The following is a 72,089-nucleotide window of genomic DNA, read 5'->3' on the forward strand; positions in this document are numbered from 1 at the left end:
CATCAAAATGAATGAAATCTTACCATTGGGTGGTGTGGGTGGCTCAGCAGTTTAGTGCCGCCTTCGGCCCAGGGCATGATCCTGGAGACCCGGGGTCGAGTCCCATGTCCAGTTCCCTGCAGGGAGCCTGCTTCTCCCTCTGCCAGTGTCTCTGCCTCTCTCTCTCTCTCTCTCTCTGTCTCTCTCATAAATAAATAAAATCTTTTTTTATTAAGATTTATCTGTGTATTCATGATAGGCATAGAGAGAGAGAGAGAGAGAGGCAGACACAGGCAGAGGGAGAAGTAGGCTCGACGCAGGGAGTCCGATGCGGGACTCGACCCCGGGACTCCAGGATCGCGTTCCGGGCCAGAGGCAGGTGCCAAAACGCTGAGCCACCCAGGGATCCCCTAATATATAAAATCTTTTTAAAAAATCTTACCATTTATATCAACATGGATGGAACTTGAGGGTATTATGTTTGTCAATCAGAAAAAGACATTTACCATATGATTCCATTCATGTGGAATTTAAGAAACAAAAGAGATGATCATAGGGGAAGGGAGGGAAAAATAAGATGAAACCGGAAAAGGGGAGAAACTGTAAGAGACACTGAACTGGAAACAAACTAAAGGTTGCTACAGGGAAGGGGAGTGGGGGGACCAGGTAACTGGGTGATGTGCATTGAGGAGGGCATGTGATATGATGAGCACTGGTGTGATATGCAAGTGATGAATAACCGAAATCTATATATGAAACTAATGAAACACTTATGTTAACTAATTGAATTTAAATAAAATAAATTAATAAAACAAATGAAATGAAAAAACCTAATGGAGAGGGGAAGAAACAGAAAATCATAGAAATTAAAAGCACAAAATGAGATGCTAGAAATAAATCTAAATTTTTCATTCATTAAAAGTAAACAAATAGGGGCATGTGTGTGGCTCAGCCAGTTAAGTGTCTGTTTTCAGCTCAGGTCCAGCTGTCAGGGTCCTGGGACCCAGCCCTGAGTCTGGCTCTGTGCTCAGTGGAGAGCCTGCTTCTCTCTCTGGCTCTGTCTGTCCCCCTCCCTCCTTCCTACTCATGCTCTCTCTCCCTCTCTTAAATAAATAATAAAATCTTAAAAAAATAAACAAACATGAGCACAGTCTCCACCTAAAAGACTAATGTTTCCTGATTAGGTTAAAAATCAAATCCAACTTTTTACCAAGGACACATGGATGACACAGCAAAGGGCTGGGGAAGGAGGTCCAGGAAATGCTAGGTCAACATCAGATTTATGTGTACACTGATTAAGGGGGAAAATCTAAAAAGACTAAGTTAAGGCGAAAAGCTTTCTTCGAGGGACACAATGATAAAAATATCAATTAATTAAGAAAACATAATTCTAAGCCTTTGATATTAGCCTAGATTATTCTCTTAATTCCTAAAATTTACCTCTTCTTGAAGACCAAAGCTGGGGCAGAGAGTGGTAGGGAGAGGGTGGTTTCTCACTTGCACCGCAGGTAAGACAGGGAGGTCCTGGCTGGAGAAGCCCTCTGAGTAGGATCTTGGAGGAGAGGAGGCAGGCGCTGGGTTTAGGTCTGCCACCACACGGTTATATTACTCAGAGTTCCTTTGCTTCGCGCGTCTCTTTGAAAAAACATATACCCCGTGTTCTGTGCGATCTCCACTCCAGGCCCAGGGGCTGCAGATGGGATGAAAACCAGTTTCCTTCCCACGGGATCCCCATTGCAGAAGGGGAGACAGACACCAGGCAGGAAAAACCAGTCAGATCTAAAGTATGCCGAGTGTAGGTCTGCGCCAAGGATAAAAACCAAAGAGGGAAGGGGCATAGGACAACAGACCCGGCTCAAAGTGCCAGGTAGAGGGTATAGGGCCAGAGAAGGTGGCATCAGAACCAATACATAAAGGAGGTGAGAGGACAAGTGAGGAGGGGAAGAACTTTGTAGGCAGAGCAAAAGCCAAGAGTGCCAGGTTGGAGGACTCCTGGCATGCCCAGGGACCCAAGGGGACCACAGAGAGTGTATAAGGCGGGTAAAGCCCACTGTTGTCCTGGAGGGAGTGGGGCCTCACAGCAGGACCTTGACAGAGAAGAGGCATGCCCCAAATTCAGTGTGATCAAGCCATGCTGACTTGATCAAGCCATGCTGGATGAACCTCATAGAGGTGGGGAAGCTGGAACTCAGGCTCCCATGGGAGCAGGAACATGCATGAGGCCAAGGGAAGGAGAGGGTCAGGGAGAGAGGAGCTGAAAGAAGACCCCACCAGGAGCTTGGAGCTCGCACGGCCCTTCAGGACTGTGTGACCTGAGGAAGGTGGAGGGACCATGAGTCCTTGGATGCTAGGCCCTCTCTTTGGATGAAGGCAATGCTCTGGGAAGGCCTCAGCTGAAAGCCACCTGCCAACAGCCCAGCGGGACAGGGTCATGGGTCAGTCACCACAGCATGTGCCCAGAATCCTGGCCTGGCCCTGCTGCAGGAGGGGAAGGTGTCCAGATGAGTTCGTTTGGGGAGAATCCACATTTTTCAAAAGTCTGTTTCCTTTCTGTGGCCAGCATGGTCTGGAATGTTTATAAGTCAAAAGTGAAAAGAAGAGCCACACTGATCAACCTAGCCATTCTTTCATGAGAAGTTTGACTTAAAATGACAAAGGCTCTTTTTGTCAGAAGCAGAGTAACAAGGGGAAGGCAGACGCTTCCTGAGAGTGACAGCATCCAGAATGAAAATGGTGTGAAAGCGACAGGGACATTTAGACACCCCATGAGCAATTGCCTCATGGAGAAGAAAGGTGACATTTTATCATGTTTTCCCTGCATACACCCAAGTGCAGTGCTCTTGAACTTGGAGATGAAATCATGAAAATATTATAATGATCTAATTTGTTACTTTGTAACGGCCCTGCACAGTGTCTGGCATTGTCTCCATCCCAATTTTATTTTATTTTTAAAATTCTCATTAGTTCTCCATTTTAGTGCTTGGGATAAATTCAAGTTTTATGGGCTTTTATTTAAACTATTAAGTTAAATTGGTTTTTGAAACTAATTTCTAAGTAATTTCCCCTTGGGAGTTTCACACTGAGCATGCCCAGTGCCTGTTTATTTTACTGAAAAGTAATCAAATGATTAAAAGTCAAATAATTCACTGGATTCGTCTGATCTTCTTGTAGAATTTTGGATGACAGAGAAAAATACACACGTTTCTTAAAACATACCTTGCAGTGCTTTGTATGAACCAAAGGTAGTAGGAGGGTAGTTTTAGTTTAAACCTGCTCAGGAAAAAAAAAAAAAAAAAAAAAAACCTGCTCAGGAGCAGAAAATGAGGGGTTTAGTGCCTTTGGTATCTCGCTCTCAGGGGTCTGGTTGAGACGCTGAGTGTCCTCATCAGGCTCTGACCTGAACCTGCTCTTCTCACATCTCCAAAAAACGAAGGGAGAGTGAACAAGAGTGGGGACACGTGTAGGTCTTACAGAACTTATCAGGAAAGGGAAATACCCATGAAAGTCGAAAACTCTTACATAAACAGAGGTAGCGCTCCAAAACTGTTTCATGGATGAGATGCATAGTTTTTCATTTCCTGACAATAACCCCTGTGTCTGTGTCCACACTGGAGACCAGGACAGTCTTAGAGGAAGCGGACTTCCACGCAGGAATGTACAAACAAAGACACGAGGGCCCAAGAAAACGTGAACAGAAGGTCAGATTCAGAGGATAGGGGTATTTTTCTTTTTCTGTATTTTTTATGGTCTATTTATTTATTTATTTGAGAGAAGACAGAGGATAATTGGGAGGAGTAGGGAGAGGAAAAGAGAATCTCAAGCAGACTCCACGCTGAGTGAGGAGCCCGACATGGGACTGATATCACACCCTGAGACCATGACCTGAGCTGAAACCAAGAGTCAGATGCTTAACTGACTGTGTCACCCAGGCGCCCCTCAGGGTACTTTTCTAACTAAGAGGACTCATTTATGGGGCCACTACAGCATACAGAGAAACTAATAAATATATGTTGCTGACTGCAATAGTCAGGATTCTGCAGAATAAAAGAGCCAATGGAATTTATCTATTTATTGATCTATCATTGCATCCATCCATCCATCCATCATCTACCAATCTATCCACCCATTATCTATCTATCTACCTACCTATCATCTATCATCTATCTATCATCATCTGTCTATATACCATCTGTATCTATCTGTCAATCTATCTACTTACGCATAGGTAAGTAAAGATGTGGACAAAAAGCAACTGAGAAAGTATGAGGTGTTACAAGAGGGTAAAATGGTGAGCTCCGATGTTATCAGAATGAGTCAAGTGGGATTTGCTAAGGACATGAGCTTTAATTCAGATCTGAAATACGAATATGAAAGAATCCAGCAATGGGTGGGCTGCAAGGACCCAGGTGGAACAGGGAAAATCTGGGATTGAGGAGCTGATGGATGTCTGATGAGGGTAGGGAGGCAGGGGGAGCCCGAGGTGAGGCCAGAGAGTGGGCGCAGCTATGGGGACGGGGCCAGCCCTAGACAGGCAACCAGTTGGTGAGATGTGGCCAGTCCTGGGTTTCCACAGGTGACTCTGGCTGCTGCGTGCAAGAGCAGCGACACACATGGATGCATTCTGGGGTTCTTTATGGAGCCCTCTGCCCCTAGTTTATGCCTAGGGACTTTAGCAATGTGGAATGTTTGAACAAGTCCACAAGTTGTAATACAAAAGCTGAACACTGGCTTTTCTTCTCATCACTAATGCAATCTGGGAAGAGTCCCTCAAATAGTTCAAGTAGCTGCTTCCTCATGTTAGAATACCAGATCCATAATACCTAAAAATCTTTGTGAGGAGTGAAAAAATAATGAACATGAAATCCAGTATTCAGGTGTTGACACATTGGGAAGTCGATAAATGCCACATGAACTGGAATATCAGGGGAGAAATAAAGCACAAGCCCCCCAGCTGTGCATCTGAATTCACGGACAGCTGTGTAAGAGGTGGTACTAAATCTCTGTTTAAATCAGAATCTTCACACGTGACTTCTTTTCAAGGGAACTTTTGGCCTGACTTGCGTTTAATTGTTCTATGAAACTACAACATCCCTAAGTCCTCTTGATACATATAGAAATTATAGATATGTAACCATGAAAGCCGTGAAAATAAATCTTTTGAGGATTTTAATTGACACACTACTTTATTTTTTTCCCTTTATTTCAAAGGTTTTACTTATTTGAGAGAGAGCACAAGCCGGGGGAGGGGCAGGCAGAGGGAGAGGGAGAGAGCAGAGATCCTGATGGATGACTCGATCCCAGGACCCTGGGATCATGACCTGAGCTGAAGGCAGATGCTTAACTGCCTGAGCTACCCAGGTGCCCCTGACACATATACTTAATTTTATTTATTTTATTTTTTTTTCTCATTAAATTTTTGTTTTAATGGGTCTCAAAATTCTGTGACAGATTTTTGGTCAAGTTGTTTCCATTAAAAAGTACTGATTTGAAAAACTAATAACTTAAAACTGCCACACACACACACACACACACACACACACACACAAATGGTCCACAAAACATTCTCCTTCTCTTCTGAAGGTTTTACGATGCATTGTTATCATTAACCAATCTTTTACTATTAAACGTAAATGGCCAATTGACACAAACAGTTCTGAGACCGTTCTTCTACCACTGATTAAAATTGGGGTGGCAGGTATTAGGGATAATATTTATTTAGCCTTCTGAGCTTTCTGGGCAGACTTGGTGACTTTGCCAGCTCCACCTGCCTTCTTGTCCACTGCTTTGATGACACCCACAGCAACCGTCTGTCTCATGTCATGAAGAGCAAAACGGTCCAGAGGAGGATAGTCAGAGAAGCTCTCAACACACATAAGTTTGCCAGGAACTACATCAACAATGGCAGCATCCTCAGATTTCAAGAACTTGGGACCATCTTCCAGCTTTTCTCCAGAATGACGATCTATCTTCTCCTTCAGCTCAGCAAACTTGCAAGCAATGAGAGCTGTGTGACAATCCAGTACAGGTGCATATCCAGCACTGATTTGGCCTGGATGGTTCAGGATAATCACCTGAGCCGTGGAGCCTGCTGCTTCCATTGGTGGGTCATTTTTGCTGTCACCAGCCACATTGCCACCATGAACATCTTTGACAGACACGTTCTTGACATTGAAGCCCACATTGTCCCCAGGAAGAGCCTCACTCAAAGCCTCATGGTGCATTTCAACCAACTTTACTTCAGTTGTAACATTGACTGGAGCAAAGACAACCACCTGCCAGGCTTACGAACACCAGTCTCCACTCGACCCACTGGGACAGTACCAATACCACCAATTTTGTAGACGTCTTGGAGAGGCAGGCGCAAGGGCTTATCAGTTGGATGAGTTAGTGGCCGAATGCAATTCAGAGCTTCAAGCAGTGTGGTTCCCCTGGCATTCCCATCTTACAGGTGACTTTCCATCCCTTGAACCAAGGCATGTTAGCACTTGGCTCCAGCATGTTGTCACCATTCTAACCAGAAGTTGGCACAAATGCTACTGTGTCGGGGTTATAGCCAATTTTCTTAATGTAGGTGCTGACTTCCTTAATGATTTCCTCATATCTGGCTGTAGGGTGGTTCAGTGGAATCCATTTTGTTAACACCAACAATTAGTTGTTTTACACCCAGTGTGTAAGCCAGAAGGGCATGCTCACAGGTCTGCCCATTCTTGGAGATACCTGCTTCCAGTTCACCAACACCAGCAGCAACAATCAGGATGGCACAGTCAGCCTGAGATGTGCCTGTAATTGTGTTTTTGATAAAGTCTCTGTGTCCTGGGGCATCAATGATGGTCACATAATACTTGCTGGTCTCAAATTTTCAGAGGGAGATATCAATGGTGATACCACATCCACATTCAGCTTTCAGTTTATCCAAGACCCAGGCATACTTGAAGGAGCCTTTTCCTATCTCAGCAGCCTCCTTCTCAAATTTTTCGATAGTTCTTTTGTCGATCCCACCACATTTGTAGATCAAATGGCCAGTAGCGGTAGATTGCCTGAATCTACGTGTCCAATGATGATGATGTTGATGTGAGTCTTTTCCTTTCCCATTTTGGTTTAAGTTTAGCAGTGGTTTTCACGACACCTGCGTTCTGGCAGCAAACCCATTGCAAAAAAAAAAAAGCCACATACTTAATTTTAAATGAACTTTTAAAATTATACTATATACTATATAGTGCTGGCAAGCACTCTAATTTTATTCCCATCCCTACTCTCTGAGGGAGGTTGATAATTCCATTGGATAATTGAGAAAATTGATATTCAGGGGGGTTGAGTAACTTGCATCAGGTCACAAATAGAAGTGGAAGATCTTGAATTCAGCTGGTTTTACAAATAATGGGAGAGTGTTAGTTTTAGGGTTTGTGGCTGGCAAAAGCACTAATAATAAAGACGGAATCCATGAGCTAAATGAGTAAATCACAGTCTACTTCCTGCTGACCCTGTCTGGGTATTAATCATCACATAAACCCCATGAGCTGTTTGCTACGACAACCTCTTATTTTCCACCTCGAATGTGACTTTCTGTTTCACGAGCTAACCACATTTGAATATTTGTGGTCCATTTGCTTTGTGATAGAAACCCAAATGATCATTTAGGTTATGTGAAGCAGAGATTCTTTTAATTATGAACTGCTCTGTTGCATAATATTTGGAAATGGGCATTTGAGTTCACATAGCCTTGTTTATTTAAATAAGCATTGCCCTCAAGGGTATAGTTTCATTAAATTATTCAGAGGTAGGGACCTGAATCTTTGCTTAATTAAAAGCTCTTGGAATCATCAGTTGGATCAGGACTCATTTGAACAGTCAGACACCCACAGCGAAAGAAACTTCCCAAGCAAACTTCCAAACCTCCTCAACCAGAACAAAACTCCCTGGCTTTGTACTCTCACACCTTTTAAACATCCAGATGACGTTAGAAATTTCCTATTAGCAGCACTGCCGGGTAAGGCTTGGATAACATATGTATCCCTCCTTTTAGTGGCCGGTGGTTCAAATTTTAATAATCCCAGTACTTGCATGATGGCCCTGCATGTGCCTGCCACCCTCCCTGTGTGGTATTCAGTCTCTCTGGGGGGTAAAACCAGGACCAGATGTGTCACAAGGAAATACCAGAGGACCAGCATTGGCATTTTATAAACACCATCTTTTCAGATTCCTTCTATTGCCATCCACAAGGCATACCTACTTATGTCAGGAGCCGAATGTTCTCTAAGCAAGTGGAAGTGTTTTCAAGCTGGTGTTTAAAAATAACCTTTGAATGGGCACCAAATAATGTTTCCTCTACCACCTACTTATTCTTCCAATGTCTGTGAATAACATTTTCTTGTCTATGAAAATAAGGATCCTTAGTTATCTGACAAAACTGGACAAAAAGGCATACCTGATAAGATGGTTTTCTGAGCAGCTGACAGTCCTTTCAAGTGCAATCCCCTCTTGTCTTTGGACGTTGATGGAAATATTTATGAATCATATGAATTATTTGTCCGTGTTCTTACGCTGATTAATCTGCATTCACTAAATTTCTGTCCTTTGCCTTCAGTGACATCTCTGAGCATCAGTCAGGGGTTGTTTTATCAATGTGCAAAGCCAGGACATTTGGTTGAAACTTTATGGAGGATAGGACATACCCCCAAACGTGACTTATTGACAGCAACTTACCTTCTTGTGATCTGCCATTTTTCAGAATGTTTGTGATTACATGATCCACTGGCCTGTCTACATCACTGATCTTTCACAACTAAAGTACAAAATCACAAACCCAGGTACCTTCCCCTCCTCCTGCTTCTTTTTCATGTAGTATAGAGCGCCTGTCAGTGATTGACAGCTCAGAGACACGAAGCATGATTATTTCTGCCCCAGCACTGTTTCTCCTCAATCCCACAGGCCTCATTCCTTCCTCACATCATATGATGGCTGGCAGAATGGAATGAGGCAAGAGCATTCCTCAGCAGTGTGACCATTTCTATGATATATATCTTTTCATAACACTTTAAAGTCCTTATTATTATGTGAAGCCCATTTTACAGATATAATTGCATGTAGTTTTTCCTAAGATCTTCTCATCTAGTTTACTTTCAACAGAATTTGAAGGCCAAGCAGCATTTAAAGTCTGTTTTTTCAGGTGACTGCTAGTCAGCATTTGCAGTAAGGACCTGTGCATAAGTCATGAGAGACTCCTTCAGCCCCTGGTCAGCACTTGGGTTCACTGCTGGGCAGCTCTGGCATGCACCCTGTTGGCATCAGCAAGATCTGTGAGAGGCATGAAGGAGATGGAAATATTCCCAGACTGCAGCCTGTTCTTAGGGATGATTCTGTTCAGATCTAACAATGGCAAGCCTTGCTCCTCTCAGGTAAGTGCTTGGTTCCAAAAAGCTCTGTCACTGTCGAGGAAATGAGGTAAAACTGCTGTTTCTGAGGGCACCTCGGTGGCTCAGTGGTTGAGCATCTGCCTTTGGCTCAAGTCGTGGACCCAAGGGTCCTGGATCTAGTCCTGCTTCGGGCTCCCCACAGGGAGCCTGCTTCTCTCTCTGCCTATGTCTCTGCCTCTGTCTGTGTCTTTCATGAATAAATAAATAAAATCTTTTAAAAAAAACAAGAACCTTGATGTTTCTGAAAACAACAGGTACATGTGAGGCACCTGTCATCCGTGCTTTAGGATGACATGAATCCCAATCCCCAGGGTCTGACTGGTGGGTTAGTAGCAGAAGGAGGCACACCTAGTGTATGCTCAGTCTGCTTGAACCCATACCCATCACTGGCTTCGGGGCGATTTTAGTGAGTTTTTCCAATTTGCTCAAGGTCTTCCACCAATTGTCCATGCACACTGACGAGGACACTTGAAATGCACAAACATCGTTATTAAAGATTTTTAAAAATAAGACCCTTATCACCTAAAACATGTCCCATTTTGAATCTCTTATGTTGTCTTTTAAAAAAGAATACAACTCAGTAGAATACATTTGCTAAAAGTCTCACAAACTCTGCTTCTAAATCATGGAGTAGAAGAAGTGAATATGGTAACCTGTGCCCTTTCTACCCAAAGCACACAGTGATGCTCTTATGTGGCTGTGTTGGGGGCAAGGCAGTTGTAGGGGCTGATTTTACCTGGAATCTAAGGCACGTTGGGAAGCTTGATATCTCAAGAGCCGTGGCATCTTAGAGCATTGACTAAGTCCATGCCAAACAGCCTCTTCCCCAGAGTTTCCTCTTACAAATCAGTCCCGGATTCCTTTCTTGGCACTACAGCAGTATTTAATGATTCTCTCTCTGCCTCTTAGGGGTTTCTGTCTTTTCACTTGTTGACTCTAGGCATCCTTCCCACCTCCTTGCTCCTCTGTTTCTCTCCTGGCTGTACTCCTGGGATCATGAGTGCTGCCATATTTGGCTGCTCCAGCCCACCCTCACTTCTCCTGGTCTCCATGTGGGGACCCATCGCCAGCTGAGAGTGCTCCTTTCTTTGGCAACAACTCAAGCAGTCACCTGACAGCTATGAAATCCCACCTAGCATGGCCCTGGTTGTCTTCCAACATAGACCCTGGGCCAGGTGGTTGAAGGATCCAGACAGTGACTGTACTCATTTCCTGGAGCTATAGTAACAAGTGCCCACAAGCTGAGTGGCTTAAAACAACAGAAATTTATTCTCTCCCACTTCTGAAGGTCAGAAGTTCAAGTCCCCTCTGAGGAGCATTGCCCTCTCATTTTCTGGTGGCTCCATGGGGCTTGTGGCTGCATCATTCCAATCTACCCTTCTGTCTTCACATGGTCTTCTCTGTGTCCCCATAAGGAATCTTGTCATTGTACATAGGGTCCACGAAGATAATCTAGGATGACCTCAGCTCAAGCTCTTTAATGTAATCATATTTGCATAGATTCTTTTCCCAAATAAGGTCACATTCACGTGTTCTAGGGTTTGGGACCTGGACATATCTTTTGGGGGGCCACCATTCAACTGATTACAAAGGTGGAGATTGAAATACATGAGAGTCTACTTCTAGTAAATGTCTGCCTGCCATTTCTATGAATTCAGAGGCTGTCCATTTGCTGGATGGTGAGCATTCTTGAGGGCTGCCCTCAATCAACACTGGAAAGAACTTAGGTCTCAAGAAATCTCCCTCCTCTCCAGGGCATGGCTGCTTTATTCTGCAGAGTAAGAACTCTCAAGCTACCTCTGCTGGGTAGAAGCCTGTGACAGGATCACAGCATGGGTTTCCCTTCCATGTTCTGGATCCTTGCTGCCTTTTCTCCCCCAATCCCTGCATCCTCTCCACAGACCCATCTACTCCTGCCCTGTGTACATTAGAGTCAGCTCTCCTTAGTTTCCAGCTCCCATGGGTCCCTGGGTTCGGCTCCCATAATAAAAACGATACTAACGATATTTACTGAGTGCAGGGCTTACTTATGTGCCAGCCACCATTCTAAGTACTTCCTTCATTTACAACGTCAGCAAATCCATGAGTTAGACACTTTCATCTGTATTTTCCAAACAAGGAGACTGGGGCTCAGAGAAGTTAATCAGCTTGCTCTGGACCACACTGCTAGTAAGTGGTGGGTGTGATTTGGACTCAGGCATCCAGTGCCAGTCATTGCATTTAGGCTTCTTGTGTTAGGAGCTGAGGCTTACAAGAAAAGGAAGGTGGCCTCCTTGGGGTCGCAGCTTCTCCTGGTGTCCCCTCTGCTGTCTTTGTCTCGACTTTGTAACCCTCGCCAGCTCTGGATATTCAGATGACATGCATGCTTAGGCATGATTTAAGATGCTTCTCCGTGTTCTTTCTACTGGTGTCCCCATGTCCCTCTCACAGACTTATTCAGCATCTTCCCAGAGGAGGTAAGTGTCACCCACAACTTCCCTGAGTCTGCCTGGTCCTTCCATCCTGACGCAGCGTAATAGTAGGCTCAGCTCACCTGTCACTGCTCTCCACACTCTGTTGAGATTGCTCTCACTCCTCTGCCCGGCTCTGGCCCTCCCGACTCCCTGAGTCCTTCTCCACATGCCCCTCTTCCTCAGAAGGAGACTGGTTTTTGTCTGATCTATTCACTTGTTCACTTGATGTCTCCCCAAGTGTCTAGAACCCCAGCACCAAGTAAACACTCAACACATATTTGTACCGAGGTGTTAAATAATATGAGTAACTGAATGGTTTTATTTAGGAGGGGCCTTCTGAAAATTGGACTCTAATTCCAAAGAGTGGGGGTTTTAGGCACTGAGGCAGGCTCGGGTGAAGGCAGGGACGGAGCCTGGAGCAGAGTAGGAGTCTGTGCGGGTGTCACTCTGAACACTGAGCCTTACGAAAAAACTGGTAGGTTCGCCTGGACCCAAAGCAAAGTATTGGCTGTAATGGGATTGATTCCAGCCCTGACCTCGTGACTTCCCTTCTAAGCTCCTAAGAGCTATTTTAATGGACTATCTCTGCCATCTCCATGAGAAAGCAGGTATCTCAATTTCTGGTGAAAAATGTCAATAAAATCACACCCGAGGAATTTGGAGGATGTCCTCATGGCTCAGGGGCCTGGGCTAGGAATACTGTCTCCCAAGCTTATGGGTGTGAGTTTCTGTATTTGACGTGGTCTCATGTGGGTGTCTTCCTGGATAGAATGGCTGCTCTGGGTAAAAGGTCTAATAAAAAACAGGCTGTTGGCCCAGATCTCTGAGAGTATTTCAGAGATGTCACAATATACTTTCTAAAAAAAATTACTTCATGTTGCAAAATTTTTAAAAATTCATTAGTATAGGGTTTTTATCATGAATGGATGTTGAACTTTGTCAAATGCTTTTTTCCCCATCTATTGAAATGATCATATGGTTCTCGGTGTTTCTTTTATTGATGTGATATATCATGTTCATTGATCTGAAGATGTTGAACCACCCTGGCACCCCAGGAATAAATCCCACTTGATTATGGTGAATGACTAAGGTATTGTTGGATTCAGTTTTTGCATCTGTGTTCATCAGAGATATTGCCCTACATTTCTTTTTAGTAGGGTTTTGGAATCAGGGTAATGCTGGCCTCACAGAATGAATTTGGAAGTTTCCTCCACGTTTCTACTTTTTGGAAAGTTTGAAAAAATAGGCATTACCTCTTCTTTAAATGTTTGGTAGACTGCCCCCAGGAAGCCGTCTGGTCCTGGACTTGTTGGAAGTTTTTGATTACTGATTCAATTTCTTTGCTGGTTATGTGTCTGTTCAATTTTCTATTTCTTCTTGTTTTAGTTTTGGTAATTTATATGTTTTAGGAATTTATCCATTTCTTCTAGAGTGCCTAATTTGTTGGCATATAATTTTTGGTAATATTCTCATAACTATGTTTCTATGATGTTGGTTGTGATTTCTCCTCTCATTTGTGATTTTATTTATTTGGGTCCTTTCTCTTTTCTTTTTGATAAGTATGGCTAGGGATTTATCAATTTTATTAATTATTTTCCAAGAACCAGCTCCTGGTTTCATTGCTCTGTCCTATTGTTTAGTTTAGTTTAGTTTATATAATATTTATTTCTGCTCTAATCTATTATTTCCTTCCTTCAGCTGGCTTTAGGCCTTATTTGCTATTCTTTTTCTAGCTCCTTTATGTGTAAAGTAAGATTGTGTGTTGAGACTTTTCTTGCTTCTTGAGGTAGGTCTGTTTTACTTTCCTTTCAGGATCACCTTTGCTGTATCCCAAAGGTTTTGAACTGTCATGTTTTCATTTTCATTGGTTTCCACATACTTTTTATATTTCTTCTTTGATTTCGTGGTTGACCCATTCATTGTTTAGTAAGCATGTTGTTTAATTTCCATATATCTGTGGTCTTTCCAGATTTTTTCTCATGGTTGGCTTCAAGTTTCATAGCGTTGTCGTCAGAAAAGTTGCATGATATGACTTTAATCTTTTTGTATTTGCTGAGGCCTGATATGTGACTTAATATGTGATCTTCCCTGAAGAATGTCCCACATTCCATGTGTATTATGGTATTTTAGGATGGAATGTTAAGACCACACATCTAGTGCAGTGTGTCATTCAAAACCATTGTTTCCTAATTGATTTTCTGTTCAGATTATCTGTCTGTTGAAGTAAGTGGAGTTAAAGTCCCCTACTATTATTGTATTATTATCAGTTTTTTTTTAATTTTTGTTATTGTTTTATATGTTTGGGGCTTCCCTGTTGGGGGCATAAATATTTTCAATTGTTAGATCTTCCTGTTTGGTTGTCTCCTTTATTATTATATTGTCCTTCTTTGTCTCTTGTTACAGTCTTTATTTTAAAGTATAGTTTATCTGATAGAAGTATTGCTACCCCGGCTTTCTTTTGACATCCATTAACCTAAGAAATATTTCTTCATTCTCTCACTTTCCTTTTTTTTTTAAGAATATTTTTTAATTTAAATTCTATTAGCCAACATGTAGTACATCATTAGTTTCAGATGTAGTGTTCAATACATCAGTTGCATGTAACACTGCAAATCCCTCACTTTCAATCTTTCAATCTGCAGGTGACTTTGGGTCTGAAGTGAGTCTCTTGTAGGCAACATAAATGGGCTTTGGCTTTGTTTATCCATTCTGACACCCTGTGCCTTTTGATTGGAGCATTTAGCCCATTTATATTCAAAGTAATTATTGAAAAACATTCCTTTCGTAAAGAAGCACAAACATTAAAATGTCAGATGATCCTAAAATTCAGTTAGGATATTTTTCAAATTTCTAGCTGTCTCCTCTCCTGCCAGGCTCCTCATGGTAGAACAGCTTTGACTGGGAAGGTTTTTATTTTTATTTTTTTTTTTAATTTCTTTTTTTAATTATTATTTATTTATGATAGTCACACAAAGAGAGAGAGAGAGAGAGGCAGAAACACAGGCAGAAGGAGACGCAGGCTCCATGCACAGGGAGCTGACTTTCTGGCTAGCTCTTTCTGTTCTCTGTTGTTACAAGGTTAATTATTTCATTTATTTAGTTAGTTAGTTTGGGGGGGAGGGGCAAAGGGAGAGGAAGAGAGAGAATCTTAAGCAGGCTCCACACCCAGCACAGAGCCCAGATCTCACAATTCTGAGGTCATGACCTGACCTGAAATCAAAAGTAGGATTCTTAACTGACTGAGCCACTCAGGTGCCCCTAAAGTTTATTACTTTAGGATGTCAATAATCCTTCCACAATTGTCCAGATGGGACCTAACTCTACTGATCTATTCAGCCCTGCCAATGGTGGTAGGAACTTGAAGGATCCTCCTGCAAGGAGGAAGTCAGGAACTCTTGCCACTGCACTTATTGTTACATAATTTCAAGAGGGTATGGAATTGGGAGGAGACTAGCTGTATTATACTGTTTGGGCTTCAAAAGTATTTGGGAAAATTTCTCTTTGAACTTGGTTTTTACCTAGTTTTACTGGTGCCCTGTGTTTTGGGGAATGTCAGTTTGCTGATAGGTCTCTCTATACTCTTCCTAAATCCGGCAGCTCTCACAAGCATCACGTGCCCAGCATGGTGATGAGTGTTTTATGTGGAAAAACTCATTGAAAGAACCTCAAAGAACCACTGCCATTTAACACAAGAAATACAAGCTGTAATAACTTAGCAATCTATTGGTCAAAGTTGCTCCAAAGAATGCACATAGGGTTCTCATCTTAACAAGGTTGGCTTCTCTCCTTTCCAGTAATCAGACAAAGACTTCAATATGTGGATTTATGTCATTATTTACACATTCTGTGAGTCAGTTGCTGCAGGAGAGAGATCCCATGTTGCTCTAATTATCGTTCACATTCTACTGAAAAAAAAAATTGACAGACAGAAATGCAAACGTTTTCTTCTTGCAGGCCATTTCAGAAATTGGGTTAACTACTTATCGACTTGCCAATATCAATCTTTTAAATAAAGGATTCTGCTCTTCAGTGAAGGAGACATTTCAAAAATTGAGTTAGAGGTTGTGTAGCAATAACAGAATGATGAGGGCAACCATTACACCCCCAGGCAAAAAGGGCCAACTGGAAATAAAAACCAAGAAAAGAATATTGATCTTATACTGTGAAGATGTTCACTGGAGTGGGGTCATAGACAGGTTGGCAGGTCTGGCTTTCTGCCCAGTGGCCTCCTTCCTTCTAATCCTGACTGAGAAGGAAGAGCGATCTTGGCTGCCTGCCCAGCAGATGACATAATTTTACCTAAGACCTACCACTGGGGACAGAAGAGGCTGACTATGTGTCCAGGCAAGACTTGGAGTGTGAACCTCTACCCTGTGCTCATCCCAGGATCTCACTTCTTTAAATATAGTGAAGATGGGCTGCTAATTCCTAGATGGGAATTCCTAGATTGTGTAGAAAAGTCTCAGTTCCCAATCAATGGCATGAGTAAGACACTGCAAACCAGAGCTTCATTAAGATAAGGAGGCAAGGTTGAAACACATAAGCCAAATGTTTTCCCCCTTGAAACCTTACCTCATTAAGCATGGAGACATCTTTGAGTCTCAAAAGTGCAGCTTAAAGGAGTCTGAATGCAGAACTGTGCTTCCTGAACCACTGTCAACTGTCCTCTCTTTGGAGGGCTCTGGGCACACTTGGTAGGGGGTGCTGTCAGCATCTCTACATCAGCTCTGCAGTGTAGGAAGACAAAGTACATTTTTATTCCTTTCAATTACAAAGATGTTGTATATCTGGCATACTAAAGAGGGAAATTGGGTCCTTTTTAATTAGAGGAAATTCAGAAAGACTTTCATACAAGAGCACGGCAGCCAAGGATATGTCATCTTTACTGTTCAGGAGTCCTAATTACTTCTTTCCCAGACTGCCTGCTGATTTTAGAGTACTAGCCTACTTAATTTAACACAAAGCAATTGAGGATGCTGTTTTGGTCATTGACTAGAGAAAGGAACTACCTTTAGAACCAAGTTAACTTTACTTCTTAAGAATCCCTTCTTAATGAATCCAATTTTTTTTTTTTTTGTCAGTGTGGTTCCCTGTTCTTGCTACCTTAGCTCTCTCACATTACATTCTTCACTGTGCTATCATTTTTAACTTGGTTTATTTCCTCATCTTTCTTTAATGTAAGTGGGACATAATTTGGTTAGGTTTATCTGTGAAGATATATGTATTAGAACCAAGTATTTATTTTTTATTCCACAGAACTTCTTGGAATACACTTACAGGCCAGTAATGGTGTTCAGAAGGGACAGATAAGCCCCCCAAATCAGGTCTTAGTGGTGGAAAGAGAAAGAAAGTCAGTCATCTCAGTGCAGGGTATGGATACTGCAGTAAAGGTCATAGCTCACTGATAATTGAGAGAAGGAGCAGCTCTTCTGACAAAGAGGTCAGGAAAGACTGAGAGACTGCGTTAGTGGAGAATTGGAGGAAATTAGGAGTCATTGGCCAGAGTAGCAGGGAAAGAATAATTCAGGCAAAGGGAATGTCTTGGGCCAACTCAGGAAGGCAGGAGAGGGCATGCTATATTCAAGGAACCATAGATGGGCTTGTGTAGCTAATGCAAAATACTTATTAAGGGTAAGGAAAGATCCAGAAAGATCTCGACCGTAATGTTTGTATGGGAACAATGGAATCTCATTGAAGACTTTATATAGGTTTCCTTTTGCCAAAATTACAGCAGGTGAACTGAAGTGGAAACTGAAGGGCAAGCATCAAGGGACCAACCAAGAGGTTGTAGCAACAAGATGGAGGATGGATTTGTCCTGAACAGTGGTGGAGTCATGAGGGCGGGACAGAAGACAATGGCGTGCAGAGACAGGGTTAGCATTTGAGAGACCATTGGCTGAGCAGAAGAGAGAGAAGGTAGTCTCCCCAGGACTCCCAGGTCATGGCTGGTGTTGAGGAAAGATAATTATTTATAGAAGGAAGACAAGGAGAAGGGGGGTGTTCTGTTTGGTTAAAGAGATCTGGAACAGCTAAAAAGATTCAAAAGGGACAGTTGTGTAAGGAAATTTCCAGGCCGCAAGAAAAAATCTGGGGCACAGGGCCTTGTGTGTAAGGAGATGGGTGAGGAGCCCAGTCCTGCAAGTGGGGGAACCTCACTCTGAAGAGTTCTGAAGTGGTGTTTCTATGTAAAGATTTTTAAGTTTAAGTTAAAAGAGGTGAACCATTCAGAACAGTGAGGTATGTTAGTATACTTAGCACCACTGTGGTTGAGCGTCTAAGAAAAATCAGGCCAGAGAGAAGGTTCTGGAACTGAGGTGACGCAAAAGCTCATTGCCACTTCTCTGAGCAGAACTCCCTTGGCAGGGAAGGGGGCTGTGATCACATGGGGTCTTATTAGTCACTGGCTCTCTGCTTTACTCTGAACAAATTACAATGTCAGAAACCAACTCTCTGTTGAGTGCATATGCTGCTGGTTTTAATATTTTACTGTAATGATCCCATGCTATTGCTCTAACATGTGTGGCACTGATCCAATCCCACCTTGTAGATGTCTTACAGCAGCCCCGGGAGGCAGGTGGAGGAGGGAAAGTCGAGTGGTCAAACCAAAAGGGGACATGGGTTTTGGAATGGGACAAACCTTGGCTTGTATTTCCACTCTAGTATTGATCTTCATTACTTAACTTCTTGAGACTCAGTTTCCCTGTATACAAAGTAGAGATTACAGTAATATTGTGTTTATTTCTGTAGGATAAATAGTCTGTAGAAAGCCTGATATAAAGTTGGCATTTGGCCATCTCTGCATTTATTAGAGCTTTTCTGCAGCAGGGAGTGAATACAACCTGCCCTTCTTTCCCTTGCCATCCTTCCCATCCTCAATGCCAGAATCATCTCACCCCACCCCTGCAACCCTCAGTGGCTTCCCTCTGCATGTGAGCAAATTAGGGTTTACAAAATACCCACTGAACCTCAATGTCTTTGTGAGTTTATTCTCCTCAGTGACTGGGAACCCTGTTCTCATCAGGTCCTCCAAGCTCAATGCCTGAATTCCTGGTGACTGTTAATGCTGTTCACCTGGCCCAAATATTCCACTGTGATCTTATGAAAGGAGTTTTTAAAACTTGTATATTTATAATAACAGAAATATTAGAAGACTATTGGACTCAGACTTAAGTAGACAATTATAACCAACTTCAAATATTCAGAAATGTACCTGCAGCGATGACAGTATTAGTTTCCTATCATTGCTGTAACAAATCCCCACAAACTCAGTGGCTTAAAGTAGCAGAACTTAATTCTCTCACAATTCTAGAGAAGCAGTCTAATTTTGGTATCGCTGGGTCAAAATCAAGGAGTCAGTAGGGTTGTACTCCCTCCAGAGGCTCTAGGGAGAATCTGTTCCTTGCTTCCCCGTGGCTGGTGGCTGCCAATGTCCCCTGCTTTTTGACCACATCACTCCAGGGGCTTGCGATCACATTGTTTCTTCCTCATCCCCCTCTTATAAGGAGGAATATGATTGCATTGAGGAGCTGCATTGATAGTCCCAGATAAAAAATTATTTATTTTTATTTTAGAGAGAGTGGATAGTCCCAGATCATCTCTCCATTCTAAGACTCTTAATCATATTTTCATGCAACGTCCCTTATTGCCATGTTAAAGGATGAGATCAGGGATCAGGAATTTTATATCATTTTGGGGACATTTTCTGAGCCACCACGGTGGTCTCTAGCTGCATCTCTAGCATGGCCTGGTGAATCCCTCATGTGCAGCTCTCCGTTGGATGCTCAGACCTCTTCTTGCCATGACCCAGTTCTGTGTTTCCTAATGACCCTCTTCTGTGTACTTCTCTTTGGGCCACACCTGTGATGTGACTTAGAGAAACCTGGTTACAGACGCAATTGCTAACATTTAGGCTGTAAATGACAATATTTTCTCTTGCTCTGCTTATTTTTTTTCTTTGTATTTGCAAAAAACCTACAATTGCCTTCTTCCATGTGCTTCTGAAGCCCCCCTTTTGGGTCCAGGCCCATGCCTGGGAGCCCACCCTGGCATAGCCGTGTCCTCACAAGCTTTGGCAAAGGGGTGACTGATTGAGAGGCAGATGCCACAGTGTCTATCTAGACTGATGTGACTCTACCAGGAATGAGTTTATTAGTCATTCTATTATTTTCCTCATTAATTTTTAGCAAATAGGGATATAAAAGGAAATGGACCCATAAATTTTAAAAACTATAGAAAAAAATCAATTGCATTTATATTGTCTCTTTGTTTCTGAGTTAAAATGACAGATTCTTCTATATCTCTTACCCAAGATAATTTCCCCACAAACCTTTTTCTTTCCATATGGAATTGGTCTTCTAACACAGCCAGCACTTGTTCATATTTAACATTTATACATCCATAAAACTATTGACATAATATTTCTGCTTCAATGCTCCTTTTATCACATGCAAGCAATGCTAAATTGCTAAAAATCTACGTACTGTCTTGGGCATTTTACAACCATTCACTGATGAGAATGTGAGTTTTACTTATAAAGGCAGTCTTGGTTTGGTATATGTGTTTTATTTTATTTTATTTTATTTTATTTTATTTTATTTTATTTTATTTTATTTTGATATTTCAAGAAAAGGACTTTTTGCTGAGCTCTGATATCCCCCAAACCTAGGTCTAGGGACACATGTGAGCCCCACTCTGTCCCACCTTCTCAGTGTTTTGTGATTTGCTGTCCACATACGATTTCCTATTGATTTTCTTCGATTCCTCTGGGATCAGCCTCCTGTTTCAAGGACAAGTCTGGGGGAGGGGCATCAGACACATTCACCCAAGACATTAACAAGAAAAACATATGAATAAAAACACTGCCAATCAGCATAATGACTCCCTCCCAGAGAGATCTGAGACATTACAGTGCTGAAGTCCAGGGAAACCGCATCGAGATGATTGCTTTGGGAAATGAACCTGATCTCTGGGGGAATGCCAGCAGAATGAAAAATAAAGGCAAGGATACCAGGTTGATAGAAGCTAGGGAATAGATCTCTGGGGCTGTACAATGACTCCACATATGGACAGCTTCGTCTTCCCCTAAAGAAGCTGCCTTGGAGACAGCATGCTTTATAGGATTCTGGAGAATACTAACAAATTGCTCCATAAATTAAATGTGGCTTCTGTAATTTGCTCAATTCTCTGAAAAATTAGGACATTGGCACTGATTTTAGAAATCTCAGGGCTCTCAATATGATCTATAAGTTCTTTAGTTTTACAGTCTTTGGTAGTTATTTTCATTTTTCTGATTATTTTGACAATAGAAGAAGTGAATGACATTTTGAAAAATAACATCTATTTTTCAGCAAGGTAGACAGACCTCTTACATACTGACAAGGAAACAACTGACAGAAAAATCCAGTTTTTCACAAACAGATTCATTTCAGAGGAAGGCATGCTTAAGAAACACAGAAATCATAATGTTGATGCAACTGAATCGACTCTCCATTTGCACTGACTGCACCAGTTTGCATTCCCACCAATAGTGGAAGAGGATTCCCCCTTTCTCTATATCCTCATCATATTTGTTGTTTCCTGAGTTGTTAATTTTAGCCATCCTGACCAGTGTGAGGTGGCATCTCATCATAGCTTTGATTTGTATTTCCCTGATGCTGAGTGATGTTAATCATTTTTTCATGTGTCTGTTGGCCATTTGTATATCTTCTTTGGAGAAATGTCCGTTCATGTCTTCTGTTTATTTCTTGCCTACATTTTGTAGTATTCATGTCTCTGCTTCACAAAACAATTTCAAGGGCAATTTTCAAAACAGAAATGGAATAATATTATACATTTAAGGCTTCACATTGGATGAGAACGTGAGAATGGAAAATTCTCTAGTTATTCCCAATTTTTCCTACTTTATAAAAAACAGAATATGTGTTAGCTTATTCACAGAGCAGTGTCAACTTTTCTCTAACTATAGGGAAAAGACAACATTTTTACCTTCTTATTTTCCTGAGATTTCTTTCAGCAGCATTTAGGGAGACTTTGATTTTCAAGGACATGAGCTGGCATTCCATTATTTTTATCCCCAAGAAAGAGGAGGGAAAAATCTTGAGATGCTTAAAACCTACAGTATAGATAGGGAAAAAAATGCTGCTATTATGCCTTCTCGAAAATAATATTTCTGGATCAAAGGGTATGGAATGTGTTTAAAGGCCTTTGCCTCAGAAGACCAAATTATCTTCCAAAATCATTACATCAACTTCCATTGCCATCAGCCATGAGTTCCCATTTCATTGCACCATGACTTTTTAAAAACATCTTTTAGGTGATCCCTGGGTGGCTCAGTGGTTTAGCATCTGCCTTTGGCCCAGGGCATGATCCTGGAGTCCTGGGATCGAGTCCTTCATCAGGCTCCCTGCGAGGAGCCTGCTTCTCCCTCTGCCTGTGTCTCTGCCTCTCTTTCTCTGTGTCTTTCATGGATAAATAGATAAAATCTTTAAAAAAAATCTTTTAAATACCTGTACTGATTTCTAGCTAAATAATACTGCCCACTTCCAAAAATATACTGTTTGAGCTGATATAGATAAGCAAAGAAACACACTTTGGTTGAAATATTAAATTGTATTTAACTTTGAAAGACATTGGGTACTGGCTCCTCTCTGTAGTTTTCACATCCTGATTAGATTTGGCCCAGGTCATTTTGAGAGTTGGTCTCTGATGAGCAAAACCAAGATGTAAAGGTTGGTAGAGTTATTGCAGAAAAAAATCCAATACAACAACTATGGGTTATAAATTGGCTAAGGAAAAAGCCCCAAGGACATTGTTCTTGCACTCGATGCTGTGGGTAATGCAAACTCTGCAGAACTTTCCCACATTGCCTTCCCATTGTCACCATGCATGTATTGGCCAGAATGAGGTGCATCACTCATGTCTGCTGTAATTGTAGCAGTCAGCTTGATCGATTTGCTCTTCTTAGGCGATAAGGGCACTTTCTACAACTTTGCCATCACTGGACAATGTATGATGGGACAGCCATTGAGCTGTTGAGCTGCTACTGACAAGCCCCTGCCGTCCTGCCAAGGCTAATATTTGACAATGTCAGCACAGGATGTGGAAAAACAAACAAGTCTCCCAGAAGGCATTATAAATCTCCGACTCTTTGGCCTCTGGGATCCATTTTACTGCTAGTAAAAGTCAACAGGAGAAATACATGCTTTGAAGGAAAGCTAAGCATTTCATTTAAATAAATTTAAGTGAAAAATAACAACAAAATTCAGGAGAATTGAATGCCAGTTTCTCCCCCATTCTATTGCCCATTGTCCTGGCTGTTCTGTCTTCAAGGGGACATTACAGAATCTGCACCAAAACTCAATCTTTGTGGAAAGGGAGCATTTTGGCAGATAACGTGCTTCGCTGGAAATGTGACACGATTGTCACCTTGTGTTGGGTATTCTTCCCAAGTCGATGAGAAAAAAGTAAGTGCTACTTTAATGGGGGGGGGAATCAGCTTTTTCAAAAAGAATATTTACATGTAAACAAGCACTGCTCTAATGGTGATTTATGTGAGGAAATTTTAAGGACTGAATAGTTGAAGTATTTGGGGGACTAAATTCAGTGCTTTGGCTTTAAGACACAACCCCACTGAACAATAAAAGTGGTAGTTAAAAGTTGTGATAAAAATGGCAAGTGTGAATTTGGCTTCCACTGATATTTACAAAGCCAAGAGTCAAGTAGGGAGGAAAAAAATAAAAGGTGATGTTACCATTTGTATTGGTACCAATGAAACTCTGAGCTGGCCGAAGGTCTGAGAATGGAAGAGAAACACGAAAGGTTGGAGTGCCATGAGGATGGAGACTGTTTTGTTCTGAACTGTATCAATAATTTCTTTCCATCTAGAGCACTGCAGGGGCCCTGAGGCTACTCAGTGATTTACTAGGTGAATGGGTGAAACGAATGAATGAGTAGGGCCTGGTATTGGTAGGTACCGGAAAAGCAAGGTTGCCATAGGAAATATTAAGTCTTCAAAATCCACACTTGAAGGATGACAGGCAAGAGCCAACCAGAGATGGCCTCATGGAGGGGCATGGGCTGGATGTGATAATTAACTGTGAGAATCCCTTGACCCACCTGCAATATTTCCCTGTTCTAGTAAAGATCCATAGCAATATAGATATACCCAACACATAGTTCTATGTATCTCAACTTTATAAGATAAAGAATATTGTGTCAAGAAATTTAAAAATATATAAATTATATGTTGAGTCTATAGATATTTGTCAATATTTAAATCAATTACCAAGTAAGTAAATATAAATATGTAGGGGCACACAATGCATGGGAAACTTGTGGTCTTTTATATCAATTGAATTACTGGTCATAAACATTAGGCATTCACTTTAGTATTGTTTTTAACAATATTAAATAGCCTAACTTTTGGATTGTTGACCTGCAAAACCATCCCCTAAAATAACCAAATTAACCTGGTAACTAAACTATGGAAGCAAGCAGGATCAACTTGTTTCTCTCAGTTAAAGGAAAGAACAAACAGCCTTAGCTAGTTCAGTGTTTTGATTCTATTAACTGGGGAAGTCCAGTTGCTGAGCAACTATTTTTAGAAATAGGATAGTCTAGTGATGTATTCTTGTGTTACTTTCTTTTCTGGGCAATACAGAGGGCCTGTTCCAACCTATAGCCCATAAGTGGAGCCTATAGTTCTATTTGCCCATAAGCTACTTGAGACCACGGGTGCACCCTTTTGAGCCAGATTATCCAACAGGATGTTCCTCAAATGAATAAAATTCCCCTCTTGAAACACAATAAAAGAAATACAAAAATGTGAATGTCCCAATATTTTCAGTTTCCTCAAGACCATAATATGAATATATTCATATATTGCTTCAAAAAGAAATCAGTGTGCACATTTCTCAAGACTTCCAACCCTTTTTCTTTGGACATTCCACTGTTATCATTGTCAGAAAAATATCACTGAGCTTCTGTTACTCCCCAATAGGAATTGATTTATTTCTAACAATTTTTCTCCCTGAAAAAGTGGCTTGTTACTGGTCTCATGTTTGCGTATACCCGAGTGCACATTGCTTATGCAGATATCTGGGGTCAGACAATCTTCCAACAACGTATATTCTCTATGACTGACAGATCAAATAATTATCTCTGGAGATCTGAATTTTAATGCTAACAATGGGGGTTATGAGAACTTTACCTGGAGTGCCCTTGGGCTATTTCTTTAGGAATTATGGTGTAGATTTAACTAACTGTGCTTCAAGAAATAACCCTATAGGCATGTTAGTCCCCCCAAAATGTTCATATCCAATTGGAATATTCTGTAATTAAAGTGGAATTTGCAAAACTAGAATAAGAAATTCTGAAATAAATAAAAGTTAGCATACCTTGAACCATCTTGGCAGAATGTAAACCAGCCTACTGGCACTGACAATTTAGTACGCTTAACAGAATCCTAAAATGAGGCTAGGTTTACGAGGTTTGATTCTATTTTTAAGCCAAAGAGGACTATGAGGTTTTAAAGAGAAGGACAAATCTCCCTGAAGCGACGGCAGTAACTTTCCACATCTTGCTATTCCAAATTGATGGCTGAATCCCAACTGCCTCAAGGCAGAAAAAAAAATTCTGACCGTAAAGGAGGAAAGGCTCAAAGCTGGCCTGTACTTCTGGGCTGGCTCGTTGCCAAAGTCAATCTCCCTGCTTGTCAATATTCTAGGTTTTGGTGACTGAGGATGCAGGTGGTCTCCCTGAGAAGAGCTGGAGGATCACTAGAGTCTTCCTCAAAGCGCTTCTGGAAGATTTCTCCAGTAAAAGTGCTGTCACTTAAGTAAGTGCTGTCACTGGCACAGCCTATAGCAGGAGGCAAAGGGACTACTTTCCCCAAACTTTAGAACATGGATGAGATGCTTCATAAAGAGTTTCAGGTTTTGGAACTGAGAAGAAACAAAGGCTTGTGCTCTATTCAAAACTCAAGATGTGTAGGAGTGACTCAGTCAGTTAAGCATCCCTCTTGATTTTGGCTCAGGTCTTGATCTCAGGGTTGTGGGATGGAGCCCAGTGTGGAGCTTGGCGCTCCACATGGAGTCTGCTTGTCCCTCTCCCTCTGCTCCCCTCCCCACCAACTCTGCTCAGACAGACTCTCACTCTCTCAAATAAAATCTCTTTAAAAACAAAACCCAAGATATGGGAAAATAGGTAAGTACATTGGCGTGTTAGCACTGAAAATGAAATAACACAAAACAAGGATGAGCTAGCCTTTGTAGGATACTCCTTCACTCTTGCGAATGCCTGTGAGGCCGGCAAGTGGTCACAGAACTTCTAAAAATGCCTCTCTTGGGGAATCCTGGGTGGCTCAGCGGTTTAGCGCCAGCTTTCGACCCAAGGCGTGATCCTGGAGTCCCGAGATCGAGTCCCACATCAGACTCCCTTGTATGGAGCCTGCTTCTCCCTCTGTCTGTGTCTCTGCCTCTCTTTCTCTCTGTGTCTCTCATGAATAAATAAAATCTTTTAAAAAATTGCCTCTCATATATAAGAAAGTTGATCTGTACTTATCTATAAGATACATCTAATTTCTTACCAGCTAACATCCTTAATGAATCTTTGCCAAGATTTTTGTGCAATCTAGGTGGGCATAGAAATGTCAGGTCATCTGTGGTGGTCAGAGCAGAAGTATAGTACCTCTATTTTAATTAAGACTCTGGACTTATTTTGGAGCCCAGTGACCTGGTGGACTGCCAACTTTGAGATGCTGCAGAATCCCAGAGGGTGCGGGATACAGGACCTGGGAAACAGGCTCCTTTTGTCTTGTAAAGAATCTACGGTTAAAATTGCAGGTGTAGAATAAGTAGCATAGAATTTTCTCAAATTTTAAGTATTTACTCTAGCTGAATGATGAGTGGAGCATGTGAGTAACAATGAATGGAGATTGAGGGACAGAAAGATGATAGACAGATAGATGGATGGATAGATGATTGATAGATAGATAGATAGATAGATAGATAGATAGATAGATAATAGATAAATAGATGATAGATAAAAGATAGAGATATCTATAAGGATATATATACCCCGTTATGTTTCTCTGGAGAACCCTAACTGATGATACAAGCAGTTTAACACCTAAGCACATTGATTACATTGGAACCCCCTCACCTACAGAGTTGCAGAAAATGTAAGCATGCTGCTCAGTCTCTGCAGCAGCATCTCCACCTGTACAACAGAGGTAACATTAGCATCTATCATGTAATTTTTTATGAAGATTAAATAAATTTATACACTTAAAATGCTTAGGACAGAGGCAGGCCTATAGTAAACATTTAATAGCTCTCAGATATCCGTATTTGTGTTGATAAATGCTGTTGCCTATTATAATCTTGCAAGAGCAACCTATGATGTTGAGTTTCCTGTGAAATAAGATGGATCTCCTCAAGCAATCTGCTTCAGGGAACCTTAGCAAGATCCAATACTTCTAAGACTGACAATTTGTGTAGGAATCAATTTAGCAGCTGGTCCCAGTGTTTGTTTAATCTGCTGGGAAAAATTTTTGGTTGTGGACATCCTGCAGATTGGAATACCTGCGCAGACACACGATGATGGTGGTGGCCATTTTACAATGGGCCCAAGAGCCGTGATACCATTTTGAGAAGTTGGCCACGATTTAAAAAGTTGTTACTTTGGCATTCTCCACCACATGACAATGATCCCTGCTTCCTCCCACATCATTGGACATTCAGGGGGGAACCACTTGCCTTTGACAGTTTATGCTGGATCGTAGTATATGGTCCATATTTCTATTCCACAATGCCAGATATGCTTTGGAATGAGGCTTTCTTTCTTTTTTCTTTCTTTTTTTTTTACTTTATAAAAGTTACACATGTTTACTTTAGAAATTTTATGAAAATTTAGTAAATGTAGGAATTTGCAGGGAGAGATATAATTAAAAATTCCAGTCTTTTTCTGTACTTATTTTAAAGCACGATTTTATGGTGTTTCCTGGCAAGTATATTTTAATTTCTTAAGATATTATGTCTTTACTTGTGGACAGAGAGCTTGAGTGGGGAGCAGGGAGTAAAGGGAGCCTGGCATGGAGCTTGATCCCAGCACTCTGGGATCATGACCTAAGCCTGAGGCAGACATTTAACCATCTGAGCCAAACAGGCACCCCTAGTATATTTTAATTTAAATATCATATCAGCTCTCCTGATTATGAGTAATATAGATTCCCTGTAAAAAAAATGAAGAAAGTGTAGAAAAAAATCATCAAAAATTACTTGGAAGCTCATAACAATAGAAAACCTAAATTGAAGTGGGTAGAGAGTGTTATTATTCCCATGTATTTTAAAATTTTGAGATCATAATCAATATAGTGAATATGAGGAAGATTATCCCAGAATGAAACAGATTGTTGATGAGACGAAGGGAAGGATTGTGTCAGACATTAAGTCCTTTAAATCTCTGAAAAAACATATTTATTCAACCCAGTACATTTGTCATTTATATCTGTGCTCCTTGCCTCTGTTGTCATTGTTTGGGTTACTTCTGCGAAAACAATTTATAATTTGCAGCTTGGATAAGCCCTCCGTGTCTTCCATTTCTGCCACTTTCTCCGTCATTATATATATTTTCTTTTGAGGTTCCTGTGCATATAGGATGGCTTGCCACGCTGACTTCCTCAGCCCTGCACTAACACCTCCAGCAGACATTGCTGCTTCAGTCCATCTGAATTGCTGCTGAGCTTCTAGTTTGCCTGCAGCCCTCTCTTCTGCCACAATTCTGACTGCCTCTTCATCTCTGCCAGCTTGCTCCTTTTTTTTTAAAGAAAAAATTTATTTATTCATGAGAGACACAGAAAGAGAGAGGCAGAGACATAGGCAGATGGAGAAGCAAGCTCCATGCACGGAGCCCGATGTGGGACTCGATCCTGGAACTCCAGGATCACGCTCTGAGCCAAAGGTAGATGCTCAACTGCTGAGCCACCCAGGTGTCCCCAGTTTGCTCCTTTTGACGAAAGACAGATCACTTTGGATCTTAGTGAGTCCACCCCCCACATTTCTAAATTATCATCTATTTATGTGGTTAATTTTTTTCAGAGACATGCTCTTTCTCTGAATTTTCATAATGATGCTCCCATTTCTTTTATTTCTTGCAGTGTTCATTTTTATATGTTCTATTTTTTGCAGTATTTTTTCATAAGTTCTATTTTCCCCCTGATTAGTGTCTGACTCTCCTACACTCCAGAGTCTGAACAGATGAAGCCCATTATAATCTGCAGCACCATTGCCACCAGGATTCTTTCTGTTCTTATTCCCACCTACACTGTGGGGACTAAGTCTCTGAGATGCAATGTGCTACCTTTTGTCTTTTTTGTGCCATTGTCTGCAAGCCTATTCCTGGGGCAGTGTCACTTCCAGGTGAGTATTGGCAATGGCGGAAATCAGAAGCTCAACAGCTTGTTGAATCAACAGTCAAGATGAAGAGAGACAACTAAATTTTTTTTGATTGATAAAGATCTTGTTTTTCTAAACTTTGGAGCACAGAGGGCTCAAAGTGCTTCATGTTATAGAATTAAAAAGAATAAAATCAGCCATAAAAAAGAATGAGATTTTGCCAATTGCAATGACATGGATAGAGCTAGAGTATTATGCTAAGTGAAATAAGTTGGTGAGGGAAAGACAAACGCCATATGATTTCATTCATATGTGGAATTTAGGAAACAAAATAAAGGAGCAAAGGGAGAAAAACTAGAGACAAACCAGGAAACAGACTCTTAACTACGGAAAACACACTGATGGTTACCAGAGGGGAGGGGATGGGGGATGGGTAAAATACGTGATGAGTATTAAGGAAGGCACCTGTCATGATGAACACTGGTTGTCATATGGAAGCATTAGATCACTCTACTGTACACCCAAGGCTAATATTACACTGTATGTTAACCAACTGGAATTTAAACAAACACTTACAAAATAAAAATTAAAATGATAGACCCACATTTTAAAATTTAACCAAAAGAATTTTTAACACCAAGGACACAGTTGTTAATAGAAATGTCTTTGAAATATTGAAAAATAATGAGAAACTCTTGACACAATGGCTTGATAATAAAATACTGTCAGCTGATTATTGCTTTTGTTTTGTAGATCACTGTGATTAGCTTTCTATTATGCTGTAACAAATTATCACAAACTTCGTGGTCTAAAATATAAAATTATTATCTTTCAGATCTTTAAGTTAGAAGTCTCTAGGATCTCACTGGTCTAAAATCTCATTATGGACTGGACTGTGCTCCTTTCTGAACACTTTCTCTGGAGAAGAACTCATTTGCTTGCCTCTTCCAGCTTGAAGAGGCCACCTGGGTTTGTTGGCTCTTTGGCCCTTTCCTCTGTCCTCAAATCCAGCTCCTGGATCCTTCTTAGTCACCAATTTTATGAACCCATGTGAATACATTGGCTCCACCCATATAATCAAGGAAAATCCTTCATCTCAAAGTCCCTAATCTTAATCACATTTGCAAAATCCCTTTGCAAAGGTAAAGTAACATATTTTTAGAACGGGGATTAGGGCATTAACAAGGATGGAGGCCATTGTTGTGATCACAGAGTACAGCTAGAAAACGCCACCATAAGAACTGACAGTGAGGGATACCTGGGCAGCTCAGCAGTTGAGCATCTGCCTTCGGCTCGGGCATGACCTGGAATCTAGGATTGTGTCCCACATTGGGCTCCCTGCATGAAGCCTGCTTCTCCCTCTGCCTATGTCTCTGCCCCTCTCTCTCCCTGTCTCTCATGAATAAATAAATAAATCTTTATTTTAAAAAAAAGAATTGACAGTGAAATTGAAGGGTAAAGGATTTCCATCAGATTTGTGATTATTTTGTGTTTTATCATAAAAGAGAGCAATTTGCAGAAAATTCCCACAGTGGTCATTCTGCAAACTTTAACCTTGAGTTGATGATGTTTGCTTACTAGTTTACTGTTGAAAATTGTACTTTTTTTCACAATAATGAAATCATTTTGTAGAGGTATGATTGATGTATAAAAGTTGTATATATTTAATATGTATAAGTTGATGAGTTTGGGGATTAGTGCACATCCATGAAGCCATCACCACCAACATGGGCATAAATATATCCATCACCTCCCAAAGTTTCTTCCCACCCCCTGTATTATTATTATGATTTGTGTGTGGGTGTGGTAAGCACACTTAACATAGGGTCTACCCTCAGCAAATTTTAAGTATACAATACAGTATTGTTAGCCACAGGCACTAAACAGTAGAGTAGATCTCTACAACTTATTTATATCTTGTAAGTGAAACTTTATACCCTTTGGCCAACATCTCCCCATTTCCCCCTCCCTTCGGCCTCAGGCAACCACCTCTCTGCTCTTTGTTTCTATTAATCTTATGTCCTATTAATCAGTACTCAGTACTTTTTGTGTATTAAAATGTGCCTGATAACATTTTATAATGATATCTATAATGCATTATATGAAAATGAGTATATAATAAAAGTGAAAAAAAGCAGGTAATTCAAGGGTGTATCTGGTATATCCCCTTGTCAAACATATAATGTATGAATGTTCACAAAAGAAATTTAGAAATACATCCTCCCAAATCTTTAATGGTAGCCTCTGGAAGGGGAGTTATAGGTGATTTTATGCTCCTCTTTTCCTTAATCTCCAATTATATTTGATGACTAGTATGAAAAAATATTAGCATAATAGTCGCCCTTGAAAAAGGTCCCCAAATAAACTTACAAGTGGTATAAGTCGAGAAAAATAATCTAAGGGCAGTTAAAGAACCTCTTGTTCTCTGAGATAACAACAGAAACTTAAAAAATTTTTAAACTTGTTTTATAATTAACATTATTCTAAAATATAAGCTTTGGTACTAGCTGGTGTTTTTAATACAGGAAGTATAAAGAATAAGAGATTGGAATGCTTCCATACATTTTAATACTCCACTAGCATAAATTCAGATATGATGATTCCATGGCATTTTGGGCAACACCTAATGCTGGAGAACTTGTCACTGTGGGTTGCATTTTCTAACCACTAATGGGGTTGACCAGCTCCCTACTCTGTGGGGAAAAACTGTCAGCAGTCTTGTGGAGGAGGAGGGGATGTGAGACTTGTGCATAAAATGGACCTTGTCTCAAGCAGTGGTAACACCAGAGGGGTTGGTATGACCAGGTAGGCAAATTACATATTTCATATCTCCTTTCCTACTGCCAATGTAGCAAAATATTGGAGGGCTTTGAGAGTTTTATTTCCTAGTGATTCTGTGAGAGCAACAACAAAGTAAAAAACAAACAAAAAACAACACACTTTCCTAGTTCCACATCTCAGAAGAAGGCAATTATTAATCTAGGTTCTTACTGTACAAATAGAGTAACACACAATACTGACCCATCAGGGCTATAGTCCCATGTAAATCCACACAATGCATGCTGGGAGTTCCTTTCAGAATCACTGAAGAAGTGTGTTAAAAATAGATTCCTGGGCCACTGGCCAGGTTTAATACATCAGAATTTCCAGGTGTGAGGCTCAAGAATTTATAATTTTAACAAGCTCCCTAGACATTTCTTATAAAGCCAACTCAGTGCAATTCCAAAAATAGGTGTTTAGAAGCCACTGTTATCTATCATGATTACTAATTCTTTATCATTGCTTTCTTTTTTTCCTCCCATGGAAAAGTCCACTCAACAACAAGCTCTGTAGCTTTCCCAATATCATAGATCTCAAATCTAACCAATAACACCACTTAGCCACTTTGCTACCATCATGGGTAAAGCAATCTTCATCTCCTAAATGAAGTAGCTTCCTCAAAGCCGTTCCTAGTTTTTCCTCCTACCTGGAATCGTATTATTAACCTAAAATTGGGTAGCATTGCCATACTGACTATTATCATCCACTGGTTCTCACTGTAGTGACAATAAAATATAAATGCATTTCCCAGGCTTGTAATCTTCTCCACCAGTGGTTTTCAAACAGGAGAGAGTTTGTCTCTGAAGAACATTTAGCAATGTCTGGGAACAATTGGGGTTGTCACGATTGGAAAGAGGTGCAACTTGCATGCTACTAAACATCCTACAGCGCATAGGATGGGCTCCACAACAAATAAGTATCTGCTCCATATATCAGTAGTGCTGGAAGTGAAAAGTCTGCCTCAACACAACCTGGCTCTTCTACCAACCATGTGCTTATTCACCATTTTACCTCAATTTTTCCATCTGTGGCATTTGCCAAACTCATTTCCACATCAGAAACTTCTTAATGGCTTGTAAGAGAGCCAAGATGGAAGTTCTCTCACCCACGTCAGGTGTTGTATGGGCATGAAATAAGCTTTGAGCGTGCTGAGCCACTGGGATATAGGGGCTTTTTGTCCCACAGTACATACTGTCTTTTTTTTTTTTTTTAGTACATATTGTCTAATCTGACTCATACACATATCTCCTCAAATCAAAATATACTTTTCTGACATGGCTTTCAATGGTGGTACTATTTTCCACCTAGGCTATACCACGATTTTAATTGCTTCCATTGTAAGAAGAGTTTGCTTTAATTAAAAAGAAATGTGACCAACATAAGCAAAACAAATGAATAAACAAAAATATACTGGAACTAATAAACTATTATAAGAAGGCTATTCTGTGCTCTGTGGGATATTTACTAGCATCCCTCATCTCTACACACCAGATGCCAGCTGCAACCTCTCTTCCAGTTCTGATAACCAAAAATGTCTCCAGATGTCCCCTAGAGACAAGCTCTCTCTCTATATATATTTTTCATGCATATATATGTATATATGTAGAGAGAAAAGTATATATAAATATATATGTGAAATATATATGTGAAAAAAATATAAATATATATTTTTTCATTACCACTCCCTAAAATAAAATATTTAAGTATAAATCTAGTAAAATATGTACAAGAGGAATATGTATATGAAGAAAACTACAAAACTCTAATGAAAGACTCCAAAGGAGAACTAAATAAAGAGATAGTCTGTTTGTGGGTAGGAAGATTTAATATTGTCAAAATGTCAGTTCTTCCTAATGTGATCTATAGATTCAATGCAATTCTTAACAAAATGCAAGCAAGTGGTCTTGTGAATATAGACAAACTGATTCTGAAATTATATGGAAAATCAAAAGACCCAGAACAGTCAACACAATATTAAAAAAGAACAAAGTCAGAGGAGTGACACTACCTGACTTCAACTCTTACTATGAAGTTACAATAATTAAGACAACGGCATGAGAATAGACAAATAGATCAATGGAACAGAATAGAGTTCAGAAATAGACCCACACAAATACAGTCAACTCATCTTTGACAAAGAAGCAGAAGTAATACAAAGGAGTGAGGACAGATTTTCCAACAAATGATGCTGAAACAGCTGGACACCCACATGTGAAAAAATAATCTAGACCCAAACCTTACACCCTTTACAATAATTAACTCAAAATGGATCAGAGATTTAAATGTAAAATGCAAAACTATAAAACTAGAATATAACACAGAAGAAAACCTAGGTGAGCTTGGTCATAGAAATAACTTTGTAAATAAAACAGAAAAGGTGTGATTCATGAAGGAAAGAATTGATAAGCTGGACATCATTAAAATTAAAAACTTTTTCCCTGAGAAAGATAATTTCATAAATGAGGAGAAGATATGCCACAGATTTGGAGAAAACATCTGCAAAAAATAACATCTGATAAAGGACTGTTATCCAAAATATACAAAAAGCTCTTAAAACTCAACAATAAGAAAACAATCTGATTAAAAATGGGCCAAAGAACTTAACAGATACCTCACCAAATAAGATACACAGATGGCAGATAAGCATATGAAATGATGCTCGACATCATATGTCATCAAGGAAATGCAAATAAAGCAACAATGAGGTACCATTACACACCTATTAGAATGGCCAAAATCCAAAACCCTGACAGCACCAAATGCTGACAAGGATATGGAACAACAGGGATGCTCATTCATTGCTAATGGGAATGCAACATGGTGTAGCTACTCTGGGAGACAGTTTGAATAGCTTCTTACAAAACTACACATTCTTTCCATGCCATCCAGCAATCATACTCCTCTATACTTCCCAAATGCATAGTGAAATCTTATGTCTACACAAAAAAACTGTGAACAGGTGTTCTTGTCATCTTTATTTACAACTGAAAGCTTGGAAGCAAACAAGATGTCCTTCAGTAGGTGAAGGGATAAACCGTGGTCCATCCAGACAATAAAATATTATTCATTGCTAAAAAGAAATGAGATGTCAAGCCATAAAAAGATGCAGAAGAACCTCAAATGCATATTACTAAGTGAAAGAACACAATCTAAAAAGGCCACATACAGTAAGATTCCAACTACATGATAGTCTGGAAAAGGCAAAATATGCAAACAGCAAAAAGATCAGTGTTTTCCAGGGGTTGAGGGGCTGGAGAGATCAATAGGACACAGAGGATTTTTAGGGCAGTGAAAATATACTGTGTGTGATACTATAATGATGGATACAAGTCATTACATGTTTGTCCAAAACCATAGCATGTAGGATACCAGAATGAACCCTGATGTGAGCTATGGATTCTTTTTTTTTTAAAGATTTTTTTAATTTATTTATGATAGTCACAGAGGGAGAAGCAGGCTCCATGCGGGGAGCCCGACGTGGGATTCGATCCCGGGTCTCCAAGATCGCACCCTGGGCCAAAGGCAGGCGCCAAACCGCTGCGCCACCCAGGGATCCCTGAGCTATGGATTCTAAGTGATTATGATGTGTTAATGTAGGTTCATCAGTTGTAACAAATGTACCACTTTGGGGGATGCTGATAAAGGAGGAGGCTGTGATGTGTAGGGGAGGGAGATATGAGAACTCTCTGAGCCTTCCACTCAATTTTGCTATGAACCAAAACTGCTCTTAAAAAATAAGGTCTTAAAAAAATGTCCAAAAAAAAATCACATTTTCTGCCTGTATGATCTCTGCAGAGTTAAGACATGTTTTCTTTGTTTCCCAGGTCTGACAGGGGGTTTCTGATCCTGATCTTCTGAGATTTAGCAAACAACCCCCCATTGTCTTAAAATGTTTGAACATGAGATGAAAAAATGGCTCCTGATCTGCCTGTAGTAAAATTTCTTCACCTTTCTCATCCAGAATTGTAAAGAGGTATTGGCACTTGTTTCAGGGGTGACTGAGGTTAACTATCCCGTCTGCCCACAGCAGTGCCATGCCCAGCAGGCTCCCTGTGAGTCTGGAAGCTTGTGGTGGCCGTGGTCTGGTGTGGGCACAGATAAGATTCCCAAGGGCTGAGCAATTGTTGGAACAAGGGAAGGCAGCCTGCCCTATTGAGATTTTTTTATTGTGAGAGAAAGAAAGAGAAGAAAACTCAAACAACAGAGGGTAAGGAGAAAATGCGGTTTGTTTATTAGGGAGATTTCTTTCTTTTTTTTTTTTTTTTGAGATTTTATTTATTCATAAGAGACACAGAGAGAGAGGCAGAGACACAGGCAGGGGGAGAAGCAGGGTCCTTTTAGGGAGCCTGATGCAGAACTCAATCCCAGGACCCCACGATCATGACCTGAGCTGAAGGCAGACGCTCAAACATTGAGCTATCCAGGTGTCCCAAATTAGGGAGATTTCAATTTAGTTTCAGGGCTCTCTGAGAGAAACTCTGTCACTTGGCTTAGATATTGACATTTGTACCCAGTTTATGAAAACTTGAGGTTTTTTGCTCTTGTCCCGGAAGCATGGAAGGCATCAAGATCCAGTGTAGCAAAAATGACACAAATTTTTCTAACACTATGCTGCCATCTTGGTGATCCACAAGACACCAACAGGGAAAGTTTTTGAGGCCAGATTCAAAGCAGAACCTTGTATCCAAATCCCTGTGCTTTGCCTCTTATATGACAGTAACTCATCTGCAATACTACACGAGGTCAGATAGCTTTATAAAGCGACATAGTTCAGTTAAAATCATCATTAAGGGGCATGTGGGTGGCTCAGTTGGTTGGTTGAGCATTTATCTCTTGGTTTTGGCTCAGGTCATGATCTCAGGGTCCTGGCATCAAACCCTGAGTTGTGCTCTGCACTTAAGGGGGAGTCAGCTTGAGGATTCTCTCTCCTTCTTCCCCGACGCCCCCATCCCATGCTCTCTCTCTATAAATAAATAATTAGTTAATCTTTAAAAAAAAAAAGAACATAAAAATAAAATCCTCAGCAAGACAAAGATACACTTTCGAACCTTTTTGTTTGCTGTAAATAGAACTTTATCTAGGCCATTCCAGGAAACTATAAACTGTAGTTCCCTTGCTCTTGAATAAAGCAGTTGAACCTGGGTGGCTGTGTTGTTTTTAGAGGAGAAAACTGGAGAAATCTAGAAGATTCAGCCATGGCAAGCTTAAAACTTTGGCAAAAACAGAAGTATAATTTGCAATTACACTTACAGAACTCTAAAATATGCAGAAATCTAAAATTCAGAGATTTTCAAATTTTCTCCCAAAAGAATTACAAGATGCTTTGGGCCTCTGTCATGTCTATTGCCATGTACGATAAATTTTATCATCTTGGCTTGGTGATTTGATAGAAAGAGAGCAAATGAATCAAACTAATGTGGGGTTTGGGAGTATTCCACTGGCCACCTATCTGAGTGTCCTGCAGTCATTTTATTTGGCAACATTGTAGAATCCTAATGAGATATGAAGAAAGCAAGCCCAGAAAGCAAATGAATTTCCATATTGGCAGGGACTGAGAAAAGTCAGCTGAAAGGATGTCACAAAGCCTGCAAGCCTCACTGGGGGTTTTCCTGACACAGCAACTTACAATGTCCTTATATTAAAGCATTTCATTGCACACTATTAGAAAGCTGGCATTGAGGCAGGTACAATAAAATGGAGAACTGAGTCTGACACAGGACAGAGTTTGCAGGGAATCAGCAACTTTGTGATACCCCTGGAGCTTCTCCTGGCCGTAAGCATCCTCTTGATGGTCAAGCCCAGGGCACTCATGCTCACAGACCCAGTTAGCTTGCCAATGATCAAGCATGACTCTTCCACTGGGGATGCTAAAGGGACAATAGTATATTTAGAGCATATTTGAGGGGGCACCTGGGTGGCTCAGTAGGTAGCTCTTGATTTGGCTCAGGTCATGATCTCAGAGTCCTGAGATTAGCCCCTCATCAGGCTCTGCACTGGGTATGGAGCCTGCTTAAGGGTTTCTCTCTCTCTCTCTCTCTCTCTTCCTCTGCCCCTCCCTGCTCACCTTCTCTCTCTCTCTCTCTCAAAAAACAAAACAAAACAAACAAACAAAAAAAGATAATAATAACATTTTTTAAAATGGAGTATATTTGGAGTATATGCCAGAAAAATCAGACTGCAGCTGCCAATAGTATCTGGTATGGAGCATGCAAATGACATACAAAGTCCCTGGAAATCACCACTCATTGCCACAACCCCACATTCTGCCCTCTTATAACCACCCCTGAGAATCAGAGCCGCACGTCCACCCTGCCAGACCCAGATCCTGTAAGTCAGGGCATCAGTACTCCTCCTTCTTGGAGCATGCGCTTTCTCTTTGCAGTAAAGCTGCTTCTGCTGTACCTGACGCTGGTCCTTGAATTCTTTCTTGCGAGCAAGTCAAGAACCTGGCACCTGACACGACCACTGGTTGGGATCTGAGGCCCAAGAACTTCCCAGCCTCCATCATCAGCCTAGTACATCTTCTAGAGTGGAAGAGTCAATGTGACAGCAGAGGTACCAATGTAATAAACGTGATTAGTTCACATCAAAACATTTTGTTTTGTTTGATGGTCTTAAATGTTCAGGAAGAAAAGGGTTGGACAATATAGAATGACCTTTTGTAAAACAAAGTAACCATTGCATATTGGTTGAGAGAGGTGTATAACAAGGAAAATAGGTAATGGCCTCATTTCAGGAACAAAGGACAATAAATGTTTTTTTACAGAGCTCATAAAAACTAAAATAGCACAGATAGATAGCCTGTACATAGACAGATGTTATGATTTATGTTGGTATTTTGTTTTTCTGGCTAGGGACAAAATAGCTCACATTTTTCATGCCACGTCCAGATGAAGCTTCAAATCCCTCAAAATATGCCTTTGAACAAATCAGCACAAATTTGTGTTGCCTCCCATGGTCAGCCTGAATTTGCAAATATTGCATTTTATGATACCCTGTGGTCACTGCAAATTGCCCATCATTAACCTTCCTTACTGCTAAATCACTAGAATCCCTGAAGGTGATGTCGGAGATGGAGACGTGTAATGAAGTTTGAGTGGAGGGCCAGCATTTTTTCAAGAGGTCCTTTCTTGCAGATTTCTTCCAGGGATTCTAAAGACATCACATTTGAAAATCTCAAATGTGTTACTACGTAACCTACAAGGAAGCACTGCATCCAGAAATAGAGGGAGGATGGGCAGTTTCAGCTGCCCTGTGCTTTCTTCTCTGTGTAAATCCCTGCTGTCTCTACAACACTCATGGGGACAGAGAAGGGGGACATTTCCATCCCCTCTGTGCCTGCGAAAAACATAAAGCTCAGAGGGGACGAATGAGTTGGCAGAGAGCATGATTCATAAATGAGAGCGCAGAAACAAAAAACTATCCCCAACCCCATGTTTTTTCCTCTTGGCTCACTCTATGTCACTAAAAACCCTCTTTAGATTATTCTGTATCTGAGAAAGATAAAGGTTAAAAAAAAAAGAGGGGTTAGCAGGGTCCTTCTGGAATGTTCCAGAGATTGCTACTAGAGAACACCATTGCTGGTATCTAACTGTTGCCAGGAAGGACCACAGAGCAACCTTTTCAAAGTAAACATACCCTATTTCGTATTTGCTTTTCTATCTCTAAACTGCAGAAGGACAATAATGGGGCAAAGTACTTCATTTGCTTCTCTTAGGTGCATCCCCAAAGAAGAGGCTTCATGGAGACACAGCAATGCTCCAAGCTAGTCCCGGGATGCTTCAGCGAGGTGGTCTTTTCCTTGGGGTGGGCCCTGGTGCAGCCCACCCTCACCCCTACCTAGTCACAACCACCTCTGCAGAGCTGGGGGTGGCTGTTTGCGGTGTGGGGCTCAGTCATTCTCCAGATGTGTGATGGAGCAGATTCACAGTGAAATTCTAAAGACAGCCTCAGCTTTGCCGGTGGGACTAGCGTCTTGTTCACGTCATGCAGAGGGGCTGCTTTCCTCCTTCCAGACACTGTGCACAGGTCAGGACTTGGCTGCAATCCGAAGGCACCTACTGTCTGCACGTGTACATCTTCCCATTCAACATTCATCCAAACCTCAACTGAAAAATGCAGTATTCCAAGAAAAGTAGTTACATGATACACAGACCTGGACGCTTGAAAAATGCCTAAAGCACAAGAATTTGGGTGGAGACAAGGTGGATTTTTATTACACTATGTGTGTCAAACCCTTAATTTTAAGACTTTACGGAACTGAATGCTTAAGAACATCAAGATTAAAATTGTGTTAGATAATTCATTTTACCTCCCTGCTGTCTTTTACTCACTTAATATTTTTTATTTTTAGTTTTCTGAATTGATTGGAATATAAAATACATACTTTTTAAGTGCTAATCTGATAACAACCTTTTCCTTCCATCATTTTTAATTTGGGATACATTTTGCTTGCATGTTCACAATGTTCAGGTTAACTTTATAAAAGCATGATGTTAATACTGAGAAAAACACAAAGTATTTTCACAAATAACTGAATTGGTGTTGAGTACAAATAACTGAACTTGAGGAAAAACTAATCAGTCAGGGGTTGTCTGTCCCTAGTGTCTGGGTTCTTGTGGGGGAAAAAGAAAGTTAATTACTCTGTCTAAAATCTTCACTCACTCATCAGATGAAAACATGGTCTGTGGCTACATGGTTTATTCTGGGCTTTTTAGCTAAAACCAGATCCCTCCACCTCCCATCAGCTTCCTTGTTTCATCTCGACACGTGCACACGCAGACATATATGCTTACTTTCCAGTGGATGTGAGAGCCTTTGTGTAGTGGTGCTGTGGGGGTAGCTTAGAAGGCCCTGGCAGGGGCTGGACAGCGGAAGACCACCCAGCTACCTAGACTGGCTGGTGGCCAGCTCCTCTTCTTTATGAGTCCTCACTCCTGGGCCCATCATCACATCGGCCACATTCCAGTCTCTCTCTCTGGCCTTTTCCTTTCTCCCAAGATCCAGGCCACCACTTCCAGTTCATATCCCCTCTGAGTGATTTATGACTTATCAAATCAGACCTTTGTAAGCCTCAACTCTATCCCTGCTGCCAGAGGCCGCTTCTCCAAGATTCCCTCAAATGAGAAATAGCAATGCTAGTCTTTAGGCTTCTTGGTGTTGAAATTATGTTGTTTGTTGAAATGCCTCTCTCCCACTATTGTGCACTAGTGATGGCCAGGAGTGTTTCTTTATGCAGTATACTGTGCAAAACACACTGCCCTACCTATAATGGGTGTTCGTTGTTGAATGAATGAGATTTACCTGTAATGACCACAAAAAGTTGGTCACTCAAAGACATGATTTCAGAAGAAAGTAAGAGTGACAGCAAAATAACCATGCCCATGAGGAATATTTAATTTCTGTAGCTTAAGAATGGGAAACACGGATTTACGTTTGGAGTTTATTTTAAAGACATTGTACAGGTTTTCAGCATGTGGTCATGGCTTATCAATAAAGATTTCTATATATGTCCCTTAAAAGCAATGGTCTACCAATAAGACAGCTCTAAAATGTGCTTCCTTTCTAGGAAGAAATGTAAAATATTACAGAAAATGTAATGTAGAAAATGTAAAATAATACAATTTATATACCACATATTTGCTATGCTTGTGTTTTGGCGCTCATTAGAAGCCATTTGTTTTAATGAGGTACCATTATGATTTGGAGGGGGGCAGTTTGGTTAAAAAAGAAAACCCAAACAATCAACCCAGTGTTTCTTGCCAGGTACCTGCAAGTGGCCTCTTCTCAGGTGATCTGAATGTTTGTTTTGGTTAAGAAATTCAATTTGAGGAAAATGTCAGCATCTGCTTTCCTTGCACAAACTTTTCCCAGAATCAATTTCTAGGTAAGCTTTACAAGATTCATGGAGAAATTTGTTGGATAGAAACAAACTACATCATTGATATTATTTGTTAGGAGTTACATCATTCAGAAGAAGAAAAAGAAAGAAGAAAAAAAAGAAGAAGAAGAAAAAGAGATTTAAAGAAAAGCATGCACAGGACAAAATTCAGGCAGATCGATCCAATGAAATTCTTTTTTCCCCTCATGTTCTGAGGGTCCATTACAACTACGCAGACGGTGTTATACTGAATCCTGTTGGATAAGAAATACTGTGGATACACGCACATATAGCCTTAATCTCCACAGTCAGAGAATGGTACAAGGTGATCTATCTAGTTCAGCTCTTGAATATATTAAGGAAGAGGAAATTGAATTCTGGAAAGATGACATTCAATCAAAAGCTGCTAAGGGGGGACCCTGGTTGAGTGTCAGCCTTTGGCTCAGGTCATGATCCCTGGGTCTCAGTATCTAGTCCCTGCAGGAAGCCTGCTTTTCACCCTGCCGATGTCTCTGCCTCTCTCACGGTGTCTCTCATGAATAAATAAATACAATCTTAAAAAAAAAAAACCTGCTAAGAGAGTCAAGAAGATGGGTGGTCCCCAAACCTGCTCTCTTTAGTAGATCCTTCACTCTCATCTCCCTCAGAAATTGCTGATCACACATCAGTTTCCAGATAACTGACAAAGCCCCTCTTTGGAGGCCGTTTTATGCATAAAAACCCAATATAATGATCCCTTGCTTTGTCAGGACTCTGACATAGCTTTTGCTTCATCCTTCTCAGATGACTCCTTGACAGCACGTCATTTAGGACTGCTGATCCCCTTGCCAGCATCACAGGAGCCAGTTCCCATGGCCAGGGGCACATAAGCTCTGTTGCCCAGAGACTCCTACAGATGGTTCATTATTGGCCTCTAGTAGAGCCTCTGGCATTTGGTGAAGATTCTTTTTGAGGTAAGCCTGATGTAGACATTAAATATTACATTTTGACATGTTTTGGGAAAACCTTCTTCCGTCTGAGTCACAATATGAGAACAGATTGCCTGTTGAATCTACCAGCATTATTAGTATAGATGCCATGATAGTGAAGTAATGTGTGGTTTTCACAGGAGATCAATTACCAAGATATAAATGTTTCTAATAAGGCAAATCCTGTATCCTTCTGGTAGCATCCACTATTGTGCATGGGGGAAGGAGGCAGGTGCAGGTCCTGTGTATTCAGAGGCAAGGCACCTGTGGGCTCCCTTTTGTTGGCCAGGCCAAGTTCCCCCACAGCCCTGATCTTAGAGCCAAATATGGCTCTCTTCTTCAATGACTTTAGAGTTTTTCCCAGTTTGATTTCTTTTTGGATGAGTTTATGGCCATCCACTAAGTCTGAGTTTTGTTAGTATGTCCATTGTTCATAGTTCAGGACTTTTGGGTGTGGCTTTGCTGCCAAAATATGTCAATTTCCTGTGTGTTTTGTGGCACTCTGCTTCAAGTGTGGGTAGCAATAGAGATGACAGTTCTTGTTCCCAGGGACCTGCGCTTGTTAAGAATGGAGATAGGTGTTTTGGATAACCAATCTAGGGGAGCCACAGAGTTACCAACAGGGCACAAAACAGGAGAAGCCAGAGGAGTGGGAATTCCCAGAAGACATTCCTGACCTGTCCAACCACCGTCCTGGAGATGATGATTGAACCATCTGAACAGTTGATGATTGATTGTTCATGATGCTTGATGGTTGGTGATAGTTGATAGTTGGTGATGGTGATGTCAACCAGCAGAAGTGGCAGGTATACCTGGACCAGGTGCTGACAAGGGTAACTGGGTTCCTGCAGACAACCGGTGTGAGCGAAAGGTCACCTATGTAATCCAGCAGACGTCTTCCAGAAAGCAGAGCCTTGTCTATACCTAGATGTAAGACCTTCACTCACTATCATCATACTTCCCCAAGTCACTGTCTACTGTCATGTTTATTTCCTTGGAGGGAGTGATATCTTACCTCCAAGAAGTTTTCCCTGACTGATTTCACCCTACATCAGCCACTTCTTTCCTTTTTATTTGTACTTTTTTTTTTCTCACTCTTCCATGTAAATTTCTCCTGCCCCACTTTGTGTATATTTTCAAGGGTTTCTTTCAGGTTAGGTATATCCTTCCTCCCACATTGAAACCCCCATTGTGCTCAAACTGACATTGTATGTGTTCCAATCTTCCCTAAATTCATTTGATGGTCCTGCCAGGTATTCTTAGGACTCTCATTCAGTGGTGTGGAGTCCCTCCTTGCATTGGCTTCATGGGGAAAGGGGAGTCTGTTTGCTCGTCTCAGTACTACACATAGAGCTCACAGAGCAAGTAAGCAATCAATAGCTTTTTGTGGAATGAATGAGTGAGTGAATGAATGAAAAATATGCAGATTCACTAAACAACACCAGATCTATCACCAGAGGGCACCACTGTGCCACATAAAGCTGACCTAGTGATTTCATACCTTCCCTCTTTTTTTTATAAAGTAATTTATATGCCCAATATGGGACTCAAACCCATGACCCCAAGATCAAGAGTCACATGCTGTACTGACTGATCCAGCCAGGTGCCCCTCATACCTTCCATCTTAACCATCATTGAAAACACAGCTCATCTGACTGACTCCTAACTTTTTAAAATTAAAATGGATTCCATAGCTGATCAAGAAAAGACAGGGGAAAACCTTGTAATGTTTGAGCACTAACATCAGTAGCTTGGTTTTTATTTTCTCCTCATGAGAAATCAATGTATGCTCAGTGTAGACCATTAGGATTAGAGTAGTGCAGAAATTAATTATTTGATAACCCAGAGATAGCAGTGATTAATATTTCACATCTCTGGTGAATTCTTCTTCAATCTTTTTTCTATATCTCTATTCATTTACACTCTTGGTGTCACTCTGCAGAGGCACTTTGGGGTTCTCTTTCCACTTACCATGTGTTCTTCCAAACTGCATATAACTGTGTTAAAATTTTAGATTAAGGCTGACATGTCAATGCATCCATTGTTTAAATTTTGGGGGTTTTCTCAAAGGAATCTGAAAGGTGTGCATGTGTCTTACAGGCTGGAGTCTTCCTTAAAGGAGACTCCCCAAAATCTTGAAGCCAAAGCATCTTATGTAGACCAGCTTGACCAGCCTCAAAGAACAAGCAGCTCCCACCACCTGAAATGCAGAAAGTGTGCAAAATCAGCAAAATGCTAAATTTCTCATCTGTCTAATTTCTGGTTACAGAAATAAATAGTGCTCCCCCTCCCTTCTGCACAGCCTGCACAGTATAGATTATCCATCCTGTGATATCCATCCACTTTCCTAACATGTTTCTGAGGTAACCACTAGTTGTTGAGTAGGAGAGATTGCAAATCCATGGGCACTTTATAGGTAGAACTTTGGCAATGCCCTCCCCTTCCCAGTAGTGGGGAAAACCAGTCTTTTATCCCTCCTCATATTGTTTTGGGAGGTGTTTTTTGTTTGTGCCCACAATTATATAGCCTTGTTTTAAACACTGTCCTATTTTTATAACAATGTTAGACTACATCCCAGAAATACCCATTACAATATTATGTTGGCAGTCCCATTGGGTACATTTTCTACATATTTGGGGAAATGGTTTTGGCCAAGTGATTTCATTTATAGAAAAGGGTCTTCATTAAAATATGACGTAATCTCTTGTATACACTGTGCTGACAAGTTTGGTTTAATTTTTTCCTCTTTTCCTTGGCATTCCTTTCTTTAAAAAAAAAAAAAAGACACTGCTTTTCGTCTTCCAATGTTGCTTTCTTCTTTTACTTTCTTGTTTGAAAACAAAATATCCATTTGACAGCTAAAGGTAATTTCAGTAAAAGAAAATACTAGCAAAGGGAATAAAGAACAAGAAAAGGAGTAGGCTCTTCCAGGTAAGTGTAAAGTTTAAGCAATAAATAATTTATAAGCAAAACACAAAAAGTCAGTAGCAGTAGGTAAGTCCTGGTCATGGTTTTTCAGCTCAGCAGAGGAACCACCTTCTCAGCAGTTGCAGGGAGCATGATATTTCCCCAGCTGAGCAAGAGGCCAACTCAAAGCAGAGAAGTGAAATCATCTCCCCCTGTTGTTTTGGGTTTGCCAACACCTACAGCAAATGCTCCCTTGTGACATTGCCAAGAATAGGACATTAATGGAATTACCACTTAGGAGTGCTGAGTGATATGGCAAAGGAACACGAGTTTTGGTTGAAGCAGCCTCCTATTCCCAGAGAATCTAGGCTCAATTCCATTACCTTCAGTAGGAGTAGAAGTCGAGAAACCCCTTGGCAACATTACCTTAGTTTAATTTTGCTAAGGTTGCTTATAGTTAACCTCTTGGAAAACTGATGCAAAATGGGACTTAATCTCCATGGTTCTGTAAATTTCCTTTTCTGAAGTCTAATCCTGGAAATTAAAGTCAGTCTTAGAAAAAAATAACTTTTGCATGTTCCACTATGAACTTTATTACTCTGGAACAGTTATTTTGTGATTAACATGATCTGTATTCTCCATTTTGATTTAAGATATTAGAAGATATTCTCACTAATGAACAAGTGCTCTGAGGAAGATCTAACAGATGACTGGATGGTGTGGGTGGGCAATGACTCTTTTATTTAGAGAGACTGAGAAGGGCCTCTCAATGTAGATGACATAAGCTATAAGCGTAAATTCTAAGAAAAAAAGCATGATGTAAAGATCTGGGAGGAATTCATCTGAGCAAGAAAGAATAGCAGGTGCAAAGGTCCTAGAGCTGGAAAAGCACCTTATAGGACAGGACATTTGTGTGTGATGGTTCTGAGAAGAGCCTAACTTCAGATCCTCAGAAATTCTGTTCATCATGCAAAACAAAGTAAGCAAAAATATTTCTTTCTAAGAATCCATAAACCTCCGGACTGAAACAGCAAGCATTGACCTGTTGATTCAAGGACAAAGGGCCAGGTGTTCATTTGCTATTAAGACACAGCTGATAGGATTCAGTCTCAAACTGTTTTTGTGAAAGTAGCCCGCCCTCTTTAACATATAGTCTGCTTTCTCTCAGCTCAGCTTTTATAAGGGTTTTGTCATTCAGATTCTATGTGACCCATCATCAGCATGAGGCAACAATGGTACAGAATTTAGCCCTGTTTTCCATGAAAAAAGACACAGGGCCTGAGAGGAACCGCTCACAGGGAGTTAAATGAGCAGCACGAGTGTAGTGCAGGGGATTTGCCCACTCTCCTGGACGAACATGCAAATGCAGAGCAACTGCTATTTTTTAATTCTGTGGAGATGGATGCTCCAAGCCTTAGATTATCCTGAGCAGGGTTAGGAGCACCAGCCAGATTCAATGTCTGACAACTGCTAAGTTCCGGCAGAAAGCAGCTGTCCCCCCATCCACCGTCCTCCCCAAACCCCCAACTCCTACCCCTTTGTACAAGAGCTGGGTGGGGCTGACGGCTTCCTGCTTTGCTGTCTGGCCATTGGCAAGCCCTTGGTCATGGTAGTTCAGAAAAGATAGCCTTTGAAACACCGCCCCTCTGGCCTTTATGGAAAATTGAATGCCTCATATAATTACATATCTTCTTGGGACTCAGAATTGCGCTACAAAGGAACACCTGAGGGCAGCCCATCCATTTGCCTTCCCTGGCCTGTCTGGCATCCCTGATGGCTATGAGATGCGTCTGGGCAGGTGAGAGCCTTGCAAGGGCAGCAAGACCTGGTTTCAAAGCCCTGAAGAAATAATAATTGTCCGTCAGATACTATGCTAGGGATTTTTCACCATCCACAGGGCATATGATACCTCTTACCGGCTCTAGGGAAACTGAACGTGGTCAGACATTCAGGCTGTTTCAATATCTTCTGAATTTTTGCTCCTCCTGCTGCTGTAGTTGAACTTTTAAAGTTCTTGTCTGTGGCACCCATAAGCATTTTACTGCAAAATAGACATCTTGTTCATGTTTATTTGTTCAACAAAGAATCTCCTGGATTCTGAGCACTGTTCAGGGGCTGATGGGGAGTGAAGCCCCTGCAGGCTTCTGTGGAGCCCAGAGAGTTGAGAAGGAGGGCAGCACAGGCCCCACTAACCAAACCTCAGCATGGTAACTGCTTTTGGATGAATGGGAGTGAAATGCCCAGGTGATATTACAGAAGTCAGGCTTGTCGATGCCCCTAATGCATGTCAGTTGGTCTGTTACCAGCTTGCGTCCTGGTCTCTCCAAGCAATAGACACTGACCAGGGCTAAGCAGGAATTCCTAGGCAAGCCTTTTATTGGGCTTATGCTGGAGCACACGGGAGACAGCACAAAGGAAAGGGTCCTTCATGCTGGCTCTCTGAACAATAGCTGGAGAAAGGTTTTTGAAAGACTGAAGCAGGAAAGGAGTGACATCTAAGCATATAGAGGTGGGGAAAGACCCAGCAAGTTGGGTGCCTAGATGCTGGAGGCATGCTTTGTCATGCATCACAAGTCTCATTAGCATGTTAAATATCCACCCACGGAGGTTATTTTTAGTATTATACTAAGGGGGAAAGTCAGTGAAAAGTCAGCTTTGGGGTCCACCTTGCAACAGATGGGTTTGGTTCTGCCTTTGCCAGTCTTTGTAGTCGAGCCCCCTTTGGTAAGCATCCTGCTTCCATGTTCCTGCAAGACATGCTAACTCAAGGTGCCTGGGGTTTCAGCTGTCAAGGAACGCAGGATTTTTGCCGGCCTGGTCGAGGAGACCCGAGTCCAGTCCCTGCTCTGCCTCAAGCCAATGCCTGAGATGCGAGTTTGGAAGCAAAGACAGCTTTATTGTCAGAAGGGCAGCCCAGCGAGAAGGCTGGGAACCTATCTCAAAGCCACCTTGCCCTGTTGAGCCGAGGGACAGCTTCTATGTGTTTGAGAAAAGAAGCGAATACATGAGAAGAGGGTGAAGGGTTCCTTAAAACCTTCAGGGAGGGAGGGCCTTGAAACAATCTGGAGGTATGCTGTCTTCCGGACAGCAAGGCTCCTTCCGGGACTTGGTAAGATCAGGTACATCAGATGACTTTTAGACAAATGTTATGGTTCAGTCCCCAGTAGGTTTCTACAATCAGTGTGTAAACAGAGAGTAGGGGTACAAAAGGCAAAGTTAATGATTGATGGAGCATGCGGTTAAGAGGTACACAACACATAATGAAGTAGGGAACGAAACAGAATGTGGAGCTAAGTTAATAATGCAACTCATACAACCACAGTTCTGCTCATGCTTTCAACACTGGTCCAAGGAAGCAAGTGTCCGTCCGAATGACACGGGATGAGGCAGGTCTCGTGCATTCTGATCCCCCTAAATTCTCAAAGAGAATTGTGATCTCCCCCTTATTTGCAGTTCATGGTCACAGCTGGGCCGGAGGGCAGTGAGTTTAGACAAGAGAATGAATTCAGTTTAATACTCTGCTGCTATTGTTATTAACACATGAGCCTCCATCCCCTGCAGATGTTGATGAACAGAAGGGAAGTTTGCCAGGCCACAGACATCTCTCTAAGGGTTCAAGTTCATCCAACTCCATACCTAGGTCTTTTTCTAACTGTTTATTTTTGTCTTCAAATCATCAACTCTCCATTCTGTTGCCCAAGGATATATGTTTGGGGTTCATGCTTAAATTTAGAGATAGTATCTACGTAGACAAAGTAATTTAAAACAGACTTATAAAGTTTTCCACTACCATAAATTCTTTCCATTACCAAAATTCTTGGCATTTTGAAATTCTTAACACCAGCCTATAATCTTCTATTTTACTCTGAAGATGTTCATAGCAAGAAGAGTTTGACAATAGGTCTGTTGCTAATAGGCATAAGACCTATGGTGATTTTATTTTGATTTTTTCCTTTAGTTTATAGTACAAAATTCTTTTATACTTTGATTCAGTTTAGTGATCCTGTGACACCCTGGCCAGGGTTGTGCCTGCCTTTGATGCACCCAGTCCTCTTGGGGTTTGAGTTCTTTCCTGAGCTCCTGTGGTACTGAGGAGTGGAAAGCGCTATCAAGTCTTGGAATGTAGTATTTTTCTGGAGTGGGGGGTTATAATTACTCTCACAATTGCAAGTAGTGATTGGTGCCTATCCTTCACTCCCCAACATGGCATCCCTGAAATAATGGTGCTACATTTGCTCACAGGTTCAAGGCACTATGCATTATCCTTAGTAGGCAGCTGTTGACAATCTACCTTCAAATAATTCTAAATTAATATCACTTGAGATCACAAAGACATTATCTCACCAATGTGGGTGCTGGATACAGCTGGTTATTACTTCCCTGAAGATAAAATCAAATGGAAATGAAGAATGAGGTGTACAACTAGTATTTCAAATTCCATTAGTCCTAAAATTTGAAGCTCTCTTCTGGGAGATATGACTTCGAAGTTCTTTAAAAACACACTCACATGCTTCCTGAGTCAATAATCAATATTATTGATTTCAGCTACTACTTTTTGTTTTTCTACTCTTTTCCATTAGATTTCAGCTATATTTATAATCTATTGATTGAATTTTATGAAATCCGATTGCTCTCTCCTACAAAAGGTAACAGGCTCTGAGGCTGCAGACGTGGCTTTGTACATCTCGGTTGGTCATCTTATTAACACTTTTTTGGCAGAGCCTCTTACTGTTTTTTTTTTTTCTAAGATTTTATTCATTTATTCATGAGAGACACACAGACAGAGGCAGAGACACAGGCAGAGGGAGAAGCAGGCTCCAGAACATTTGGGATCATGCCCTGAGCCGAAGGCAGACCTCAACCACTGAGCCACCCAGGAGTCCCACCTCTTAGTGTTTTAATTGGCATCACTAATCATTCAAGTTTCAGTGATTTGCACAAAATGTCCTGTGGTTAGTTTTACCTGGTCCTTCTTTATTTCCATTTCAAAGTCTTTTACTTACAGGGACAAAGGATGTCTCCTAGGCAAACCAAACAAGGAGGTGGAATGCTGATAAGGATTGCACCAGCCACCTGGGCTGAGGTAGCTGTCTCAGAGACTTAATCCTCCCTGTCCAAGAACAGTTTGGTCAAGGAGACAATCACATTACCCACGCGAATACTTTTCCTGAATTGCAGGGCCATTAAATAGACATGATTCAAATAAATCTAAAACTCAGAAGGATTACTCAGGTAAGGCTTTCTTTTGTTTTCCTGAGAAATGTTAGCAATAGTAAATGTTGAAGTATCTCCATTAAAAAAAAAAAAAAAGCAAAACAGGTCAACAATTCATCCATTTGTTCACTGTTCACTGAGTATGCCCTGTGCACTTAACTTTGTTCCATGCATTGTTCTAGGTTCTGGAGATGAGGCAGTGAATGATAAAGGCTTTGTCTTACAGGTCTGGTGCAAAAAAGAGAGAAAGATAAGAAATACACATAAAATCCAAAAGGAAAAAGAAGAATGAGCCATAATGCAGAATGATTGAGGGGCTTCGTTTTTTGTTTTTGTTTTTGTTTTTGTTTTTGTTTTTTTCAGAATCAGTGCAGTCCTCTCTGAAGAGGTGGGATGAATGATGACAAGAAACCACTCATGTAAATGCAGATCTAGGAGAGCATTCCAGGTGGAACCTATGGCCTGAAGAAATGGAGCCTGGTGTTAGAAGCCAGGAAGTTTGTTACAGAAACAGTGGCCCAGGAAGGTAAGTAAGGAGAGTCATTGGCACAAGGTGATGAGGCCAGGTAGTTGAGAGGGGCTGGAATATGTAGGACTTGGAAACACTCAGAACATAACTAGTTTGTTAGAACATCTATGAGAGTGGTGACTATGTACAGGATTCCACCAGACAGTAAGGAGATTCACTGAAGGAAGTCATCTATAATCAAGGGTGGTGATACTGCTGAATTTCAGCTATCCAGCTTAGATGATAAAATTAAAAGAAGTTACAGAAGAATTACATCAGTGAGTAACTTTAGCCCAAGAGAAATTGAACCCCCTACAGGACCTGTGCTGTCATGAAGATTATAAAATGAGCTCAGAGTGCCCAAGAGTGGTACAGAGAATGATGTAGTATGTCCAGTGTCCTGGGTTCCACTTCTCAGCTTCAGAAACCAAGGCCTATAAGTACCCTTGGCTCTCCAGATATGCCCATCCTAATGGGGTCTCAGATCCCTTGAAATGAAAAAAACATTTCCTTAGTAGATAAATGTCTGTCCTGTCTCAGAAGGATTTCTAATTAAATATATGAAATAAAATGATGAAATAAATTAGCGCCATATCAATATTGTGTGCAAAATTTATAAATAATTTATGTATTTGAGTCATTCAAAATATAGGAAATGCTTAGGAGAATTTGCTATTTTAGAAAACAGGACAATATGGTTCAATGATAATGATAATATTCAAGATTTCTATAGCACTTAGTGGGTATCCATCCCTATTCCAAGACCTTTTATTTATTGTCCGAGAAAATGCTGTGAGGCAGTTTCTGTTATGATCTCCACTTTGCAGATGAAGACATAGAGTCATGGAGAGAGAGGAAAAGGAACTGCCTGAGACCACATGATTTACAGAGCTGGGATCTGAGCTGGGATCTGGGCTGGGATCTGATGCTGGACTATGCATTTCAGCATTGGTCAACACTGCCTCTCTAGATGGAGATCAAAGTAGGATCTGTCCTTCCATACACATGACATTCTGAAAGAGACAAAGCTATGAAGATAGAGGTCACACAGTAAAAGGAACCCCTGAAAAAAGACCAGTGGTTGACAAAGGTTAGGGGCCAGGAAGAGTTGATTCAAAGGAGCAGCGCAAGGGAAATTTGGGATGATAGAACCTCTCCAAATCTGTGAATGATGACATTTACACAGCTGTATGTATTTGAAAAAATTGTAAATTGTGTATTAAAAGAGTAAATAGTACTAAATTTAAATTTATAAAAAATTAAATTAAAAATCTCCAAATTAAAAAAAAATCTCCAAATTAATACACACACATTTGTCAGATCTTTTTAAATGGTATGTTTTATATATGTGCATTTTAATATACAAGTTAAAAGGCAAAAGAACTGCAAGAAATAGTAAACTCTAGTTAAGGATATATGTGCTGAAGTTTTTAGTGGTGAAATTTACTAATATGTAACTTGGAAATACATCAAAAGAGAAAAAAAGAGGCATGAGCTGATGGACAGATGAGAGGATAGATGGATGGCTAGAAATGTAGTTAAACAAATAAAGCAAAATGTTAAATGTAGGAGCAGGGTGGTGAGTGCTGTACAACTCTGTAAGTTTCTTGTATGTTTGAAAAGTTTTAGAATAAAATATTGGCAAAAGATTAGTGTGTCAAAATGTTAAACAGGTGAATGATAAGTTGAATAATATCATTTAAGTTGAACAGTATCAAGACAACTTGATTTAGTTTGTAAAGAGTAGAAGTCTACTTAGCACCTTCAAGATTTGCTATATATATCATTTTAGTATCTTAGATAAGGGTTGGCAATCTTCCTGTAAAGGACCAGATAGTAAGTATTTGATACTTTGTGGGTCATAGGGTTTCTGCGGTAACTACTCAGCTCTGTCAACTGTACCTCAAAGGCTGCCATTGATAACACATTAATGAATGGATGTGTTAGTGTTTCAGTAAAATTGTATTTCCAAAATAAATAGCAGGGTGGGCATGGCCTGTGGGCCAGAGTTCGCTGTGTGCAATATTAGGCACATGGAAGTTAATTCTTGGACAGCTTACTTGCTATGGCCTTAAACTTGCCCAGTTATTAGAAATACTCAGAGTGAATATAGATCATCAGTTTTATAAATGCAGTTAGAAATTTTATTTTTATTTTTTTTTAAAGATTTTATTTATTTATTCATAGAGACACAGAGAGAGAGAGAGGGAGGCAGAGACACAGGCAGAGGGAGAAGCAGGCTCCATGCAGAGAGCCCGACGTGGGACTCGATCCAGGGTCTCCAGGATCACACCCTGGGCTGCAGGCGGCGTTAAACCGCTGCGCCTCCGGGGCTGCCCTGCAGTTAGAAATTTTAAAGAAATTCAATTAAATAAGTTCACAAATGAACAGTGATTTAAGGGAGTTTATTCTGGTGTGGACTTGAATTAGTCTAATATTTATCATAATTATAATAGTTGATCATAATCAGAATCAGAAGGTGATTTTTTTGTTAGATTTATTAATTTGGTTTATGACTGGAACTTAAAAGATTAAGGAAAACTGAGCTTTAAAATGTATCATCTTTAGTCATTTGGAATTTGACTTATAACCCAATTAGCTGTAATTAATTGTCTCTGTACACTCATCTGGAATATCAAAAACTTCATATCAAAATAAGCTGGGATAAGGCATTTGGATTTATGTAAAGTAAAAAGCTAAATTATCAGATGGTCTTATCAGGGGAGCAGTGATTGGACTTATATATTTTTAGAAAGATTCTTCTGGCTGATAAGTGGAGAATAGATTTGATGGGGTGGCAAGGAGAAGCAAAGACCAGTTAGGGGGCCATTGGAGCATTAAGACATGAGGGCATGATGGTGACATGGATTAGTATGTAACTTGACCAAATGTGGGTCATGAACTAAAGACAAGTTCTTTAATTTTTGTCCTGAACCATGAGGTAGGTATAAATACTATTAACAAGGTGGGCAGCCAAAAGGAGGAAAAAGGTTTGATAGTTTCTACCTGTTGGACACCAGTTGCCATTCAGGAGTGACCCAGGTGGTCCTGGGGGCAAGTTGAGAGTCCAAGGTGAGTTCTGTGTTCCATAACCTAAAAGTTAGGCCAATGAAAATTCTTTAAATATTTTGTGGTCACTCTACAGAGAACAGATGTACCCTTCACCCAAAACTTGATTTGGGTGTTGAGGATCATGATACTCTACATGTCAAGAGAATTTGGGAGAAAGCATCTGGATAGACACAGGCAGTGTGGGCTGGTGTAGACAAAGGGCAAGGAGAGTTTGACCATTAGAGTGGCTGAGGGAAGGTCTGGGGGAAAGTCCCCAGGTGCAGGAGATTTGAGTCTCTTACCAATGCCAAAGGGTGAATGCATATTCAAGCTTTATTATCAGTTTGTCCATATGTAAGCAAAAGAGAAAAGTAGGGTGAGGTCTAGGAAGAAGTCAATGGTGACACATCAAAGTGGAGACAGACTCTTTATTACATTAAACCCACTTGAAGTAGGATTGGTAGACTATGCTGGAAAATAATGAAATGATACACTTCATACTAATATCCTTGAAACTTTCAGGGAAGGTCTCCATATGACTTAGTTTTAGAGGTGGCATAATGTGTTCAGAGCAAATGAGAACAAGTTAACACAGTTTACAGCTGGTCTTTTATTGGCTCTGTGACCCTGGGTAAATAGTTATCCTACCTAGCCTGGCCTCTGTTTCCCCAGCTGTAAAGTGTTGAAGATAAGAGTACTCATTTCATAGGCTCCCTAAAAGGATTGAGTAGGTTGATATACACAAGAACCTTAATGTTTGGTACATTTTAGCATTTAATGTATATAATACAGTATTGGTGCTATTAAAATAATCTTTTTAATGCAAAGTCAATGATAATCTTTAAACTCTTTTCAAGATGGCCAAAAAAAACACCAAATAGTTCAAAGCATATATGTAAAGGAATTATCTGAGAATTTTATTAAATTACCTATTTTATTTCCTTCTAGAAAAACTTAGAGAAAGGTATATAATTCAATGGATTTCTATATAAAATTTGAGAAAGGCCTGGAAGTCCTACCTGGGAACCATGTATCTTTGGGAGAAGAGCCTTCTTTGAGCATCCAAAGTGAGTTTCATCAGAAGGCCAATTTCTATCATAGATGACAAGGAATAGTTCAAATTTTCATTTCTATTATGTAATCACAAATTAGCAAAACACCCCTTTTAAGGGAAACACTCTGGAAAGTCCATATAGAAAATCAGGCCAGTAATAAGAAACTTCAGATGGCACATGTTAGAGAGAATGCACAAGGAAATAATGGGGGGAGCAGGAGGGTGACAATATAGAGCTCACATTTTCTGTTACACATTAAGAAAATGTGAGCTTGATGTAGAACAGATAGCATTGCTGTTCAGAGTCTGTTTCTCAAAAGTGTAAGGCATATTAGTGTCATGGTAGAGGGATGCTCTCCTGGCAGGTCCCTGGGGCCCACTGGGACCCCCTCCACATTCAGGTAGAAAGAGGATTTATGGCCCCTGCCAGATCCAGGATAACTTCACACTGCATAGACTTGGTGAGGAGAGTCTTCTGAAAGAATGTCACAGACTTTCCTCTCAGGCAGGTAAAGAACATTCTTACCTCTCTACATCCAGGAGACATGCAAACTACTTCATCTGGAATTATAACCATAGAATCTCACCCAGCAGTGTATGTCAACAACCATGATATTAGATGGGCTATTGGGAATATTCATAGACGAATGTCAAATTGTAGGGAAACGGCTTTTCTTTTCTTTTTAAAAAGTAAGATATTGTAATAAAAAGAACTATTAAAAAATATGAGACATTAGTTGGTGAAATACATGTTGAGGGTTTAGGCTGACATGAACCAATGCCAAAACCTACTTGATAGTGCAGAAAAATTAGGGTTGGTTGATAGATGGATAGAGGGATGTATAGATGGATACATATGTGATGTGTGTCAGATGTAGTAAAAATAGTTAAAAATTTAGAGCTTAGGAAGTGGCTGTGTTGATGTTTTTACACAATTCTGCCTTTATGTTGCATATTTTCTAAATAAAATATTGGAGATAAGACACTTTATAGTATAGTTAAGCGGAATCAAATGTTTGACACTGATAAGATAAGTATCTCATAGTTTGGAGTCTAGTAAAGTTGCAAAAAATAATAGTTTCTATTAGAAAATGTGTGTAAGAAAAAATATTTTTACTAGGCATTAGTCTTTGGACCAGCAGAGTAAGCTGTGCTCAGCACCAAGGACAGGGACCAACTTCAAAGAAATTTTTCCTCAGACATCAATGTAATGTTGGAAACCTGCTGCCTTTATAGAAGAAAACACTCTATTTAGATTGATTTTTATTTTCAATTCCAGTAGAAATATTCTAACAGGACTTGTCCAATTGTTCATATGTTATGAATTTTATAGAAACTGTTATTTGGATCCCAAGAAATAGGACAAGCTTAAAATAAAAATAAAAAAATACGTATAAATTAAATATTCAGGTGCTCCAAACCCTGTGAGAGATGCAAGTTGTGGTCTTACCATAAAGTACAATCTGTGTATCACTTTGCAAAGCTAACTGCCTGAACATCCCTCCATGTGTTAGATGCAAAATGTGTATAGTGAGACTCTCATATTCTTGTGTTGCCAAATGACCTGTGTGATAAAATAGTAATAATATATAATAAATATATAAAATAAAAACCTGAATATAAAATTAGTGTTACATATATTTTGCCACATTTACAATAGTGACTTGTATTACATACTTGTATTATATATAATAAAATATATACAACAATAATAATAAATATGTTATATAATAACTGTATTATGTATTAATATGACTATATTAACTGAGTATGTAATATTAATATTAACTGTATTATGTGTTAATATGACTATATTAATGATTATGTAATATTAATATAAATAATAATGTATAATATATGCCTTATGATACTACTGTTGTATATGTATAATAAGTAAAAAATAATTATATCTTGGAAATGCAAGCTTGCCAAATAGTTGAGTGTAAACATTTTAAAAACCATTCATTTAGTTACACATTTCCAGATGTTTCATGTCATTTTGGTTCTTTGGTCTATGAATGCAAAAAATTCCTTTGGGAACTTCTCATGTAATTACTTGAAAATGTTATGAGGTGATGTGGATGAAAAAGACTTGAAGATTATACCAGGACTTAGAATTATTGCTAACAAGTTAGAGAATTAGAATGTTATGAAATTCTTGTTAAGTTACTGGAACCATTTTTTTTCTTCACATTTCCTAAAATTCAATTATTGTGGAATATATTTGTTTTTTATTTGAATGAGGTTGTAATTTTATTTTAGATAGATGAATAGATAGATATTTGGACGGGTGGATAGATGAGAGAGAGAGAGAGATGATAGATAATAGGTAGATGGACAGATGATAGATGGAAGAATGGATGGATGATGGATAGATAGATCTTTTCCCTTTAGATTGTCTCTGAGGGCACTTCTGCCTTCTGAACTTACAAAAAGGAGCAACCAAAATTTATTCTATTAGGAAAAAGGAAAAGAACAACAAAGTAAATGAATTACCCTCTTCAGTTTGCTAGAAGGTCACTGTGTCCCACTTTGATATTCCCTTAATGTTTAATTCGTCTGGATGCCAAGCACAATCTGGCTGAAACTCTTCATCAACAAGATCCAAGTCAGTGTGGTGGGCCAAACAGGACAGTTAAAATTAAATCTAAGTAGGAGAACATTTAGTGGTTGCCAGGGGACAGGGACGGGGGTGGGTGGGGGGGCGCAACTTTACAGGGTAGCGGGATAGCATGCCTTCATGGTGACAGAACAGTTCTGCATCTTGACTGCAGAGGGGTCATTGGTGAGATCAGATCACACAGAAGGGTACTGCCCACAAGCACAAGCACACTTGCACGCATGTGCACACACACTAGTATGTGTTTAAACTGTAAAAATTGGTGGCAACTGAATAGTCTGTAGTCTATTAAATAGTCTATAGTCTATTAACAGGATTATACCGAGGTCAGTTTCCTGTTTTTGATATTGTCTTGCATTCATGTAAAATGTTACTATTGGAAGAAGCTAAGTAAATGGTTCATGAGAATCTCTGCACTTTTTATAACTGCCTGTGAGTCTATAGTTATTTCAGAAGAAATGTTTAAAGGATAATATCCAAAGAAGGTAATGGTATTGAATCCTAGTAAATATTACATTTAATGAAAGAATGTCAGCCTTCCATTTAATTAAAAATAAGTTTGACCAAGGAAATTGCTGCCTAGTAAGGCGTTTTTAAAAAAAACGCTGAAGCTCATTTATTTTCTTTACTTATTTATATCTTACTTATTTGCTTTAATTTTTTTTTGTATTGCTTAGGTTACCAGTAGCTACAAAGTTACTTATTTATGATCCAGTAGCTAAATATTTTATTTTAAAATAGAGTTGACTATTTCAATAGCTCATGTAAAATCTTCACGGTTATAGATTTTAACATAATGTTCTAAGTAGTAAGAGATAGAGTATGAAATAGAACTTCAACATTTAGCTCTCCTTTAACAAAAATAGAATTCAGTCTGAAATTCCTTGTTGTTCATCATTTACAGTCACCTTGAGCAACCTTCACCTGCTAGATGGTGCACACCTTAGGTTAAGGACAAACTGAATTTTTCTATTGATTTCTAGCTGCTGGCATTGGACAAGGCACATGATGCAGGCTCTATAAGGCATGTTTACTGACTTGCCCATATAAATCCTCATGATACAAAGCTCTACTTTTTGTTGAGCTGGGAACCCATCCTTACTTGTATAAAAGCTATAGAAAAGTGACTTTTTTGATTGCTGAGAGGTAATAGCGTTAGAAATTATCCAATTCCCAATTTCCAGCAGGTACTAAAAGTGACTTCTGCAGGAGTGAGTTTTATAAATAGAACAGCAAAGGTGACCTGGCTCTCCAGGCCCAGAGAGCAAGGACTCTGTATCAATCAGGCCTGACCATTATTACTGTGTCTGATCCTGTATTTTCCACCTGAATCTTCCTTCTGAAGCTCATTTCCTGCTGGCAAGTGAACACGTTTAAACATGTGAACTTAAAATAATTTCATCTGATCTCATGGTGACAGCAGAGAAGTGAGGCAATCCTCCTTCCTCCCTATTTGAGTCCTATGAAGTCAAGGTGAGCCGATCTGGAAGTGATTTACCCAGATAGGACTGACTCTATGAGAGGAAATTGCCTGTCATTCAGAGAAGAGGGAAGAAAGGAGGGATTTTCCTGCAGGGATTCCCATCCAGCAGTACAATTAGACTCGGATGCTCAGATCTCATCTCTGTGGTAGGTCTCTCGCTCCAAGTCTGTCATGCAGATTCCTCCTTGGGACAAGGGCAACTTTCAGAGACCAAAGCTCTCCCACTCCCTCTGGGGGTTGAGTCTGAGCAGGAAAGGGCCTGTCCCAGTTTTGACCCTGAAAGAAACAATTAAAAATACTCCAAACAATCACAAAGCAACCAGCAGTGTTTCTTTTCCAGATAGTAACAGATGCTCCTGCAAAGAATTCCTGCAGATGAGGACAAAAGCAGAATGTGTACTTTGTTCCTAAAGCTTTCTTAGATCAAATATACACAGAAATATGTTCTATGAGAGTGGTTAACTCGCCTTCCTTTAGCACTGGGGAGTTCGGAGTGAAATGAAGAAATGGAGAATCAGCCAATATAGAGTTCATGTTGGAACATTTTCCTTTGTGACCATAGGACCCTCTAGGATTCTGACTTGGACTATCCATGCTATTCCAGAGTGGATAGGATAAAAGAGTTTCAGAAGTGAGCTAAAATTAGAGCAACAGGCCACTATGACTTGCCCTTTGCCTGTCACCCTGTCTTCATTATCATAGTAGGTTTGCTGAGTCCAACAAGACAAGGTGAGGTCAAGGGTGGATCTGAAGAATCACTGTGGAGCGGGCATAGTCACCACTGAAACGCATGTGGCTGGGGAGTCCTTAGGTGATCACTTTCATGGGAACAGCTGCTAGCTGGGGTGGGTGCAGGGCTGAGAGGGCCCCAAGGGGGACAACACAGACCAGGAAGATTGAAAAAGGCAGAGGTAAGTTCAGGGGCAGAGCTCAGGTGCTAGAAGAAAATGCCAATGCCAAGTAGGAATCTGGGGCTGAGGACGAGTCCTGCAGATCTGACCCACAGATCAGAAAAGCATTTGATTCATATGAGCAGAAACCCTGAGTCATGGTTAGAATGCAGTGCTGGACAAGTCAGAGGAGATCTCCTGCATCATGGAACTTATATTCTAATGCCTGTGACATGTACACCCACAAGGTGGCTAACAGCTGTTAGATGCTGATGGGGAGGTGAAAGGAATAGTGCATGGGTGGGACGGGTGCCTGGGGGCACCCTGCCTTTAGCCAGGGGCGTGAGAGGATCTTTGATGAGGGGCTTGAGAGCTGCTGCTGGGAGTTTGGGGGGCTGTGGCAGTTTGGAGGAGCAGTGAGGATGCCTGTGGATCTGGAAATGGAGGGTCGGCTATGACAAGATGACACTGGACACAGCCTTAGGACAGCACTGCTAATTCATGCAGGCTCCTGCTACCCTCCAGCTTTGTTGGGGCTGATGAGTGTCAGGCAGGGCTGGGTTGGGGAAGCAGGAACAGTGCTTCTTTCCACTCCCTCTTCACAGGTCTCCATCCCACCCCAAAGACAAAGAGGGTAGGGGCATTTAGACTCTGTTTCCTCTCAATTACATTTTTTAAACATTAATATTTTGCATCCCAATCATTTGTACTCCCCTCCAGAATTAATGACGAGCATTTATTATATTTATACCAATATCAAAAATATAATAATAGAGCTATTTATTGAAATCAACCAAGGCAACTGTATTATTAATCATTGTCCCCAAAATATCGTTTGATGAGGAAGAAAAAGCTAAACCTGCAAAAAGATGCTTGAGATAAAGTGAAAAGGAGGGTTTGTTTTCATTGCTTTGTTTTTTTTAAAGATTTTATTTATTCATGAGAGACATAGAGAGAGAGGCAGAGAAACAGGCTCCATGCAGGGAGACCGACGTGGGACTCGATCCTGGGTCTCCAGGATCATGCCCTGGGCTGAAGGTGGCGCTAAACCACTGAGCCACCTGGGCTGCCCCCATCTGGGGGTTCTTAAAACAGTTCAACGTGGCATTGCCTTGTGGCCCAGCAGCTCCACTCCTAGGTAGATGCCAAGAGAAGTGAAAGCGCACGTCCACGCAAAAACCTGTCCAAACCGAATGTGGTCTATCCCAACAGGGACAGAGTATGTGGAGTGTCCGTCCATAAGAAGGAATGAAGCACCAAGGAGAACTGAAAACATTCTGCTCAGTGCAATAAGCAGTTGCAAAAGGACACATGTTGTGTGATTCCATGTATAGGAAATGTCCAGAATAGCAGAATCCAGGGAGACAAGAGGGATCAGTGGGTGCTCAGGGCAGAGGACTGTGGGGGCAGGAGGGTGACAGCAAAGGCTATGGGATTTCTCTTGGAGGTGATGAAATAATCTAGAATTGATTACCTGAATACCCTGAAACTACTGAATTTTACACTCTACATGGTGAAATGCATGGTTTGTGAATTCTAGCTCAATAAGGCTGTTGTGAAAGTGTCATTCGCATGAAAGCATCCCAGGACCTCGGTATCATGACCTGAGCCAAAGGCAGTCATTCAACCACTGAGCCACCCAGGCATCCTTCACTGATTTTTAAATAAAGATACTGGAGGTTTGCTGTAAAGATAAACTTGCAACTTAAGATAGAAAATTGCAATTGCATTATAGAATCTCTCTCTTTGTACCTAAAGAACAAAAACTTAGTAGAAACCAGAAGCCTAATCCCAAAGTACCTATAACACCAAACACAGAGATGGATATAACCTAATTCCATAAACCATCAAAGTACCCCCCCCGCAAAAAAAAGATTTTGAGTGAAGTACAGCGCAGTGCACTACTGACTTTGCTCCATTCCTCAGAAAGTATAGTGATGGTTTCACAAATCATGAGAGTTTTTGTTCTCTCTCTTCCAAATATGTGGAAATTCGAACTGAAGGGTAACCTTCAATTACCACTAGGGTGAAATTGGCAAGAGGGGGCAACCAAGAGGGGGGAACAAGGGAAGTAAGGACTTTACAGTTTACCCTTTGGGGTCTCAGTCTGAGGCTCTGGGGCATCTCTCAGCCCCAAATGGGTACAAGTCACTTAACACACAGAGCTTAATGGTAGAAGAGATAACACCATGTCAGCCAGGTAGATCCTCTTCCTCCCTTTCATACCCTCAGGCAACAGAAAACCAAATAGCACCCCCTAGTACAGAGACCTCAAACTGAAGCTCAGATGGAAAAGCAAATCTGTCCTAAATCTGATTGGAAGTGGGTCAAATGACCAATATCACTTCAGAGTGAAGAGAATGTGCTGGCACAGCCGTTCACTCCTGAGCTGGATAGAGGATTCTACAGGGACTCTACCATCACAGTTCATCACAGAACATACAAGAAAGGAGCACACCATGTAAATGACAGACTAAGAAGTTAAAAGGAAAACAAAATTCAGGAAGCACCAGAGAATTTGTCACAATGGTGTCATGCTGCATGACAAGTTAATGAGACATGCATTCAAGGAAATAATAGCTCAAAAGCAATATGAACAAACAAGGGAATGAGATGGAAAGGAAGATGGCATGCCCAAGGAAACACATTTGAAGAACAAAATATTCTCCCTGAATTAATAAAGAAGTCAGAACAGAGAGGAAGAGAAGAGAATTCACACTAAAGTCACATGATTCACCAAGAGGATCTGAGATGATCAGAGATGACTGAAGAGCCAATAAATATTTCATTATAATCAGAGAAGCTAGTGGATATGGAAAACAGACTGCAATGATCTTGTATAATTGCCAGCCTTGGGGGTAAAATCACAATAGGCTTCAAAGCTGCCTGGAAAAATCCCTGAATTGGTAAAGAATCAAATCTGCAGGTTGGAAAATCACACTGGGTTCACAATGTGGATGTTGATGCACTCTTCAACATCAAGACCCTTCTGAGAAGGCCTTTGTCTTCAAGGACAAAAGACAAAAGAACAAGCGAACCTCAAGGAGGTGTCAAGTGGGCCTTGATTACTGCAGTACAGGGTTGGATATGTGCATAGTACCCAAGAAACAAGACAATGAAAGAATATTAGCATCTGCTGTCATTGTCACTGTCATTGAAAAACAAAGTCATTTAAGCATGAAACAGCTTAAGATATGCAGTTCCTATAAGCCCTACTTGAGTAAAAAATAAAATGATAAAATTTACCAAATTAATGAAGAGTCAAAGCAAATAACTCCGGTACAGGGAAACCATGGGGTGGGGGGGGGGGGGACAGAGAATCCACAGAACTCTGAGCAAAAATGACTTATAGGGTCATGGCTAGAGTGTGGTATGTTTTTATTTCCATAATTTAAAACACAATATGAACATTTTCTACAAAACACAATTATGGAAGTACAGTTGTCTATATGGACTAGGGCTTCATTTAATTGGCATCATTCTTTCTCTGTTTCAAGATGATGTATCTACTTCTATTTATAGAATTGTGCTCTCTTCTGGGAACTGGTTCCTATGTTTGACCCTTGTAACCTTAGCTAACATGTGACTCTAGCTTGTCAATCTTTTCCCATCTCTGATGGCTCTCCCACACCAAAACGATTCATCTAAGGCTTTCCTGTATCTTCCCTCACATTTTTGAAAGAGGAAAAAAATCTTGGTGGTATAACTCCTATTGTAATATCATTTGGAAGCCATCTCTTCTGCGAACTTAATAATCTACCCCATAAAAAAATGGGATTTAGTACTTCTAAGAGAACCACAATATTCATATTAAAGTTTCTTTAAAACTTCCAAATTCTTTTTAGGTAGGCTCCACATCCAGTGCAGAGCCCAACAAGGGGCTTAAACTCAAGAATCAGATGTGCCCCCAAACTTTCAAATTCTTATGTATAGGTTCTCACAGATTCTTAATTGTCCTAATTCCATGCTCAAGCTAATAGCCTTGACTAAAGGGCGAAGTTTGTAGGATCTCTTCACTTCAGAGAGTGACTGCTTTGGAACTCTTGGGCCATAGAAAACCAAATAGCACTCCTAATACCCAGACCTCAAACTGAAGCCCAGATGGGAAAGCAAATCTACCCTACATCTGATAGGAAGTGCGTCAAATCACCAATATCTTACAATTCTATGACTTTTACCTACTCCACCCCTTAAACTTAGAATTGAGTTATGACATTTCTTTGAATTTTCTTTTTTTTTTTTTGAATTTTCATTCATTAATCTTTTAAATGTAGTTTTAATTTTTATTATTGAAATATAGTTGACATACAATTTTATATTAGTCTCCTGTGCTCAACATAGTGATTTGACAATTCTATATGTTATTCATTTATTTTAATAGAGTATAAAGTGACACTCTGATATTTAGGGAGAGGGCTAAGAGGTGGCTTTCCCTGCAATACTCAGTAGAAGCCCCAGTAACTGAAGAGTAATATGTGAACAGCCCACAGAATCCCAAATATTGAATTATTCCATAATTTTTGTAAACACATTTAGGGTGAGTTAAAGATGTTACCAGACCACATCATGTGTTTGTTCATTCATTCACCATCTACTCATTCATTTATTATTGTTTGAGAATTTTCTATGTGTTAGGCACTGGGGATATGAATATTCATAAGCAATTGCCCTCATCTTATAATCCAGCAGGAAGACAGATCAGTTCACCATACCACAAAGTCAAAGACTTCAAATAGATTCATTTTTGAATTATAACAATCAGTCTCCTTAGTTCAAATCCAGACTCACATTTACCACCCGTGTAACCTCAGGAAAGTTATGTCACTTCTCTGTGCCATAGATTTCTTTTTTTAAAAAATCAGCACAATAATAACTAACCCCATAGTGCTATTGAGAGCATGAAATAAAATGCTACCTACATGACCCTTAATATGGTACCCGGCACACAGTCAATAGCAAGAGCTATTCATTTTTACTTATCTAAAATAAATAAATAAAACATCCCAAAATAAGTACTTTTATTTATAAATTAAAATAAATTGTATTATGTGAATCTCTGCCTACCAAATTTTAGAATTATTTCAGGACCAGGACAAGTATTTCAGATTGTTTCATTTGACTCCTTTAATTTACAGTGGAGGCGACTGGAGTTTGGAGAGTATGAATAATTGGCTCAAAATGTGTTGATTCATTCTGTTAGCAGATACTTGGTAACCAGCTGCTCTGTCTTGGAAGCAGCATCAGTGGCTAGAGACAGTTGAGGGGATACTGGGAATAGCACAGCCCTTACTTTGCTAGGTTACAGTCTTGGGATAAGCCTATGTGCCAGGTGTACTCAGAACCACTGCCACTGGAGCTGTAGCATGTGGGCCAGATTGCAGGTGCTATGGATTTGCACAAGCCCTTATAGTCCTTACACAAACATTGTCTCACTGAATCTTCATGCTTTTCCTGTGAGCTAGTGTGGGGTGTTACTTAGTCCTGTAGGACTATATAACAAATATCTCAAACTCAGTGACTTATTATCTCACAGGTTCTGTGGATCAGGAATTTGGGAGTGGCCTAGCTGGGAGGTTCTGACTCAAGGACTCTTAGGAAATTGTACTCAATATGTTGACTGGGGCTGCAATCATCTGAAGATTTGACTGAGACGGTAGGGCCCCTTCTAAGAGGGTTCCTCCCACAGCTGCCGCAGAGGGCCTGGGCTCCTCATCATTAAATCTCTCCATCAAGAGGGCCTACTACTCCCATGTCCTTGCAACATGGCAGCTGGCTTTGCCCAGGCAAGTCATTCAGGAGAGAACACAAAGAAAAATCTACCTTTCGTGACTCAGGACTCACACACCATCACTTGTGCCATGTGAGATTTGCTGGAAGCAACCCACTAAGTCCAACTTGTACCCCAGGAAAGGGGAAACAGACTGCACCTTTGGAAGGGCAAAATTATGGAAGACTTTGCAAAGACACATTTTAAAAACACCAAGTATCATTTGCAACAAACAGATTAGGCCGCAGAAGCTCAGAATATTTGTTTTATTTGACTGGGGTCATTGTAGACTCAGAACTTCTCACTTTGGGATTTCTATCTTTGTTCCTTCTCCTCTGGCTTGCTGAACATCTTTGTCAGAGTCACACCTCCTTCCCTCCCCTCCAGATCCTCTCGATGGCTCTTATGGGAGATTCTTCTAAACAGAGTTTCTCCTTTAACACTGCTGGGCCTTTAAAGAAGTTTCTACTCTGAGGCAAATATAAAAACAATTTGTTCAAAATTTGTCATCTAAATTTTTTTTCAACTGTTTCAGACTTTTTTTCCAGGAATAAAAGCGTTTTACATCTCCCTTCTTTCCTGACCCTTCCAGGTTTGCTTTTAAGAAGATTATGATGTCAATGAATCATTCTTCTTGCCAGAGGTAGATCTGAGCTTCTTTTTATAAGAATTTTAATACACTTTCTGTTTTATTCATGCAGGGCAAGAATTCCTAACAGGGATCAGATACATTTTTCTCTCACAGACAGACAGCAGTTAGCATGCAAAGAAAGGGGAATCAGGATGTCCAGCTAAAGTCTGGATGGACGTTTCTTACTCTGGAGGGATCTTAATTGACATGAAAATCATGCAACAGAAAAATTGCAGATCTCAGGATGGAGAATCTCTCCAGAGGTCCCACCTTTCCTCCCAACGGCCCTGAATGATTCTGCTTCCCTTTGACAGAGGGAAGGAGCTTAGGCAGTGTCTCCAAGACACCATTTAGAACTTGTACTTGCCTATGCTCTTCCCCCTGTGTGTCCTGCGATCCCTCTGCTTTTTCTCATTCCCCATCTTCCACTTGGGAAGGGAGAGCCAGGTAATCTATTCTGTTTTCTAGCTCCCTGTAACTTCAAGTCTCACTATACAGGAAATCTCTAGCTACTGATCTCACCTGAATCCGTGTCTACTTTGTAAGTCTCTGCGGTTTATCTAAAATGCTAATTCCCACACTGTTCCATTGGCTTTGTTCCATGGCTCAGCGGGTACCTGAGCATGAGACAAGATTGTGTACTTCGAATATACTTCATTCCTTTGGTCACGGGACTTGTCCCTGATCTTCACATTTCTCAACTTTGGTGAAACAGCAAACGTGAAAAAACTTGGGGAATAATAAGAGGCATTTCAGAGCATGCATGAACTCAGGGAGTGCTGTGGAGATCATTGGTGGACTTTCTGTTTCTGGATTCTTCTCTCTTCTCTTTTACTTAATTTGGTGTAGATTTCCTGACACTTCTTTCTAAGCACATCTAGAACGACAAAATTCTCCTCTAACAGGAGTCCCAACATAGGATGTCCTTTTGAGGAAAGAGGAATATAGGCAATAGCTATAGCTCTGTAATACAATAAAAGTATGTGCTTTTCCTGCATCTTGGCGGAAAGCATGACTGCAGTTGATGCAAGTGGCTGTGTCCTGAGTGTGTCTTAGCGTGTCTCAGCACGCTTATGCTTAAACTGTGTGGAGTCCTTTTCTGAACATCAGAGAGGTGATGTCTAGTTTTGTTTCTGTTTTCTTCATGATGAAATGGAGGCTATGGATACAGAAGAGAAATTGGGGTTTGAATGAAGAAGTGGTTAAAATCCTTTCTCTTTCCTCTTTGGTTTCTTGGTTTGGCGGAAAACTGGATTCCGCCAGCCTCCCCAGTGCTCTTGATTTCATTGTCACATTTCCACACACCAAACAAAAGCATGCTACATGTGTTCTTGATTTTGTTCTGGAATTAGCGGCCACCCAGTTGAAAGCCCAAACGTCAGGCAGCGCACAACCGGGGCTCCCTCGGTCATTCCTGACGCGGGTCCTTGGGACACATCTCTGCCCTGTTGGGTCCTGGCCGCCTGGCTGCTGGCTCCCCTGCCCTCAGTGCTCCCGCTCCCCATGTCTCCTGCTCCTGGGTCCCGTCGAAGGCTCCCCTGCACTGAAGCTCCTCGACTGTCCCCAGCCTGGCGCCACCCTGGCAGCCAGCACTCAGCCTCAGCCCCGGCCCGGCTGCCAGCAGGCCCTCCCTTGGCTCTGACGTTCACCCCCAGGTCACGCACTTGTCCCTCAGCTCCAGACAGGACGTTCTCTCCTCACACGGACTTCTGAACACTGCGCTCCTTTCAAGGCTCAGGATGACTTCCCTTTTCCAGAAAGCTCTCCTAGTTCAATTGGCATTTATTCTGCCTGCCTATCATCTCTCCTTTCCTTCCTCCATCTTCCCCTTCTTTTTCCCATCACAGACACGCACACACACACTCATGCTCACACACTCATGCTCACACCCACACACACTCACATTCATGCACATGTGCACACACACACCTACAGACACACACGTACTCACAGATACACACTCACACACTCATGCTCACACTCACAGACATGCTCACATACCCACTCACACCTACAGACATACTCACACTCATACCTACAGACACACACTCACACACTCAGGTATACACTCACACTCATGCTCACACTCATAGACATACACTCTCACGTTTACACATTCACACTCACACTCACACACGCACACATCTATCCATCTCTGTCTCTCTCCTCTTCACCTCACAAGGCTCATTCTGTGCCCGAGGCCTGTCCCCCACTGGTGCCAACACCTATGCCCGTGCATATCCACAGGCACGCTTACACACAGAATGATTTGTTTGGTGGCTTAAAAATATCAGTATCAATATTTATTACCTTTGACTATAGATACGTCGTTCCTAAAAGAGCTCCAGTTTTCTTTCCTCTGTGTCTAGCACAATGCAAGCACAACAGTACATTTTTAATATACATTGTTAACATGTACTTTGTATATGTTTTAATAATTATAATTATTTAATATATACTTAATTTATCATTTGATATATAATATGCATTTGATATATAATAGAGAGTATTTTAACATATATTTTCAATACCTATTTTGAAATGAATTTGTTTTCCTTCTAGACCTATTTCATGCCCTAAAGCAGTTTTTCTCTAATTGTGCCCCTTACGAAATTTTAATACCACAGATATGCTTCATGTATGTTGATGTATTCCACATACATCTGTGCTTTACACATAGAGTTAAGATTGTTTTTTTGCTGTCCCCTCTAGAACAGTTTTTCTTCCCCTTAAGGTAGTAGCTTCCTTATTGTGAATGAATGCTCTAAAAATATTTTTCATATCTGTTACTGATATCTAACGTTATTATAACTGATGATATGGTCTCATAATCATGACAAGGGGAACTTGGTAAATCTTTAGGACATATTAATGTTTTAGAGTTTCTCTTCAAAACCTCCTTCTTATTTTTCATGTATCTGAGGAATTAGATCAGTAATGTCACAGATAATTTTCCCTACCTTTCATTAATAAAAATGAACTACATTGATCCAGGCAATATCTAATTTAAAAGAGCGGTTCATTACCAATGCAGCTTCTACAAGACTACTGCAATCTTTGTTCTTCTGAAAGGCAAGAATGCATTCCCTCCAAGGGTCTGTCTCACTGCTGGTTCATAATCTCTTGAAAATAATCTTTTGACCTACCTGACAGCTATTCTCTTCTCTAAAAGAGTTTTCTCTTTTTTGCAGTTTTCACTGCAAAACTGTAAAATCAGGCTATTATACTCCAGACAAGAGACTCACATTTCTTTTTTGCTAGGGAAGATGAAAAGTGCATACAATCATTTTCCAACTAACCACTGAATGCTTATCAGTTTTGTATCACAAATCCAGTTGATTCACTATGTCAATCTAGTGCCGCTAGGTTCTGCTAACTGAGTTTAGGAGTGGGAATGATTTGTCTTGCGAGATTTTATGCTTTCTAGACATTTCTGCTGTGGCTTGCAACACATGCAGGCTAGGAAAATCCTTAATCGGGCAGTCTTTAGATTATTCTACTTATGTTTCTGGGTTCTACTTTTGTGTCCAGAATCTGAAATGATCGGGGCCCACTTATCTAATTATATCAATATCTATATAATTTTGATTTGTGATTTCATACTATAACCCATAAATAATATACAAAACTTGATATTAACATCCAATTCCTCTTGCGCCCGAGTTGATTTAAAAAAAAAAAAATTAAGCCAGATACAGCTAAGGCAAATCCTACTGAATTTGTCCTTGGACGTCCCAGATTCTACAGAATCTCTTTGTTTCTGAAGCCACTCTTGTCATGAAAGTTCAGAATGTATGGCGTATTAGCTGTATCCCTTGAGAAAGACCCTGAAAGAAGATCTGCAGGTGCAGAGCAGGGGAGGTGTGAAGCAGCCTGACAGACTGCCTACTGATTGGGGACAGCTTCACAGCCAGCCACAAGGGGACTGGGTGGGCCACCTAGCTTGAGCGCTCACTGGGTGCATAGGACTCCTCCAGAGGGTGCAAGGAAGAGAAAGCAGGGGTTTGTGCGTCCAACTGTCTTGCATTTCCTGTTTCCCATCAGTTACAGTTTACCATGCAGAGATCAATCTCTTGCATTTCTGGATTGAGTCCTGATTCTGGTGGACTCTCCAAGCCAGATACCACGCCCCATGGTGTGTTATTTTATCCCAGGCCAAAGTGCATGAGCAAAAGAAGGAGGCAACTTTAGAAATCCAAATAAGGACCTGCCAGTCATGTCCCTCTGTGGATGGCTACCTCCTCTTAGGACCTACGTGGCTGTTGCCTCTGCATTCACCCAGAGTCCAGAATTTACATAGGAGTCCTTATTGCACTAGGTTTAGGGGGCTTTTACGTTCTTTCAAAGTACTCCTCCAAATTCCTGCTACCAGGTGGCTTCTTTAGGTGGCCTTGAAGTTCTCTTAATCTCTGAGAATTTTCTAGACTGTTGAGTAATTTGGGGCCAGGGACTATATTGTATCCCCTCTTCCCCCCACTGCACACTCTGCAATGGAGCATGTACACCATGTAAGTTTGATGAATAAATGAAAGAATGAAATCAATGACATTTTTTTAGGATATCCTTGTCCTGCTCCCCTCTCTTGAGAATTCCACCCTATTGTGTTGTAGTGGCTTGTCTTGTATCCTATCACTTTGGGCAGGACAATGAAATCCTCCCTTACACCTGTGAAAGATAGGATTACTTATTATGTGGGCTCATGGACTTTATCGTATTTGTAATGGTATTAAACACTTTCTCTGAATGCAGCCATCCGCCGCTTACTGTCATGAATAATGGAGACTATTGTCGATTGCTCATTAGAATCCAAGAACTGTGCCAAGCACTTCACAAAGATGTTCCAAATTAGTCCTCAAAGTGACCCTAAAAGGTAGGGTATCCTTTCTCCATCTTCCACATGAGCAAACAGGCTAAGTAATGTTAAGTAACTTAATTTCTTAAATAAATGATAAGCTATATATCATACAATAGTGGGGTGACATTTGAACCCAAGTATGTCTGGCTCAAAATTGGTGATAATGATTCCCTTGCAGTAGCTGGCAATATAGTGAAAAAGAA

Source organism: Vulpes lagopus, chromosome 17 (genome assembly GCF_018345385.1).
Source record: "Vulpes lagopus strain Blue_001 chromosome 17, ASM1834538v1, whole genome shotgun sequence".
NCBI classification, from domain to species: Eukaryota; Metazoa; Chordata; class Mammalia; order Carnivora; family Canidae; genus Vulpes; species Vulpes lagopus.